Source organism: Dipodomys spectabilis, unplaced genomic scaffold, assembly GCF_019054845.1.
Source record: "Dipodomys spectabilis isolate Male_0828 unplaced genomic scaffold, ASM1905484v1 ptg000668l, whole genome shotgun sequence".
Taxonomy (NCBI): domain Eukaryota; kingdom Metazoa; phylum Chordata; class Mammalia; order Rodentia; family Heteromyidae; genus Dipodomys; species Dipodomys spectabilis.
Genome location: NW_024871345.1, coordinates 390,131 through 460,460, shown reverse-complemented (window position 1 = coordinate 460,460; position 70,330 = coordinate 390,131). Strand labels below are relative to the sequence as shown.

General features: G+C 52.6%; 2 protein-coding genes across 2 annotated transcripts in view; one reads left to right on the top strand and one right to left on the bottom strand.

Annotated features, from left to right (window-relative positions):
• LOC122101475 (extensin-like) overlaps positions 1–9,333 on the bottom strand; it is a 14,577-nt gene extending 5,244 nt beyond the window's left edge. Inside the window, exons 1-2 of the mRNA XM_042671789.1 lie at positions 8,819–9,333; positions 8,422–8,450 (exon numbers count right to left, since the gene is read on the bottom strand). Coding sequence (XP_042527723.1) covers positions 8,422–8,450; positions 8,819–9,333 — 544 coding nt within the window. The remainder of the gene's footprint in view (positions 1–8,421; positions 8,451–8,818) is intronic.
• A 49,904-nt stretch (positions 9,334–59,237) lies between these two features.
• Positions 59,238–70,103, top strand: Bnc1 (basonuclin 1). The gene is made up of 4 exons (XM_042671788.1): positions 59,238–59,361; positions 60,269–60,504; positions 62,057–63,912; positions 69,155–70,103. Exons 1-4 carry the CDS (start codon positions 59,238–59,240, stop codon positions 69,837–69,839), a joined length of 2,901 nt encoding a protein of 966 aa, XP_042527722.1. The 3' UTR covers positions 69,840–70,103.
• Positions 70,104–70,330: the final 227 nt, after the last annotated feature.

Below are 70,330 nucleotides of genomic sequence, written 5' to 3'. Positions count from 1 at the left end.
CCTGTGGCCTCTGCTCCCCCTGGAGCTGTCCCTGGTCTTGCTTTCCCGTGGCCTCTGCTCCCCCTGGAGCTGTCCCTGGTCTTGCTTTCCCGTGGCCTCTGCTCCCCCCCTGGAGCTGTTCCCGGTCTTGCTTTCCTGTGGCCTCTGCTCCCCCCCTGGAGCTGTCCCTGGTCTTGCTCTCCCGTGGCCTCTGCTCCCCCCGAGCTGTCCCTGGTCTTGCTTTCCCGTGGCCTCTGCTCCCCCCGAGCTGTCCCTGGTCTTGCTCTCCCGTGGCCTCTGATCCCCCTGGAGCTGTCCCTGGTCTTGCTTTCCCGTGGCCTCTGCTCCCCCTGGAGCTGTCCCTGGTCTTGCTTTCCCGTGGCCTCTGCTCCCCCTGGAGCTGTTCCCAGTCTTGCTCTCCCGTGGCCTCTGCTCCCCCCCTGGAGCTGTCCCTGGTCTTGCTCTCCCGTGGCCTCTGCTCCCCCCGAGCTGTCCCTGGTCTTGCTTTCCCGTGGCCTCTGCTCCCCCCGAGCTGTCCCTGGTCTTGCTCTCCCGTGGCCTCTGATCCCCCTGGAGCTGTCCCTGGTCTTGCTCTCCCGTGGCCTCTGCTCCCCCCCTGGAGCTGTCCCTGGTCTTGCTTTCCCATGGCCTCTGCTCTCCCCCTGGAGCTGTCCCTGGTCTTGCTTTCCCGTGGCCTCTGCTCCCCCTGGAGCTGTCCCTGGTCTTGCTTTCCCGTGGCCTCTGCTCCCCCCCTGGAGCTGTTCCCGGTCTTGCTTTCCTGTGGCCTCTGCTCCCCCCCTGGAGCTATCCCTGGTCTTGCTTTCCCGTGGCCTCTGCTCCCCACCTGGAGCTGTTCCCGGTCTTGCTTTCCTGTGGCCTCTGCTCCCCCCCTGGAGCTGTCCCTGGTCTTGCTCTCCCGTGGCCTCTGCTCCCCCTGGAGCTGTTCCTGGTCTTGCTCTCCCATGGCCTCTGCTCCCCCTGGAGCTGTCCCTGGTCTTGCTCTCCCGTGGCCTCTGCTCCCCCCCTGGAGCTGTCCCTGGTCTTGCTCTCCCGTGGCCTCTGCTCCCCCTGGAGCTGTTCCTGGTCTTGCTCTCCCGTGGCCTCTGCTCCCCCTGGAGCTGTCCCTGGTCTTGCTCTCCCGTGGCCTCTGCTCCCCCTGGAGCTGTCCCTGGTCTTGCTTTCCCGTGGCCTCTGCCCCCCCTGGAGCTGTCCCTGGTCTTGCTTTCCCGTGGCCTCTGCCCCCCCTGGAGCTGTCCCTGGTCTTGCTTCCCCGTGGCCTCTGCTCCCCCTGGAGCTGTCCCTGGTCTTGCTCTCCCGTGGCCTCTGCTCCCCCTGGAGCTGTTCCTGGTCTTGCTTTCCCGTGGCCTCTGCTACCCCCCTGGAGCTGTCCCTGGTCTTGCTTTCCCGTGGCCTCTGCTCCCCCTGGAGCTGTCCCTGGTCTTGCTTTCCCGTGGCCTCTGCTCCCCCCTGGAGCTGTCCCTGGTCTTGCTTTCCCGTGGCCTCTGCTCCCCCCGAGCTGTCCCTGGTCTTGCTTTCCCGTGGCCTCTGCTCCCCCCCTGGAGCTGTCCCTGGTCTTGCTCTCCCGTGGCCTCTGCTCCCCCTTGGAGCTGTCCCTGGTCTTGCTCTCCCGTGGCCTCTGCTCCCCCTGGAGCTGTCCCTGGTCTTGCTCTCCCGTGGCCTCTGCTCCCCCCCTGGAGCTGTCCCTGGTCTTGCTTTCCCGTGGCCTCTGCTCCCCCTGAGCTGTCCCTAGTCTTGCTTTCCCATGGCCTCTGCCCCCCCTGGAGCTGTCCCTGGTCTTGCTTTCCCGTGGCCTCTGCTCCCCCCATGGAGCTGTCCCTGGTCTTGCTTTCCCGTGGCCTCTGCTCCCCCTGGAGCTGTCCCTGGTCTTGCTTTCCCGTGGCCTCTGCTCCCCCCATGGAGCTGTCCCTGGTCTTGCTTTCCCGTGGCCTCTGCTCCCCCTGGAGCTGTTCCCGGTCTTGCTTTCCCGTGGCCTCTGCTCCCCCCCTGGAGCCGTCCCTGGTCTTGCTTTCCCGTGGCCTCTGCTCCCCCCGAGCTGTCCCTGGTCTTGCTCTCCCGTGGCCTCTGCTCCCCCTGGAGCTGTCCCTGGTCTTGCTTTCCCGTGGCCTCTGCTCTCCCTGGAGCTGTTCCCGGTCTTGCTTTCCCGTGGCCTCTGCTCCCCCTGGAGCTGTCCCTGGTCTTGCTTTCCCGTGGCCTCTGCTCCCCCCCTGGAGCTGTCCCTGGTCTTGCTTTCCCGTGGCCTCTGCTCCCCCCCTGGAGCTGTCCCTGGTCTTGCTTTCCCGTGGCCTCTGCTCCCCCCGAGCTGTCCCTGGTCTTGCTCTCCCGTGGCCTCTGCTCCCCCTGGAGCTGTCCCTGGTCTTGCTTTCCCGTGGCCTCTGCTCCCCCTGGAGCTGTTCCTGGTCTTGCTTTCCCGTGGCCTCTGCTCCCCCTGGAGCTGTCCCTCGTCTTGCTTTCCCGTGGCCTCTGCTCCCCCTGGAGCTGTTCCCGGTCTTGCTTTCCCGTGGCCTCTGCTCCCCCTGGAGCTGTCCCTGGTCTTGCTCTCCCGTGGCCTCTGCTCCCCCTGGAGCTGTCCCTGGTCTTGCTTTCCCGTGGCCTCTGCTCCCCCTGGAGCTGTTCCTGGTCTTGCTCTCCCGTGGCCTCTGCTCCCCCCCTGGAGCTGTCCCTGGTCTTGCTTTCCCGTGGCCTCTGCTCCCCCCCTGGAGCTGTCCCTGGTCTTGCTCTCCCGTGGCCTCTGCTCCCCCCGAGCTGTCCCTGGTCTTGCTTTCCCGTGGCCTCTGCTCCCCCTGGAGCTGTCCCTGGTCTTGCTTTCCCGTGGCCTCTGCTCCCCCCGAGCTGTCCCTGGTCTTGCTTTCCCGTGGCCTCTGCTCCCCCTCTGGAGCTGTTCCCGGTCTTGCTTTCCCGTGGCCTCTGCTCCCCCCGAGCTGTCCCTGGTCTTGCTTTCTTGGCACTCTCCTTTCTTCCTGTGACCTTGTGCTGGCTCCGCTTCCCCAGTCCCCAGTTACCTGGGGTTCTGTCCTGACTCTCCAAGAGACAACCATCCAACCCAGCCCAGACCTCCATCCTCAGGGGTCCAGAGTCCTGCTAGCACCTCCAACGGAGGACCACCGACACCTCACATTCCACCTGCTGGACGCAGAGCTGTTTCCCAAGGCCTGGGAAAGACAGACACATGGGTGTGTGCGCATACACACACACACACACACACACACGCACACACACACACACGGCCTTTGGGCCTGTCCTGTCTCTTGTCAGCCTCCCTCTCCCTGACCCACTCCTTCCCGGCTGGCCTGGAGCATACATCTTCCCGCGGAGGCTGTGCAACCAGCCAGCCTCCTCAGCAAAGCCCTCAAACCATCCACTTGCCTTGCTAGAATGGACTCATCTGGACCACCCTGAGTCAGAAATGTGGGATTATGCTCCTGCAAGTAATGCTCCCCAAAGAGAGCAAGCTGCAAACAAACAAACCGGAAGGAAGGAAGGAAGCAGAGAGGGAGGGAGGGAGGGAGGGAAGGAGGGAGGGAGGGAGGGAGGGAAGGAGGGAGGGAGGGAGGGAAGGAGGGAGGGAGGGAGGAAAGGATGGAGGGAGGGAGGGTATATCCTAGATGCACTCCCCAGTTGTCTGGGTTCCAGAGCTGTCTGTGTGTGGAGCTAGAGAGGGGGAATGCCGCAAGGCCAGGCGAAGGAGACGCCGGTGAGCGAACGATAGGGCCTGGGATGGATTTTATCGGAGAGGCAATTAATTCCATTATTACGGCTTCATTTTGACAGGCTAAAGAGACTTGAATAGAGACATGGAGGTCCTTTCTGAAGTCATTTGTCTAAGTTCAGAGTTATCTTTTATTCCTCTCCTTTACCTAAGGTTAAGGCCCAAGTCGTAAACCCAAATGAAAAGATGCCACGCATGATGGGAAAGAGATAGAGCGGTAGACTAGCAAACCCAGCGAGTGTCTGGAGGGAAATTACTAAGAGCTTAAAAAGAAGCTGCTTAATTAGAGTTCCAGCTTATCAGCCCATCTCCTCTAAGTATTTTCTAGAGCAATTATCCTAATTTATGTTTTTGGATTGCAAACAGAAATAGTTCCCCCTCGACGCTCACCTCCCACTTGCCAAAAATATTTATACTTTCTTGGAGAGTCTTTGTTAAAGGGTCTCTTGTGTGGATACGGTTATTCGCCATTTGAAATAAGCAATACAGTATATTGGTAAAGTCTACCCGTGCAGAGTCCAGGCCTTGATTATTTAAATGCAAAGGAAGAGCGGGGAGAAAGTATGTTTCCTAATTGTTCATACTGTAAAGTTAATCCACTGACATCAGAGCCCAGGAGTTACAGACAGTTTGGTCTTACTGCGATCTAGCAATATAGAAAATTATAACTGAACCCAAGATTTGAAGTTCCAAAAAAGAATTAGAGATAAGTAGGAACTGAACCACAGATGATTAAAGAAAATGCTGCTGTACACGGGGCCAACGGTTGATGTGAACATTCATATCACAAGACTCAAGTTTTCATAGATAGGAAAGTATTTAAATTTGCTGTCACATTCCTCCTGGCCTTAAATCAGCAAAGCCTGCCATGACCAGAACCAAATCCTGTTTTCTGAAGAAAAGAGCTGCAAGATCAGGGAAGAGTCAGGCGATTCATCAGGAGGAAGGGGAGTTAGATGTCAAGACACGCAGAGGAGAGACTTAACCCTTCACATAAGAGAGAAACAGCTGTTTCAGAGGTGGGTTTGTGCGCTCGCCGCACCTGCAGGGCTGCGTAGGCCGGGTGTCCTGGGACGGCCGGGTCCCCCACAGCAGCACGGCAGCCCCTCCCCCTCCACAGCCTTCACTTCTGTGAATATGTCAGACCAAACAGAAGCAGTGCTTCCAACTCACCAGGCTGCCACCAGCATTCAGCGCCACATGTGCTCGGCGCGGAGAGAAGGTGGAGGAGGTGCTTTGAAGCTAGCCCAGCCACCTTGCGACTGAGTGGCTTTCCTTTGGAGAGGTTCACTCTGTCTGTGTGCGTGGTGCGGTGCGTGGCAGAGTGTGGGTTTGACTCAACAAACACGTATGGAGACCTCGCGTGTAGACCTCTCCTAGAGGCGGGGGGGAGGGCACGGAGGAGCGGCTGGAATCGAGGTTCAGGGGACTCCACAGCTGGCGGGGGGGGGGGACAGGGGAGGGGGGGATAGGGGGAGGGGGGGACGGGGAAGGGCACGGAGGAGCGACTGGAATCGAGGTTCAGGGGACTCCACAGCTGGGGGTGGGGGGGACTCACGGCTCGGTGTGGGACAGAAACCACCATGGCCGTAGGGAGCCCTTCCCGCCAGCCAGTGCCGTGACCGCCCTCCCTCACCTCTCACTGGGCCTTGAAATGGGCTGTGGGGAGACGATTTACATCCAGAAGTGAGCAACTTGTTAACCCCTGAGGAGTGAGCTGATAAATGCTTGCCAAGGCTGGGCCGCGCAATGCTGCATGCCTGCCATCCCAACAAAGGCAGGGGAATCAAGAGTTCCTGGCCAGGGAGGGAGGGAGGAAAGAGGAAAGAGAGGAAGGGAGGAAGGAAGGAAGAGAGGGAGGGAGGAAGGAAGGGAAGGGAGGGAGAGAGGGAGTGAGGGAGGGAGGGAGGAAGGAAGGAAGGAAGGAAGGAAGGGAGGGAGGAAGGAAGGAAGAGAGGGAGAGAGGGAGGAAGGAAGGAAGAGAGGGAGGGAGGGAGGAAGGAAGGGAGGAAGGAAGGAAGGAAGGAAGGAAGGAAGGAAGGAAGGAAGGAAGGAAGGAAGGAAGGAAGAAAGGAAGAAAGGAAGGAAGGGAGGGAGGGAGGGAGGGAGGGAGGGAGGGAGAGAGGGAGGGAGGAAGGAAGGAAGGAAGGAAGGAAGGAAGGGAGGGAGGGAGGAAGGAAGGAAGAGAGGGAGGGAGGGAGGGAGGGAGGGAGGAAGGGAGGAAGGAAGGAAGGAGGAAGGGAGGGAGGGAGGGAGGGAGGGAGGGAGGGAGGGAGGGAGGAAGGACAATATGATCCAAGTATGTTATATGCATGCATAGAGATGTCATAATGAAACCTCCTTCTACAATTTAATATCTGCTCATGAACAATAAACATAACAAACAAAGCACCACATAAATAAAGAGAGAAGCTACGGGCTAGTGCAGCAGGGGCAGGCTCGTGGCTGTGTGGGGGAGCTGGTAGAGCGCCGCGGAGGGTCAGACCGCAGGAGATGCCAGGCAGCGGAACTCGCATGCGCACAGAGGCGCCACGCATTTAGGAAAGACAGACCCGACCCTGACCACTGGGGAGCTTGTTAACACCCAGTGTTGGGGCTGGACCCCAGAGCTCCTGGATGAACCCTCTGGAGTGGCCCCCCGTTACTGACGTTTCTAGCAAGTTCTCAGGCAAGGCCAGTGCTGCTGGTTTGGGGCCCGTGCTTCAGGTACCTGAGAAGAAGGTGCTGGAGCACCCCAAGTGCTAGGCCAAAGAGACTCGGGGTTCCATTCATGCCTGGCCTTTCAGGAGTTTTCTGTGTAGCCTAGTGGGCCCCCCACCTGGACCCCACGTTAAAGTCCTAGGAAGACGACATAAGCCTGATCGGACCTCCCCTGGCTTCGGTGTAACTAAGCCTGTAGTGATACCTAGCTTTCGTTCATGTGAAAGTGTTTACAGCTGGGCTGGGAAGGTAGCTCAGTGGTAGAGCGCTTGCCTCGCATGCATGAGGCCCTGGGTTCGATTCCTCAGCATCACATAAGCAGAAAAAGCTGGAAGTGGCGCTGTGGCTCACGTGGAAGAGCGCTAGCCTTGAGCTGAAGGGCTGAGGGACAGCGCCCAGGCCCAGAGTTCAGGCCCCACGACCGGACCCCCCCCAAAAAAAGAAAGTGTTTACAGTATGGAAATGAGTTCTAATTATACAACTATATACAGCTAATGACACAGTTCCATTTGTTGTAATTATAATATAAAAATACTTCCCACGTAGCAGTCACTTCAGAATGAAGAGTTCTGGGATGGACACTTGGGTTTAACATACGTCATCATGTTACCAGCTGAGACGAAGAGGAGCAAGTCAAAAGCCCTGTATTTCTCAAGGAAAATGAGAAATTCGCTTACGATTGAAAAGGCCAAGGCCCTATCTTGGCCTTGGTCTGTCATTTCAATAAGAACTAAATCACATGGGTTAGCTCTCTCCTTCTAAACCAAACCAGCTACTAGTGTGTGCACTCGAGAGACGCCCCATCCTCCAAACACTCAGCTGGGGCCTCATCTTTTTCTGGGGAGCATCCAGGGCCCTCACTCTGTGTGGGGTGCATAGATGTGCAGCCCACGTGCCCGGTAGGCGGGGTGGGCTTTGGGGAGGCTCTGGCGGCTCCAAGTGCTTTCTCATACAATAGAAGCCATGAGCACCAGAGGCAGCTGGCAAAGCCCCCGCCCGCTGCAGGGCTGCAGGGAGAAGGAAGGGCCGGTGCTGGGATGAGGGGAGGGGGGAGAAGGGGGAGGGGTAACTGCAAGTGGACACGGAAGGGAAGATTGAAATGCTCTAAAATTAGGCTAGGCCTATGGTGTCATGGTTCCATAAATACATCAGGTGGCTCTGTACGGTAGAGGGGCTGATGGATATGTAAATTATACACCTATAAAGCTATTTTAAAATCACACACACACACACACACACACACACACACACACACACACACACGCAGCACTATAATGGCTCCTCTGGTGGGGAGAGGCAGAAGGGCTCAGCCAAGACTTACTGACGTAAGGAAAGCACACTTTCCCTGGGCCCAGTGTGGAACAATCTCCTTTGCCTTAGACCTGGCAAAGCACAGACTGAGGAAAGGGAAGAGCCACTAAGGGCTTCGGGCAGCCACCTGGGCAGGGCCAGCCAGGGAGGGGAGGGGAGGGCAGGGGAGGGGTTAGCCCCGCAGGTCAGGCCGGTGGAGAGGGGCTGGCAGGGCCCTGCGGCCGCCCGTACCAGTCTGTGCTGGGGAGCTGTCCTGTTTGCTGATTTATCATCCCCGATGTCAGGGATGAGAGGTTGAAATTGTGGCTAGAATGTGAAATACGAAAAACACGAAGATTATGATTTAGCGTCTGCGGAAGATCGGCGCTGGCCCCGAGGAAGGCTTGTAAACATCACCGCCGTCACGGGGAAGCAGGCCGGGGTGGCAGACAGAGAGCCGCCCAGGGCAGGCAGAGGAGAGGCGAATTAGGGGAATTGGAGCAGTACCTGGGGGGGGGGGGGGGGGGGTGCGGGGCAGGCTCGTGCCAGCAGAGCCAGTCGGCTTTAATTACGCAGAGGCCTGATGTTGAGGGGTAAATAAAACAACCTGGGGTGTAAACAGCTTAAATCGGGATTCAAAGGACACCTGCGGATGTCTAGACGTGAGGTGCACCCTGCTAATTTGTAGTCTCGGAGAAGGTGCGCATGAGAGGGACAGAGCTCACTCTGCTCATTGGAGGACACAGAGTCTGGGCTGTTAGGGGTCACGGCAAAGCGGGATATTCCCACTTTAGGAAAAAGTAAGCTGGCAGAAGAAACAACTGCTCCGTGCGGGTGCATGCAGGAAAATGAACAATGGCTGCCCGCGACGGCTCTGCTCCCGTGGCTCTGCTGGCCGTGGCTCTGCTTACCGTGGCCGTGCTCCCGTGGCTCTGCTTACTGTGGCCATGGCCGTGCTCCCGTGGCTCTGCTGGCCGTGGCTCTGCTTACTGTGGCTGTGCTCCCGTGGCTCTGCTGGCCGTGGCTCTGCTTGCTGTGGCTGTGCTCCCGTGGCTCTGCTGGCCGTGGCTCTGCTTGCTGTGGCTCTGCTTGCTGTGGCCGTGCTCCCGTGGCTCTGCTTACCGTGGCCGTGCTCCCATGGTGGTGCTCCCGTGGCTGTGCTCCCGTGGCTGTGCTCCCGTGGCCGTGCTCCCGTGGCTGTGCTCCGTGGCTGTGCTCCCGTGGCCGTGCTCCCGTGGCTCTGCTCCCGTGGCTCTGCTTACCATGGCCGTGCTCCCATGGTGGTGCTCCCGTGGCTGTGCTCCCGTGGCTCTGCTTACCATGGCCGTGCTCCCATGGTGGTGCTCCCGTGGCTCTGCTCCCGTGGCTGTGCTCCCGTGGCTGTGCTCCCGCGGCCGTGCTCCCGTGGCCGTGCTCCCGTGGCTGTGCTTCCGTGGCTGTGCTCCCGTGGCCGTGCTCCCGTGGCTGTGCTCCCGCAGCCGTGCTCCTGTGGCTGTGCTCCCGTGGCTGTGCTCCTGTGGCTGTGCTCCCGTGGCTGTGCTCCCGCAGCCGTGCTCCCGTGGCTGTGCTCCCGCGGCCCGTGGCCGTGCTCCCGTGGCTGTGCTCCCGTGGCCGTGCTCCCGCAGCCGTGCTCCCATGGCCGTGCTCCCGTGGCTGTGCTCCCGTGGCTGTGCTCCCGCGGCCGTGCTCCCGCGGCCGTGCTCCCGTGGCTGTGCTCCCGTGGCTGTGCTCCCGTGGCTGTGCTCCCGTGGCCGTGCTCCCACGGCCGTGCTCCCACGGCCGTGCTCCCGTGGCTCTTCCACATTCAGACCCTCTCATTTTATTTTTCTGTTTTGCTTAGATCTAGCTTCCGCATCCAAGAGGAAATGCGGTACTGGCTTTCTATTTTGGGGGGGGGGGGGTCCGGTCGTGGAGCCTGAACTCTGGGCCTGGGCGCTGTCCCTCAGCTCTTCAGCTCAAGGCTAGCGCTCTACCACTTGAGTCACAGCGCTACTTCCAGCTTTTTGCTTATGTGGTGCTGAGGAATCGAACCCAGGGCCTCGAGCATGCAAGGCAAGTGCTCTACCACTGAGCCACCTTCCCAGCCCGCGGTACTGGCTTTCTGAATCTGGCTTATTTCACTTAACACAATCATCTCCAGTTCCACCCATTTTCTTGCAAATGACACAGAATTTCTTTTCTTTGTATGTGTGGTGCTGAACTCAGGCCTTGCGCTTGTTTAGCAGGTGCTCTACCTCCTGAACAACGCTGCCAGCCAACTTCCTTCTTCATGGTTGAAAGAGGCTCCCTAGTTTAAACCTGCCTCATTTCCTCTGACCTCACATTTGGCAATGGGCAGTGGGCAAAGTCCACAGCTTGGCCATGCTGAACAGGGCTGGTATAAATGCAGGTGCGCAGAGTGCTACCAACTGCGTGTTACCAACTGACATCCCTTAGGGCCTACACCCACGGGTGGTGTAGCCGAGCCACAGTGCCGTCTCCTACTGTCAGCTGCATTTCTTTTCTATTGCCAGAGCCTCCATCTTGGCCTTGTCCCTGGTTCGGAACAGCCCCCTCTCCGCTGGAGCCCCTGCCCCGCCCCAGGCCTGGCCAGCAGCTCCCACACCAGAGCCACCGGGGTCTTAAGGCCGGGGCAAGCTGCTTCTGTGCCAGGGCCTCTGGGCCCGCAGCTCACCTGAGCTCACCTGAGCTCTAGACTGGCCACCTGCCGGGGACAGGACACATCCACACCAGGCGCTCCTTACACACGCGCACGCGCGCACACACACACACACCCCTGCCACGCCCACCACGCCCTCCTCACACACACACACACCTGCCACACCCACCATGCCCTCCACACACAAACACCTGCCACACCCACCATGCCCTCCTCACACACACACACACCTGCCACACCCACCATGCCCTCCTCACACACACACATACACCTGCCACACCCACCATGCCCTCCACACACACACACACCTGTCACACCCACCATGCCCTCCACACACACACACCTGCCACACCCACCATGCCCTCCACACACACACACCTGCCACGCCCACCATGCCCTCCACACACACACACCTGCCACACCCATCATGCCCTCCACACACACACACCCCTGCCACGCCCACCACGCCCTCCTCACACACACACACCCCTGCCACACCCATCATGCCCTCCACACACACACACACCCCTGCCACACCCATCATGCCCTCCACACACACACACACCTGTCACACCCACCATGCCCTCCACACACACACACACCTGCCACACCCATCATGCCCTCCATACACACACACCTGCCACACCCACCATGCCCTCCACACACACATACACACACCTGCCACACCCATCATGCCCTCCACACACACACACACCCCTGCCACACCCACCACGCCCTCCTCACACACACACACCTGCCACACCCACCACGCCCTCCTCACACACACATACCTGCCACACCCACCACGCCCTCCTCACACACACACACCTGCCACACCCACCACGCCCTCCTCACACACACACACCTGCCACACCCACCACGCCCTCCTCACACACACACACCTGCCACACCCACCATGCCCTCCACACACACACACCTGCCACACCCACCATGCCCTCCACACACACACACCTGTCACACCCACCACGCCCTCCTCACACACACACACCTGCCACACCCACCATGCCCTCCACACACACACACCTGCCACACCCACCACGCCCTCCACACACACACACCTGCCACACCCACCACGCCCTCCACACACACACATACACACACCTGCCACACCCACCATGCCCTCCTCACACACACATACACACACCTGCCACACCCACCATGCCCTCCTCACACACACACCTGCCACACCCACCACGCCCTCCACACACACACACCTGCCACACCCACCATGCCCTCCACACACACACACCTGTCACACCCACCATGCCCTCCATACACACACACCTGCCACACCCACCATGCCCTCCACACACACACACCCCTGCCACGCCCACCACGCCCTCCTCACACACACATACACACACCTGCCACACCCATCATGCCCTCCACACACACACACACCCCTGCCACACCCACCACGCCCTCCTCACACACACCTGCCACACCCACCACGCCCTCCTCACACACACACACACACCTGCCACACCCACCATGCCCTCCACACACACACACCTGTCACACCCACCATGCCCTCCACACACACACCTGCCACACCCACCATGCCCTCCACACACACACACACACCTGCCACACCCACCATGCCCTCCACACACACACACCTGCCACACCCACCATGCCCTCCACACACACACACACCTGTCACACCCACCACGCCCTCCTCACACACACACACACCTGCCACACCCACCATGCCCTCCACACACACACCTGCCACACCCACCATGCCCTCCACACACACACACACCTGTCACACCCACCACGCCCTCCACACACACACACCTGCCACACCCACCACGCCCTCCACACACACACACCTGCCACACCCACCATGCCCTCCACACACACACACCTGCCACACCCACCACGCCCTCCACACACACACACCTGCCACACCCACCACGCCCTCCACACACACACACATACACACACCTGCCACACCCACCATGCCCTCCTCACACACACATACACACACCTGCCACACCCACCATGCCCTCCTCACACACACACCTGCCACACCCACCACGCCCTCCACACACACACACACACACACCTGCCACACCCACCATGCCCTCCACACACACACACCTGCCACACCCACCATGCCCTCCTCACACACACACCTGCCACACCCACCACGCCCTCCTCACACACACACACCTGCCACACCCACCATGCCCTCCACACACACACACCTGCCACACCCACCATGCCCTCCACACCCCGGTCCAGCAGCTCCCTGCGGAGTGCAAGCCTCAGCAGTCGGCTCTTCCTGAACCAGAAGGCGTTCCCGGCACGCGGGTGTGCTGGGCACTTCCCTCTCGAGGCTGGGCTGCTGCCCGGGAGGCGGAGGCCCAGGCCGAGCAAGGGTGTGGCCTTCCGTCTGGTACAGTTCCTCCTCATCCTAACAGACACGCCACCATCCTTATTCTGCCCAGACCAAAGAAAAAACGAGAGGGGGGGGGGGAAGATAGGAGAACAGAGAACATGGCAAGCCTCTAGCTGCTGTGGGAGTGGAGCCGGCCTCCCCTTGCATCCTCCCCTGACAGCTTCCCCTGGCGGCCTCCCCTGACGGCCTCCCCATGGCGGCCTCCCCTGACAGCTTCCCCTGGCGGCCTCCCCTGACAGCTTCCCCTGGCGGCCTCCCCTGACAGCTTCCCCTGGCATCCTCCCCTGACAGCTTCCCCTGGCAGCCTCCCCTGACGGCCTCCCCATGGCGGCCTCCCCTGACAGCTTCCCCTGGCGGCCTCCCCCTGGCGGCCTCCCCCTGGCGGCCTCCCCATGGCGGCCTCCCCTTGCATCCTCCCCTGACAGCTTCCCCTGGTGGCCTCCCCTGACGGCCTCCCCATGGCGGCCTCCCCTGACAGCTTCCCCTGGCGGCCTCCCCCTGGCGGCCTCCCCTTGGCGGCCTCCCCTGGCAGCCTCCCCTGGCCTTGGCTGGGTGGGGAGGGTGGAGCTGGCCTGGTGCTCAGCCTGTGCCCGGTGCGGGACGTGTGCCCCGCAGGGTTCCATGGCCAGAGGGAGAACGCCACTGTCCTGGGGCGGGCTCTGAGTCCATCCGTCCGTCCAGCAGACCGTGGACAGAGATGCGTGGTGCGTGCGGCGCGCTGGTCCAGCCGGATCTCCCCACCCTGGCCGCTCCTCACGCCCATCCCAGCTTCCTGTCTAGCGACCACTTCTCTTTGCTGCCTGCCTTCCACCTCTCGCACCGTTGACCGGAGGGAGCGCTTACAGGGCTCCTCCTCCAGGACGCCTTCCCTGGTGGCACCAGAGGCTGCAGGAAGCGTGTGCTGGCAGACCAGCCCGGAGTCTGCCTGGGGAGGGCGGAAGGGACTGGGGGACCTGCCTGAAGCCCCCTGAGCTGCAGCTCCAACTTCTGCTCTTTGTGGGGGGGCCTGGGGGCAGGGGGGGCTTACAGAGTTTATTAGCAAAGCAGGGATTCAAATTGGCCTGGACTGCCGGTGTTCCCCTTGTCGGGAGGCCACAAAGTTCCAGAACATGGAGGTGGGGGGCAGCGCCACCCAGACCCTGCAGGGTCCGCTGGGCCCCCCGTGAGGAGTCCGGGCCAGGGGGTGAGGTCGCAGCAGCCGGGCTGAGCCACGCTGCAGCCCAGGCTTAGCACAGCCGGCCTCCCAGCTCTGTTTAGGATGGCCGATGCCAGGAAAGTAATGAATCGGGGCTTAGTGAATTAATTGTTGATGAAATAATGTGAATCGCGGGCTTCCTGTTCATCAGTCTCTACAGAAATTAATTAGCCCCGCTTGGCAGCGAGCTGGATCACATTTTCAACTTAATTTATGAATTTGGCCAAACTGTCTATGGGAAGTCTCGCCCGGAGGATCTTCCCCGGCTCTTTCGTGCCCCGGCAGGCCCGGCCGTTCACAGAAGCAAGCCCCAGCCCGAGGAGCGCGGGAGGAGGAAGAGCCCTGGGCCGAGGCTGCGGCCAGCCCCGCGCCCGCTCCCGTCCTCCTGCCCCAGCCTCCGGGCGGATCCTGACCAGAGGCTGGTCTGCTCGCTGGGGCAAGATGAGTCAGACGCAGAGCCAAGGGGCCGAATTCCAGGCACAGCCCGGGTTTGGTTTTAATTATTCTGTGCTGCATGTACTAATTGAGGTTGCAAGATGATGTGAAAGAAAAATAAATCCAGTGAGGTGTGTGTGTGTGTGTGTGTGTGTGTGTGTGCGCACACAGACGCACTAGAGCGGGGTCCCAGGTGCCCCAGAATGGAGGCAGAGAAACTTCTGGCCCCTGCAGGGGAGGTAGTCATGCGTGTGCAAGGCCCACGGTGCCGTGTGTGCGTGCGTGCGCGTGCAAGGCCAACGCACGGACTGACGCTGCTCGAGTCCACAGATTTCCTCTGCTGGGCAGGCAGGGGTGTGACGACTCCACCCCAGCCTGAGTGTGTGGGCAGTGTGTGAATGCACACCTGCGTGTGTGCATTTTTCTCGCTCCTACGACCCAGGGTTCTCAGGCCTTGAGCCGCACTCCTCCGTCACCACCGAGAGGAGGAGATTGTGGGTGTGCGCGAGGTCGAGCCTCGGCCTCTGCGGGAGGAGCAGGGCCGGGACCCCTGCGCTTTCCACCACTTAGAATCGTTCGTAATCCAACCAGGAATTAAGCACCAGAGACACCAGGGACACGGCCCGGGACGCCCACCTCCGCTGCCCTGTTGCCTGTAAGCCAGGCTTGTGGAGAGTGCATCGTGAGCGCTACCTGCACTCTGGGTTCTACGTCAACTTCAATTGTAAAAATGGAACATGCCATGCTCTGTGTGCATGCGCGATGTCCCCTCTCTTGCGTGCACGGTGATTGCTTGCTTTTTGGGGGATCACCCCCAGGGCCTGGGGCAGTGCCAGGCCAGGCTCCACCACCCGCTCCCATGCCACCAACACACGCGGCCAGGATGCCTATGTCCACACCTGCATGGATGCCCTCAAACTCTATCCAAAAAGGTCAGGATGCATCAGCAACCATTTTGGGGAGAAAGGACGCCATCTGGCCATGCCTTTGGACCTTTGCAGCTGCCTGGACCCCGAGAGGGTGTCCTCACTGATGTGATTGGAGCCCAGACAGCCCTGCGCTGTGTCAGACAAAGAACGTGCAAAGGAGAGCCAGGCGGCCCAGGGTGCATAGCACCTCCTGTGCGCATCAACGCTGCTGCCAGGCCTCACTGTTTTCAGCTCCGGGGCCTCCGGCTGTGCCTGCCCCTCGCCGACCTGGACTGTCCAGCTGCCAGATGGACAACCGGGGAGAAGACGCGTGTGGTGCGAGTCACGCTGGGTGTGCTGACGGCCGAGGGCTGGCGGTCCTTCACCAACGTCCAGCGCCTGTGGCCCTGGCCTTTGTCCATCCCCTCCCCACGCTCTAACACAGGGGGCTTGCACCCCGAGCCGCCGCTCCCCTGGAATCACGTGGCTCCCAGACCAGGCCTGTCGCTCACAGCCCCTCCACGGGGGCTGCCCAAACAGGGTCAGAGGCCAGGGCTGACCACCTCTGCAAGGTGAAGGACAGAACATGCCTCTCTCAGGACAGGAAGTGGTCTCATCAGAAGCCGCGCTGAGAGGCCTTGATCTGGGACTGTTCAACTTCCAGACTGTAAGAAGATATAGATTCCTGTTGTTTAAGCTTCCCAGCCTATGTAGTATTTTGTTATGGCATCCGAGAGTGGCTGAGACAAACACACAGACACACACACACACATGAACACGTGCGCACACACATACACAACTCTTTGGGGGTCCGGTTGTGGGGCTTGAACTCTGGGCCTGGGCGCTGTCCCTCAGCTCTTCAGCTCAAGGCTAGCGCTCTACCACTTGAGCCACAGCGCCACTTCTAGCCTTTTTTTTTCTTTTTGCTTATGTGGTGCTGAGGAATCGAACCCAGGGCCTCAGGCATGCAAGGCAAGTGCTCTACCACTGAGCCACCTCCCCAGCCCACATACACAACTCTTAATAACACCCTGTCCTCCTGGCCCCACCCCATCTAAACCACCAGGACCTGGACTGCGCAGGTCTACATCGGCACTGTCCAAGAGCATCCGAAGGCCTGGATAAGGCCTGTGTGGTTTGGAAGTCCCCTGGGAGGTTCTGCTGCACTCCTGGGAACCCCGGGGCCCAAGCACATTCGAGCTGAAAAAATGCCAACCTCCTATAGAAAAGTAGGCCAAGAAAACAATCAAGAACTTACAAACAGAATACAAATGGCTAGTAGAGGCACGAGGGAATGGGTAGCTTTGCCAGTGGTCAGGTAAATGCAATGCTAAAGGGAAAAAAAAGGCTATTACCTTGACAAAAACAAAAGGCTGATAACATGCGGTGCTGGCAAAAGTGCCGGACATTGTCTCAGAACGGCTCCCTCCTAACAGATTCCCTGGTACCGCTAGTATAAGAAAGCAATTGCAGAGGCACACAAGCAACTATCCCCAGTGCATAAAGCTGCTGTCTGCAGCACTGCTGACAGTGGGGTGAAGCGCAGGACTGCGCAGGACGTCCAATCCTTGAAACACCTCTGCATTCACAAAGTGACGCAGAGTAGGCATGTCATGAAGCGCTCTGCCTGTGCCAGTGTGCACACGCAGGAAGTAAGGTGTGGAGTTAACGTGTGGGGTGTAATCTCATTCTTGGTTTTGGGGTTTTTTGTTTTGTTTTTTGGTTGGTTATGGGGTTTGAACTCTGGGCCTGGGCGCTGTCCCTCAGCTCTTCAGCCCAAGGCGAGCGCTCTACCACTTGAGCCACAGCGCCACTTCTGGTTTTCTGAGTGGTTTATTGGAGATAAGAGTCTCATGGACTTTCCCGCCCGGGCTAGTTTTGAACCGCTATCCTCAGAGCTCAGCCTCCAGAGTAGCTGGGATGCCGGGCGTGAGCCACCGGCGCCCGGCCAGTTCTAAGTGTTTAAATGTTTTATTGGATGCAGAGAGAGACACCAGCATGTTGGGAAGTGCACAGCCGCTGGCCGGGGCCACACCTCTAGCTGCTGGGCCATTCATAAGAAGCAGTGGCCTGAGGAGCATTTTCACTCCAAATCCAAACCTGGAGGGCAGACGCTCTGAGCCCAACAGCGTACAGTGCAGGGCCCTCTGTCCGGCCAGAGTGACCAAAGACGCTCACCCTCCCCATGCTCCCCCCCCCCCCCCCCGCCCCGCCATGGGCCGACACCTAGACCGCCAAGACATTGCTTTCCTCTGAGAACACCTTTTCTCCCCTCGTCCTGGGTGTCAGCTCTCCCATCAGGAAAATGGGCACCCAATGAGGGGTGAGAACTAATTAGTGCCGGGAATGTGTCGAGCCCCTGCCGGAGTACCATAATCAGGGCGAAGCACCTCACATGAATTCCAGTCCTACGTCCTCTCTGGGCAGGAGGTGGTGCCCTGTCTTGTCGAGATCTGATCTCTCAATGACTGCTCATCTCAGCAGCAGCCTTTAATTTTCTTCTTGGAACGGAGGACCGTCCTTACGCCGTCCCTGGGACCGTGAGGTAAGATCTGAACGAAGATACCTTGGCATCGTCCACCCACAGCAATTAACGGGCAACAGGTTTTTAGCAGCACCCACTCTCCACGGAGCAGTTACTCCTTGTCTTAAGAGCCCTTGTCTACACAGTATCAAGTCCTGATTACGCAGGCCCCCTTGGCGGGCTTCCCGGAGGGGGTAACCCGGGCCATGTCGCCCAGGGGCCCCCTTCTCCCTCCAGGGCCCGGCCCTGGTGGCTCCAGGATGGCCAGGGCCCCGGGACTCGGAGAGGACTGGCCATCCGGCTGGCCCACCACGGCTCCCCCAGCTCCCACCCGCCTTTTGGCCACTGATGTTCGTTAGCATGGGTCTCAGAAGGAGCCAAGCGAAAAGCCAGAAGAGCCAGGTTGCGCTTGTCCGCCTGGCTTCCCGTCAGCGGCTCTGGTGAGTGGGCAATCTGACGGAATGACGGTCCAAGGTGGGATTTGGACACCTTCCCTCTCCAGCCTCCTGGCCCTGGCAGGCATGTGAACTCCTGTTACTGCTTCAAGTCCCAGCCTTCCCCGAGGCCCCGGGCAGCCAGAGATTACTCACTCCCTCCCCCTCCAGAGCAAGCGGAACACTCACCACATTGTGCAGTAATTACCGGCCTGGCCGCTCTGCCATTGGAGGGGAGCCCCCGAGGGTGGGGCCGTCCACGTTCATCAGCTCAGTCCTTGGTTCTGGGCTCGGTGTTGGGTGCTTGGCGCGGGCCTGGGTGTGAGAAAGGAACACTGAAAGACCAAATACAGCCAAGCACCCACAGTGACGGCTTCAAAGCTGTGAGGGGTTTCGGTCTAGTTTGGGGGGGCACTTTTGGTACTTTTTGTTTGTTTGCTGCTTTTACCATATCCCGGGATTTCTGGAAAGGAGAGGCCTTTTTTTTTTTTTTTTTTTAAGTCGATTCACCTCCGTGCACCGAAATAAATACCTAGATACAGCGGCAGACTCCCACCTGGAAGTGCCCACCACCCAAACCCACACTGTTGAAAGAGAGGCCAGGAAAGAGGTGTCAGCAAAGGTAGCAAGCGGGGCGTTGGGCTCAACTCTGACAACCCCGCCAGGCTCATCAGCAGTCCAGCCCGCCCGGGCACCCACGACAGACGCCCGCAGGACCTTCCTGATGTTGTGCTGGCGGGCCCCGGGACATGGTTTGAGGACAGGGCTGGACCAGGGAGGCAGCAAGGGCAAGATGGAGGCCAACCCCCTGAGCCACCCCAGCTCCACCTGCTAAGGGAAGGGGCGCTTCCCGAAGGCGAGGGTCAGATCTCGGTGGGAGCGTGCAGAAGGGCAGAGGCCGGCGGTGGCCGGTGGTGTGCGTGGTCAGGCAGTGAAGTATCAGGAGGTGAAGGAAACAGACAAGCAGAGGGAATGGGTGGACACGGTACTGCACATCGAGGTTCTCCAAAGAAAAAGAACCAAGCGTGTGTGCGTGTGTGCGTGCATGCGTGTGTGCACATGTGCGTGCGTGTGCATGTGCACAACGCATTCATGCACCCCTACACCCACACTGAGAGATTATTTTTTTCCAGGCATGGTGACGCACACCTCTAATCCCAGCAACTGGGAGGCAGAGAGAGGGAGGGAGAGGGAGAGACAGGGACAGAGAGAGGGAGGGAGAGGGAGAAGGAGAGAAGGAGGGAGAGAGAGGGAGGGAGAGAGGGAGGGAGAGGGAGATAGAAGAAGAGAGGGAGAGGGAGGGAGAGAGAGAGGGAGAGGGAGACTGTTTTAAGGAGACTGCCGGCACATCTGTGGGGTCAAGTCCTCATCTACACAGCAGGCTGTGAGACAGGCAACTCCAGAAAGAATGCTAAAATCCTGTGGTAAAATTCCTTCTCCCCCTGGGAAACCGGCTCTTTGTTCCTAAGGCTTTTGATTGACTGAATAAAGGTTCCACATGACTGAAGGGAACTCAAGTCAATGAGGGTAGATGCTAAGCATGCTTGCCAAACACCCCCGACAACCTCTAGACTGGAGTCTGACCAGACAGATGGGCACTGTGGGCTAGACACACCAACACATAAAACCTAGCCATCCCTTGTGTGAAATTAAATGAAAGTCCAGGCCGGGGATGACAAAGTAAAACACAGGAGTGGGGCTGGGGTCTGAATCCTGCCCGTGGGGTGGGTGGGGTGCTGGAGGAGATGGGCCATAGTCGCTTTGCTTTGTGACTAAGTGGCACCCTTCAGGTTTTTATACGGTGGTCAGGGAAGTCCGTCAGAGGCGGGTACTGCCTGGGGCTCGTGCTAGAACTCAGCCTGGTCCAAACAGGTGGCAGAGAGGGAGACCGAGACACCTTTGGTTCCACCCAAGTCAGGCCTTCAAGGAGAAGATCGCTTGTTTACCTGGCGTTCCATGAATTCCCACTGCCTTGGGCAGACCAGTGTTCTGGAGTAAGCACAAAAGCAAATTCTAAAGCCAAGTAAATGACTGGTGATGAGCCACGGGAGGAGTTATGGTGACCACTGCTCCCCCAAAGAGCCTCGCTGCCAGGAGCCGAATCTGCTCCGCAAGCACAAAGCTCAGCCAGCTCTTGGTGACTGCCTCTGGCGCTTGTTTCTAAAAGGTGGCTGGTTGGCACGCATAGCCCCAGCACACAGACGGCCTTGATCTAGAAGAAATAGGCCCGAGGCCTGCCCGCAGGTGCCCGCCACCCTGAGGGTCAGCTTTTAAGCAACCAGAGCTATAGTTCTACGAAGGAGAACAATAAGACAGGAGTCTTTGATAAGCTGGGGTGCTGACTAAAGTTGTTTCAGCCTTCCTGAGTCTGGGTGTGTGCCTTTGCCAAAACTGACGGCTTACCCGGACAATGTCTTCATACAACATGGACCAGCGCCACCAAGACCAGGGCCACAGAACGCCCCGCGGCCGGGTTTCTCAACGCCTGCTGGGAGCAAGTGCCGGGACGTGAGCTACCCGTGAGAGCCAGGCCCAGCCGCTCCACCCGCACACCGCCCGGCTCAGCTTCTGCTCGCTGTGGTATTCGCCATCACTGGGCAGCCAAAGGGTTGTGAGCACACCGCGGCTGCCCCAGGGTGTCTGTCTGTGTCTCTACGTCTGTCTGTCTCCTCTCCACCACACAGAAGGGTGTCTGTGCACGCACACACTCACCCCTCTTTATTCAGAGCCGAGTGTGTGGGGCCTGGCTCCGCCGCCCTCAGTCATTAGAACACCTGAGCCATTCTGCACTGCACAGGAAGGAAGTGCAGGTGGGAGCCTTAGGCTTTCAGCAGGAAAGGCAAGGCTGTGCCCGCCAGCAGCCGGAGCCGCACCAGGACAGTGAACCTGGCCACCGGGTAATTTTCCCAAGTCAGGTTGCCAGCCACATTCCAGATCTCCCGGAATCCCACAGAGCTGAAGCTGCAGCTGGTGTGTGTGTGTTGGGGGAACAGGACTCCGACACCATGCTGGGTACAGGAAAAGGGGTGTCCACCCCAGATCCCTGGGAACGGTGATCCCACCACGCTGACACGAATCCACAGCCTGACAACCGCGGCATGAGTGTGTGCATTAGGTCACCGAGCTCCGCTACCATCGCACCCGCCCCAGCCTGTGCCGTGGTGACACAGATCTGCTGATGCGTCGCACGGCAGGCTGCTGGCGGGCCGTGCCGGCATGTTCCGCCCCTGACTGGACACATCTCGTCTCTGCACAATTGGGCAGCATTAGCATGTGGGTCCAGGAAAGCTTCCTACACATCTGGCTGGGGCTGGGTGAATCACTCCCCTGGGAGGGTAGCCTCAGCTCGGTGACATCCGGCCAGTGGCAGGAAGTGTCTGCGTTCACCCCAGATGACTATCATCTCCACATGCTTTTCCAATTTCCTCAGGGCCTCGGCACTACATTCCAAGTGACATGTCTACATTTGCCACGGGCAAGACTGACTGGGGGAGGAAAATCATCTTTGACCCTTACAAGTCAGTCAGTCCTGTTTCAGGAGGTAACAGCTTGGGCACAAAAGATATTCTAGGAGAGCGTCCAGAGGTGGATGGGTTTTAGCCTTTGGAGATGAAAGCACTCTTCCTGAACTACTAGTTTATCAAAGCAAGGGATCCACACTTGAGACTCTTATCTTTTCCTCTTTGTGGGGGCACAACTTAGGTGGAGTGAGAAGCAGGAACCTCGTATTTTTCCTGGAGCCCAACGGCCTTTCCCGTGGAGCTGTCACCTGGCTGAGGATCTGGGGCAGGGTGGGGTAGGTTTTTGTTTTGTGGTGCTGGACATTGAACGCAGGCCCTCTACCACTTGAGCTATACCCACCACCCCCAACTGACCTTCAGAACAATCTAGAACATCCCCAGCAATCCAGAGGGCTCCCTGACCCCTTCCTCCCGGGACAGGCTGCCCAGGAAGGTGCCCGCTCTTCTGGAGTCTGCCACCACAGAGAAGTGAACAACCCGATCTTATCCGGGGGTCTTTCTGGTTCCACAAATACCTCACCCTGAGCCCTGGGCAGACTTTGAAACTTACCCCACCTGGCTGGTTGGGGACCCCCAGGGCAGGGCAGGGCTTCAATGGCTGTGTAGCACCATAGGCCACGGCAGGTAGGGGTTCTCTTTCTAGCAGTAGAACCTATCTCCACAGAAAAACTCTGTCTCTGAACTTGTCCTTGTTTCTGAAGCCAAGACCGTGTGTTTGCACATGTCCAGCCACCTGCCCTCAGCCACAGCCCCCCACTTCTTTGAAGGGTACTTGGGCCCCAGGCCAAGAAGCCGCGCTCTGCTCCCCACTCAGCCTCTCCTGGGTCTTACGCCTCTTCAGGAATGAGGCTCTCGTTGTAGCTTGCTCCTCTCCAGAAAAACCGCTTAGTCAGTCGCAAGGCTAGTTGCTGCAGGCCGGCCCTGTCCTCAGGAAATACCAAGAGGAAGGCCACGGGAGGCAGGATGCGGCCCTGCAAGTGTTCAGTGCCCTGTGTCGAAAGCTGGCTGTGGCTGGCTTTGGACCGGGTGGACACGGTCCCCGCCTTCCCAGGGGAGGCAGCACCAAGGTGCCTTTATTTGCAGCTCTGCTGGGTTTAGATTTGAAGGTCTGCACTGGGAAGGATTTGGGGTTGAGTTTGGAGGTGCGGAGCGGTGCTGGTGGGGGCGGAACCAGAGATAGAACTGCTTCTGCTCAGGAATGCTTCTGGCCGTCAAATTGGAGCAGCCAGCTGCGACCATCTCCCTGCAGAAGACGGACATGCGTGGCAGCTGGGAGCCAGCAGATGCGCTCTGTTCCTGCCGGAGGACAGGGCGGGCGAGGGAAAGTCCCCCCCCCCCCCGCGTGGTGGGAGGGCTGCAAGCCAGCGTACGGCTCCAGAGCTGGCGTGGGGGACACTGGGGGAGCGGCCGCGTCCCGGCCCACCCTCTCACACCACAGCCTCCCCTGCCAGCTCTCAGTCCGCACGGTGGGATCTGCTCATCGAGCAGAGACCCACGGAGACGAGGGTTGCTGGCACTCCAAAGACAGCATGTTTGTCTTTTTGTCCATTGGGTTTGTTTCTTTCAAGGATCACTTACTGGTGAGAACTGAGTTCACCTTGTACTACGGGCCTTACACCGCTTCTAGAAGGACTGACGTGTGTGTGAACATCAGCGCCAGGGGGCTGTTTCTGCCCACCGCAGCCCCACCGAGGCCTTGGGGCCCGGTGACAGGGACGTGTCCGCAGGCTGTCATTCTCCTGGGTTCAGACCTTCAGACCCCCAGGCGTCTCTCGACCAGCGCACGCCACCTTCCACACACACGGCACACAAGAGCTCACGCTCACTCGCCAGTCTCTCGGTTCAGAGTTCACATTCTACACATCTTTGTCCTTTGAAGGGGTTTCATCGAGATATTTCCATACATGCAACACCGCACTGTAAACAAACTCCTCCCTCCCCCGTGTTCCCACCTCTCCCCCCCATATTCCCACCTTTCCCCCCCTGTGTTCCCACCTCTCCCCCCCATATTCCCACCTCTCCCTCCCCCGTGTTCCCACCTCTCCCTCCCCCGTGTTCCCACCTCTCCCCCCGTGTTCCCACCTCTCCCCCCTGTGTTCCCACCTCTCCCTCCCCCGTGTTCCCACCTCTCCCCCCTGTGTTCCCACCTCTCCCTCCCCCGTGTTCCCACCTCTCCCTCCCCCGTGTTCCCACCTCTCCCCCCGTGTTCCCACCTCTCCCCCCCATATTCCCATCTCTCCCCCCCATATTCCCACCTCTCCCCCCGTGTTCCCACCTCTCCCCCCCGTGTTCCCACCTCTCCCCCCCGTGTTCCCACCTCTCCTCCCCGTGTTCCCACCTCTCCCTCCCCCCGTGTTCCTACCTCCCTCCCCCGTGTTCCCACCTCTCCTCCCCCGTGTTCCCACCTCTCCCTCCCCCGTGTTCCCACCTCTCCCCCCTGTGTTCCCACCTCTCCCCCCCGTGTTCCCACCTCTCCCCTCTGTGTTCCCACCTCTCCCCCCTGTGTTCCCACTCTCCCCCCTGTGTTCCCACCTCTCCCCCCTGTGTTCCCACCTCTCCCCCCCCGTGTTCCCACCTCTCCCCCCCCGTGTTCCCACCTCTCCCCCCCGTGTTCCCACCTCTCCCCTCTGTGTTCCCACCTCTCCCTCCCCCCTGTGTTCCCACCTCTCCCCCCTGTGTTCCCACCTCTCCCCCCTGTGTTCCCACCTCTCCCCCCTGTGTTCCCACCTCTCCCCCCTGTGTTCCCACCTCTCCCCCCTGTGTTCCCACCTCTCCCCCCTGTGTTCCCACCTCTCCCCCCTGTGTTCCCACCTCTCCTCCCCTGTGTTCCCACCTCTCCCCCCTGTGTTCCCACCTCTCCCTCCCCCATGTTCCCACCTCTCCCCCCTGTGTTCCCACCTCTCCCCCCCCGTGTTCCCACCTCTCCCTCCCCCGTGTTCCCACCTCTCCCCCCTGTGTTCCCACCTCTCCCCCCTGTGTTCCCACCTCTCCCTCCCCCGTGTTCCCACCTCTCCCCCCTGTGTTCCCACCTCTCCCCCCTGTGTTCCCACCTCTCCCCCCTGTGTTCCCACCTCTCCTCCCCCGTGTTCCCACCTCTCCCTCCCCCGTGTTCCCACCTCTCCCTCCCCCCGTGTTCCCACCTCTCCCCCGTGTTCCCACCTCTCCCCCCTGTGTTCCCACCTCTCCCCCCTGTGTTCCCACCTCTCCCCCCTGTGTTCCCACCTCTCCCCCTCTGTGTTCCCACCTCTCCCCCCTGTGTTCCCACCTCTCCCTCCCCCGTGTTCCCACCTCTCCCCCCTGTGTTCCCACCTCTCCCCCCTGTGTTCCCACCTCTCCCCCCTGTGTTCCCACCTCTCCCCCCTGTGTTCCCACCTCTCCCCCCTGTGTTCCCACCTCTCCCCCCTGTGTTCCCACCTCTCCCCCCTGTGTTCCCACCTCTCCCTCCCCTGTGTTCCCACCTCTCCCCCGTGTTCCCACCTCTCCCCCCTGTGTTCCCACCTCTCCCCCCTGTGTTCCCACCTCTCCCCCCTGTGTTCCCACCTCTCCCCCTCTGTGTTCCCACCTCTCCCCCCTGTGTTCCCACCTCTCCCTCCCCTGTGTTCCCACCTCTCCCCCCCGTGTTCCCACCTCTCCCCCCTGTGTTCCCACCTCTCCCTCCCCTGTGTTCCCACCTCTCCCCCCTGTGTTCCCACCTCTCCCTCCCCCGTGTTCCCACCTCTCCCCCCTGTGTTCCCACCTCTCCCCCCTGTGTTCCCACCTCTCCCCCGTGTTCCCACCTCTCCCTCCCCATCCCATCCCTCTCCTTGCTCCATCCATGTCTCTCCTGGCTCCTCCCCTTTTCCAAACAGCATTTGGTGAGCTTCATTACACTGTGGTTGTGTGTGGTTGGGGGGGAGGGGTGACAGTCTTTGATGCTCTACATCCTTCAGTATTCTCTCTTTCCCCTCCCCTTCCCGCTGAACCGTTCCCATCTACAGTCATGTCCCATTGCCACAACTATGGAAACCAGTGTGGAGGTTTCTTTAAAAACCACAACAGAGCCAGGCACGGTGGCTCACGCCTGTCACCCTAGCTACTCAGGAAGCTGAGATCTGAGGATCAAGGTTCAAAGCCAGCCCGGGCAGGAAAGTCCGTGAGATTCTCATCTCCAATAAACTACTCAGAAAACTGAAAGTGGCACTGTGGCTCAAGTGGTAGAGCACTAGCCTTGAGCTGAAGAGCGCAGGGACAGCGCCCAGGCCCAGAGTTCAAGCCCCACAACCAACGAAAAAAAACTAAAACCCACAACAGATCTACCTAACGGCCCCCTCATACCACTTTTGGGCATATATCCAAAGGAGAGTAAGTCAATATACAATGAAGAATGTTGCATACACACCCATGTGTACTATAGTTCTTCCTAACAGCCAGTGGAGGGATCAGCTGGGGTGCTCCATAAGCAATGAATGGATGAGAAACTTGAGATTTTATGTGTGTGTGAACATACATAGATACACAGCACACAGCAGGGGATGCAACTCATCCATAAAGAAAATTAAATGATGCCATTTGCAGGGAAATGAATGAAAGGAGGAGTCTCACAGGAGCAAGATAGACCAAGTTCCAAACACCAAACATTGCATGTTCTCACTCATGGAATATAGGCCCTAAATGATGATGAGGATGAGGATGAGGATGAGGATAAAATGGTAAGGGTAATGAAACATGAATCTACACACTTCCTGACCAACTCCATTTCTGTGGTGGGCCTGTTCCTACTGGCTACTGCACAGACCTGTGCATATGGCACATGCATGCTCTGCCCCACCGTGCTGGTCGCGTGGATCTATCAGTGCTGTCTCTGGGCCTGCACTGCGGTCCCATGAACACTTGCTTCAAGCCACAGTCTGCCCCTGACCTGCTGCAGCCACGGGAGGTGTTACTGCATCTGTGGGTTTTGTTTTGTTTTGGGTGAGGGGCACTATTTCCAGGCTGAGAACAACTTGAACATGTCTCCCCCACGGTGCAGATATCATCGACTTCAGCAAGCTTCCTGTGGCCAGCATTCCCAGGAATCCGCTGCGTAACCACTTCATGACCCGTCGGCGGGGCTGCAGCCCCAGAGGTCATCGGAACTGCTTTGTCTCAGGCCGTCCTTCATTCGCTCCTGTCCTCAGAGCTGTGGGGCAGGGACCGAGGCTCAGCGTCAAAGTCCTGTGGTCACCTGGATGAGCCTGACAGCTTTTATCGTGAGCCGATCCCATGTCCAACACTGTAATCTTTAAGAAAGCTCCTGGAAATCAGGGTCCGGCGCCTGGACCAGGGCCCAGATCACCTTTCATGGTTCTGTCTGTGGACAAACAGGAATGAGTGGTTTCTATGGGAACCTTCCATGCTGCTCTTTAGATGCAGTGATTTGGATTCACTAATGGGGATATTTATTTCGACTAATTTATCTCCATTTATTTCAACTCAACCCTCAGCTTCTTCTTCGCCCTATCTGAAAGGCAAGCTGGGAAAGTCAATTCGTATTTGCTTGTCAATCTGTAGACAGAGGCATCGTAAAACTTATCTTTACATGTTCATAGTCAGACTATTTGTAATATCCCGAACTGGAAATCATCCAAATGCCCATCACTAGTTGAAGGATAATAAAAGAATTGTGGGATTCCACACAATAGAGTACCAGAGGGTAATTATAATGAGCAATCCACAACTACATGCAACAGTTTAAATCTATCTCATAAACACATTGTGGAGTATGCAAGAATATGATTCTATTTCTGGGAAGAATAAAGCCAGGCACGACTGTTGTGCTGTCTCTCAGTGTTCCAGGCCCACCCTCCTCCGTGGAGCCGGAGAGAGCTTCCGGGAGTCGGAGAGCTAGGTGTTCCTGCAGGCGCTGAGCTCTCCAACTCTCAGTGAAGAACATTCTGGGTTGTTCCATGGCGCAGGGACCTCTCTTTAAGAGGAGCTCTGCCCTGCACACACTGTCTCTTACCATGTAGTCTCTCCTTTTTTTTCTTGGTAGGTGTCTAGAGTCAAACCGTGTCAGAAATCAAGCTCTGCCAGGATGGCAGTGTACCCATGTACGGACCGCTCTGTTGCCGTGTGACAAAGTATCCTCAAACATGGCGGCTGAAACGGCAAACCACTTACTTATTATGCAATAGATGGACAGACATTTGGAACAGCTAAGCCGAGTAGTTCTAGCTCAGAACGCCTTGTGAGCTAGCCGTCCAGGTGTTCACAGGAGGCTAACCCAGGCTGTGAGGTCCCCTTCCAACAGGGCTCATTCACGTGGCAGGGGGCCGCACCGATGTCTCTTGACCTCCCCCAGCCCTGGTGCACGCCGGTGTTCATTCCACCATTTTGCCGTGACTCGTCCTCGGTGCAGGCCTCCTTACACGGAGGTTCTTGTCCGTGGCGGGACGCGGAGGGGTGAAGAGCCTTTCTTTCAGGGGAGGAACAGAGGCGGCCGTTGACCCATTAACCGCCCTCTTTTCTCACCATAAAGGCATCTGTGGAAAAGGCCATGGGAAGCAACGTGTCCCCACACCGGGAGACAGGCTTGTGCTGGGAAGGGGCGTGTCCCGGCCGCGGGAGATCTCCCCCGGCCCGAGGCAGACTTACTCACTTCCTCCTGTGCCTCCCCAGCCTGTACCTACGCCCCTTTGCTAGAAGGCTGGCAGACAGAGCGAGCGGGTCACCCCTGTCTCAGGGAGCTCCCTGGGGGCAGGAACACCTGTTCACCCCTCGTGCTAGCACAGGGACCCACACGGAGCCACACGTGGGTCTCACCTTTGCCTGCTGTCAGTCCGTCATCACTCCTCCCTTCACTCATTCCTCCGGTCTACCGGGCACTGGCTTGTCCTTACGTAACTGTCACTATCACTTGTCTTTCGCTATTATTGATATGAGAGATTTCATTTGTTCAAGAAAAATTGCAAAGCTAAGAGAAGAAGAGCAAGTCAGCACCAAGAAGGCAAGCTTCTGGAAGACATTCAGACATTACAGGTAGAAGTGGAGGGTCCGGATTTCCTCTGTGGAGGCCCGGCAGAAGGACTGGAAGAGAAAACAAAGTTCGCCCAAGGCAAAGCCTTCGAGGCTGACCACGGCAGAAGGTCCAGGCCTGGTGATAAGGGCCTTGCTGGTGAAGGGAATTACTAATAACGGGTGGGGACCAGCTCTGGAGGAAAATGTGACAGGACTCGTTCAGCCTTGTCCAGGTCACACCCAGTTTAGTCAACGACTTCTAAACCCTAAAAACGTTACAGGGACACAGTGGCGGCTGTGCTTGGGAGAGTGGCAGGGAGGCGGGAAGGCGGGAGACCTGAACATAGCGTGATCAACCTGCTCCTGCAGGGAGAGACCACGCGAAGGCTCCTCTCCGGGAAGGAGATGCCCGAGCGCCAGGCAAGGATGGGCTTGCAAAGGAAAACTAGGCCGCAAACAGCCGAGAGCCTGGGTGAGCGTTCACGCAGCTGCGGGCCACCGGCGGCTCACGCCTGTCACCCCCAGCCACTCAGGAAGCTGACACCTGGGGGACTGTTGTGCTTCAGAATCAGCCTCGGCAGAAAAGTCCACAAGACTCTGACTCCAATTAACTAGCCAAAAATGCTAGACTCAGGGCATTGTGCAAGTGGTAGAGGACCAGCCGTGAGCAACAGGCCAACCAAGAGTGCGAGGTCCTGAGTTCAAGGCCTGGTACCATCACAAACACACTCACACAAAAGCACCTGACCTGATCTTCTTCTTTCCCTTTAAACAGCTGGGCAGCACATCCACAGTAAGCAGTGAAAAACTCCTCCAGGATGAAGTTCAACCGTCACCGCCCTGTGCGACAGTGGCTTTGTAACATGCATTTTAAGCACCCGAAGAGAAACGTAAAAGCATGCACGTAAAATAAATAAGTAAAAGCCAATCAGCAATAGCATCTGGGGAAAAGAGAGCAGAAGGTAAGGGAAATCCTCAAGAAGGACACAGCTGGTGCTTCACAACACTCCTGAGCCCTGGCTTTGACCTGTGCCTGGAACCTTCCATGGCCTCTCGGGCAGCGCTGGTACGGGCAGGGTATGAAAAGACTTACTATTCTTTTCAGAGTTTGGACCATCAGGTCAGATGCAGATGGGTTTCTCACTACAAAAACCGAGCTCCTGTTACCTAGTACCTTTCCCTTTTTGGATAGCAGTTTAAGAAATCTGCCTGTCCCTAGCCGAGAACAATCTCCTCTCGTACACAGCCATGGGTACGCCAGGGTCTGGCCCCGTCAGCAGCAGCACTTGCAGAAACAACACCAGGAAGAGATAGAAACCACACACAAGGATCCCGCAGCGTGACACTAATCCTATGGATATTTGCTTAAAATTGTCTTCCACAGTTATGTCACTGATACGGCCCCATCACAATTCCTCCTAGCTATGTCTTTTAAAACCCACACTTTAGCCGGGCGCCAGTGGCTCACGCCTGACATCCTAGCTACTCAGGAGGCTGACATCTGAGGATCACGGTTCAAAGCCAGCCCAGGCAGGAAAGTCTGTGAAACTCTTCTCTCCATTAAACCACCAGAAAACCAGAAGTGGCGCTGTAGCTCAAGTGGTAGAGAGCTAGCCTTGAGCTAAAGAGCTGAGGGACAGCGCCCAGGCCCAGAGTTCAAGCCCCACGACCAACAAAAACAAAAAAATATACACTTTGTCTTCTCTTACTCTGTTTGCCTTCTTTTAATGCTGTTGAACTTTTTTTTTAATATTCAAAGCTGGTGAGTTATCTGAAGGCTTTCATTTGATCTAATTATGGCTGTGCCTTCCAAAGCAGATGTCTCGTCAGAAGCAGCAGCCTTGTCCAAGATCAGCGGCGGTGTCTGTGCACGAGCCTGCCCCCACGTCTCACGTGCATGAGTTTTAGCCTGGAGCCGTGTTCGTGACTTTGATATTCTTCAATATTTTCAAGCGGGAAGGCCCGTACAAGATTAATTACAAACCTAGGGCCTCAGACCTTCATTATCATTAATGAACCTCGTCTTCTGTACTAAGAGAGGAAGAGACCTCTAATTGGGTTTATTTCTCCAAGGAGGTATCTGAGTAACCCTCAGAAGTTTACTCCACCAACCTATTATGTGAGGTAAACCCGCTAATCTGTGCAAACTGGAGGTAAATTTCGTGACACTAGCCTGCTGGGGAGAGCCACGAGAAAACCCGCAGCATCACGGCGCACATGCGGTTCATCATCCACGAGCAGAACCCGGCTTTAATTATTCATGATCATAGCCTTTAATGCGCCAGCGTGCTGTGGCGTCTCCCATGTCCGCAATGGAGGTCTCCGTTCGTAGTCTCACACCGCAGCTCTCCTCTGTGCAATCTCCCCGGGAGGCGGGGGAAGAGCCTGGCCAGGACTCCATGGGAATGTCATGCTCCCAGCGTAATAAACTAGCTTTACTGTGCTGGGGAGACTTTCATCCTGAGGATCTCAAAGCACTTTACGAGCCTTCATTAGTGTCAGAAATACCCAGGAGGCACCGGGGTTTTACTATCTTTGTTTTATAGGTGAAGAAACAAGGCCCAGGCTGGTGAAGTGGCTTGCCCAAGGTCACCTAGCGCACCGGTGGGACATCTGGAGGCACAGGCAGGTTCAGGCGGTGACCCGTCTTCCCGCAGCCTAACAGGGTCCCATTTGGGTAGGGTCGTTCTCAGGAAAGGACATTTCCATCCTCTACAGTATGACAGGATTGCTTTTCCCCACTGTTGTAGGACTTTAGGAAGGAGCCCTCACTTAAGTGAGATGATGCTGTTGTGTTGGAAAACTCTAGATGATTAAGTTTAGCCTTATAAATCCAACTATTCCTTCTAAACTCTCAAATACTAAAAATACGGAAGGGCTGGGAAGGTGGCTCAGTGGTAGAGCGCTTGCCTTGCATGCATGAGGCCCTGGGTTCAATTCCTCAGTACCACATAAGCAAAAAAGAAAAAAACCAGAAGTGGCGCTGTGGCTGAAATGGTAGAGCTCTAGCCTTGAGCTGAAGAACTAAAGGACAGCGTCCAGGCCCAGAGTTCAGGCCCCACGACCGGGCCAAAAAAAAAAAAACAAAAAACAACTAAAAATACGGGAAAGGAGCTTTTTCTTTAAAAAAAAAAAAAAAAACAACTTTCTTTTTATTGCCAGTGACAGCTATAACATGGGTCTTACTTTGAGGTGGGGGAGGAGATCTTTTTGTTCGTTTTGCTTTAAATGTGTGTATTTGATCTCAGCCCAGATTTACATGTAGAAGATTTCTTAAATGCACGCACTCCCAATCATGCAGGATGCCAGGAAACGAGTTCATTCCAGGAGGCCTGAGCCTTCAGCTCTGTCCTTTGTGACAGATCCCAGAACGGCTCTACCTTGGGGCAGGCAGGCAGGTCACCGGGCCGCAGCGGTGACCCCCCCAACCTGTACCAGGCTGCCAGCAAGCACCCCTGTCAGCTCTGTTTACTCTGGCAAGACTGATGGCATCCAGGTGGATTTCACAACCCTCCCCCCCCCCCCCCCCCGCCTCCCTGGCCTCCGCCCCCAGCCCGCTGCAGCCCACAGCGGCCAGCCGCGTGCACCAATGGAATATGTCTGCAGCGAGCCGCTGCGCGCCACTCCGGGCTGTGGACGCCGCTTCTCTCTTTGCTTCTGGTCAGGGCAGGCCTCCCCCCTCCACCCCTCCTCTCCTTCCCTGCAGGGTATCCTCCGTGTGTGCTCCCAGCCTCAGGCTTCAGGAAAACTTCCAGTCTTTTCTAGCCTCTTACTCCCCGGCCAGCTGTCCTGGAGCAGGCAGATAATCCTGGTGAGCATCTGGTCAGGAGAGGTCCTGCTCAAGAATGTCGGGAGCAGACGGATGCTGCCGGAGGGGGCCAGAGGGGGTCAGGGAGTGGAGCTGAGGGTAAACAGGCTGCCTGCCTGGTGGACGTCAGCCGGGCCTCTGCCAGCTCCCACCGGCCCCTGATAAGCTGCAGATCAAGGGAACAATTATGGGTGGCCACTGCTGAAAGTGTGGTTCGTCCCCAGGTCATGCCACCAAGCACCGGGGGCTCAGACTTGAGCAAGACGCAGCTCTCTGGTAATGTGTGTGAACACAGGAGGGGGTGGTGAAGACAGAAACTGGGAAACCACGGTGAAGGACCTGGGGCCTGGGAACGGAGGAAGGCAGACACTCAGAGCCGTGCTATGGGGCCGGACTGGTGCAGGTCACACGGGGGAGAATGGAAGGGCAGCTGAGAACGAGGGTGGGGCGAGGTGAGGAGGACTTCGATGCCAGGCACAGGGGTTATTAGCTGCGAGGAGCAGCCAGGAAGGTGGGAGGGTGACATGATGCAGGTGGAGTTCTGGAATCATTAATCTGGCATCCGTGTGTAGGTAGAAAGAGACGGGAGGCAGGAAGCTGTCTGAGCGTGGTAACCCCACGGGGCTGATGCGGGACCCTCGTGGCAGCTGACGGTCTCGAAGCACAGCCCCTGAGCGGTCTGGAGCCCGACCAGATGCCCACCTTCTGTGGTCAGCGTCCATCCCTCCGCGCTGGCCCTAGCTGCCACACTGTTGCGGTTTTTATCATTTGATTCTTTTTCGTTTTTCAGTAACAAGTACTCCGGGCTCCGGGCTCCTGGGCAAACCCTCTATCACACTTCCATCCCTTTTGCTCTGGTTATTTTTTTATTTTTGTCAGTTGTGGGGCTTGAACTCAGGGCCTGGGCACTGTCCCTGAGCTATTTTTGCTCAAGGCTAGCGCTCTACCACGTTGAGCCACAAAGCCACTTCTGGTTTTTCAGTGGTTAATTGGAGATAAGAGTCTCACAGGGACTTTTCTGCCAGGGCTGGCTTCAAACGGTGATCCTCAGAACTCGGGCCCCTGAGTAGCTAGGTGACAGGCGTGAGCCACCGGTGCCCTGCTTGCTCTGGTTATTTTTGAGACTGGGTATTCTTTTTCTGTCAGGCCAAACTGAACCATGGTCCCCCAATCTACCCTTCCTAGTATGATTAGAATGGCAGGTACTCCGCTGTGATACCAGCTTCTTCTGTTGAAGAAGAGTCTCTCAAACCACATGTCCAGGCCTAGAGCCACTATCCTGATTGCCATGCCCCCACAAAGCTAGGACGGCAGGCATGAGCCCCACAGGGGAGCCTGTTTTAGTGACTATTCTTAATTACCATTAAAAAATAGCTGCATAATATTTTAATCATTTCTAAGTATACAGCTGACTAGTCTATTCACATTGCTGGTGCTTCTAGCAATACCCATTAAACAACCCCTCCTGCGCCTCCCCACAACACTGGCACCCGCCGGTCTCTCATCCTAGGAATTGTGTACTTTGGGAATCCCACCGCATTTATTTTATTTCACCTACTATACGGTTGTTGAGGTTTGGCCGTATTTAGCATGTGACAGCATGCCCTTCCTTTATAAGGCTGAATAATATTCCACCAAACCCATCCATCTGTCAATGGATGTTTACAAACTCCTTTTAGACAGGATCTTGCTGTGTAGACAGGCTGGTCTGGAACTTGGGACCCTCTAGCTTCAGCCACTCAAGTAACTGCTGAGACTGTAAGCATATACCACTAAGCTCAAGTCTCTGTAGACATTAAAAAAATAAAAAGGACTCTGATAGAAGAGAACAGAAGAACAAGTATTGAAAGAGTGTCGCATTGGAACTCCAATGCTACAGAATTCACAGATCTTAGTAGGCAAGTAAAACTTAATCGGAAATAAGCTGGGGACGCAGACCAAATTCCTTCTCTATCCCGCACACGTGCCAGGCTTCTGGGGCCCGGACGAGGTTAGATGCCTGACCCTTCTCACCGTAAAGGCCAGAGCAGACCGTGGAAGCAGGCGATGGAGTGGCACAGTGCACCTACCGCATTCACTTCGCTCACTTCTCCGCCCTGTGGCATCGTCCCGTCCACATATGCACAGGCTTGTTAGACAGAAGCCTCCGAGGTGCTCAGAGCCAGACGGGCCTGGGCGCAGACCTGTGACCTAGGCCTCAGGAGGCTGCAGCTGGAGGGTCTCACTGCCGGCAACGAAGCGAGATCTCGACTCAAACAACCAGTGACCCACACGGAACGGGGTTCTGTTGTTCAGCTTCAGGTCCACGGGGGCCCAGGGGAGCACACCCTGAGCTCCTCACAGGAGGCGCAGAACTCGCTCCTAGCACCCGCAGCAAGTCGAGGACAGGCACGGGGGGGAAGGCTAAGGTGGCTCTCGAAAAGTGTTGACCTTAAAGCTAGGAGTACCTAAGCGTGAGGGAGAATACATATTCATATGCACACACACACAGGCACGCACGTGTATGCGTGCGCGTATACACACAGAGGCACATACAGCCTAAGTCAAGGAGCACGTAGAGAGGCCGCAGCTCTACTCTGGTGGGTGTGGGGGAAATGCAGCTCCCATGTCAGGAGACTCACCGTCAGCAGGGACCTGGCCTGCCCTTCCCCCACCTCCCGATTACACTGACCCCCACTGGACACTGTCAAATCACACAAACGTCCACGACGTCCAGACCCTCTCTGAGTGCAGACAGGGCCTCTGCTGACCTATGTCTGCCACAGCTGATTGGCCCCAGACCCCACAACTGCACTAGGCCAGCAGCCAAGTCATCAATAAAGATCTCTGCCTGAGAGATGTAACCAATGCTGTGGAAAAGAACTGTGCGCTGGGATGGACGGGGAGGTGCTGAACGCAGCGGCCACCTCCTTCGAGAGATGTGCACAGCGGCACTGAAGTTTACACAGAATCAGTGGAGGGAGTGTGTGCGTAAGATGCTGATTTTCACATCTAATGCCTGCTGTGAGTTTTTAAGTTGTTACCAGAAGTCAGAACACCTTACTGAAACATAGAGAAACCAGAGACTAAAACAGACATTGAACTTCTAATACAAATTATACATTTGGAAACAGGTCTTGCAGTTAAAAAAGAGAGAGAGAGAGAAATTCATATTCTGAAGTCTTCTCCAACACTAAACACATGATAATGGTAAAATATAAAAATCAAACGCCAACAATACACAGTCATGCTCAAAAAGAAAAAAAAAGTGAACGCAAGGAAAGACAAGGTCCACAGGCTACAAATTGAGCCGATGGAATCAAAGCAGACATCAGTGCAGAACGGCAGAGACTCTGAGGCCCAGCCAGGGGGTGCACTTCTCAGTCCCGGGAGCTATACGTCCCCTTTGAGAGCTGTATGTCCATATGATGGGTTTTTTTTTAAGCTTTATTAGTGGAAGAGGAGGTCCCACCTCAGTCTCGATTTTATAACGTCCCTACTCTTGCATGTAGTCTAAGTCAATAACCAGTAGACAATTTTATTCTAAATAAAATGACAATAATAGAAATCCCTGAAAATGACATTAAAATGGCTATTTTAGGGTCTTCAAAGAAATAAATGAAGAAATACCACTCATAAGAGAATGAAAAGTTATGAAGTAGAAATTAATAAGATATGAAAATTATTTGTAATAAATCTTACAACGGAAAAGACATTCATTAGTGCACAAAAAGTAAAGCTTGGGGAAAGTACCAGAAACTTACCCAGAATCAAGCATAGAACAAAAACTATTTTAAAATAATAACAAAGAATAATTCTGGTACCCACATTTGGCCTATGCCCAAGAGCCATCTTGAGTAAAAAGATACAAAAACATGAGAAACAGCAATAGTAACAGAAAGATTGCTTGAAATTTTCTTCATCTTAAAAAGACACACCAAAATTGTTTCTAGATACACTGTTACAAAACTTGAGAAACCCAAGGATATGGAAATAAATTATAACTTTGTAAGAGGTAAAAGGAAATACCTTGTAACTATGTAAGAGGGAAAGGTATTACTGGCAATAGACTGATAGTAAGACCACTCTTCAATAGTATCAGAGACCATGCAACTGCCAATAAGATCTCTTCAATGTTGGGGGGGAGGGGAGAAACCCATCTGTTCAAAATGCCTCACACAGCCAAATACAAAGTTCCTATACATGCATGAGAGCAAAAGAAAGGCCTTTCAGATTTATAATGTCTAAGGCAGTTGTAACTCACAGATCCTCACTGAAAAGAGGACCAAAGGATTTATCCACAAGAAGAAAAACGAACCCAGAGGGGTGCAGCAGAATGTGAGCAAAGACTGAACGCCCAAACAAGAGGAAAATATACTGGTAGATTAGATGTTGCCTATAAATTTGGGCCAGAATTACTTGAAGAAGCATAAGATAAAGAAGAAATATCGACACAAACAGAAGCCAAAACAAAGAGATAATTCACAGTGTGAGTAAGAAACAACTCAGTCTTCTCCAGGTTAGTGGTGCTCAGCCTTTCATGGGGGGAGGGGAGATGAGTGACCTGCCTGGATTGATTGATTTATACTCTACTCTTATTCCAAGAAAGACTCGGATGAGCTAACCTGCAGCTATTCCTGGTCCAGCCTTCATGTGCCAATCCAGGAACTTCCTAAGGGAGCTGTTGGAAGCTTCTGATTGAACCTCGGGCAGATGCCCAGGGAGAGCTCTCCATGCTCAAGTGAATCATGGGATGTGGCTTTTTTAAAGCAATCTAGTCCCTCCGGTCTTCCATGCAAACACAGTAAAGTCTCTTAGAAGAAGAAGAAAAAAATCAGACTCAAAAGAAGAAGGAATGGGGGACCTACAAAAACATGTTGCCGCTCTGAGGAGTATGTAAGATTTCCCCCAAAGGAAAATCCTCCTCTTGAAGTGGGTTAACTGGAAAACAAATCTATTTTATACTTCCCATGAGCTAGAGAATTCATCACATCAATCAATGAGCAGGTCAGCATAAAAAGGAGAATGTAACAAAATTGTCTCCATAAGAGCTGAAATTGGGTCTTCATTAAAAGCCAAACACCAAGGATAGAAAATCTATTCATCCAGGGCTGGGAAGGTGGCTCAGTGGTAGAGTGCTTGTCTTGCATGCCTGAGGCCCTGGGTTCGATTCCTCAGCACCACATAAGCAGAAAAAAAAAAGGCTGGAAGTGGCACTGTGGCTCAAGTGGTAGAGTGCTAGCCTTGAGCTGAAGAGCTGAGGGACAGCGCCCAGGCCCAGAGTTCAGGCCCCATGACCAGACCCAAAAAAAAAAAAAATCTATTCATTCAAATAAATGCGTTTCAGGAGCAAGATGCCCAGTGTAAAATAAGTCAATAAAATATTTGAAAGTAAACTCTAGGAGCAAAAGACAATAGAAGAACAGGATACTAACCTGTCAGGCAGCCTGTAAACAAAATATTTCTGATAAAGAAGGAACAAATAGTTAAGATTTTATTATCAAAGTTCTCAGAATTTGGGGGCAGGAGGGGAAACTGATGTTAGAAAGTAAGAAGACTGTGCCAGGGGTGGTGGCTCATGCCTGTAATCCCAGCTCCTTAGGAGGTAGCATCTGGTAAGACTGTGGTTCAAGGCAATAAATCAGCAAGACCCCATCTCAGCCAAAAAGCAAGTGTGGCAGTGTGAACTAGTTAGCACAAACACACAGAACATATCAATGGGAGGATCGTAGTCGAAGTCAGCCTGGTCAAAAAATATGATACACTACTTGAAAAATAACTGAAGCACAAAGGGCTGGGGGTGTGCTCAGGTGGTCAGTGGGCCTCACAGGAGGGGGCCAGCACTGCCCTCTCCAAAAGGACTGGATTGAGCTCAGAGGAGATTAACAGTAGGAAACACTATTAATATAAATCCTGGCTCATTCTTAATCCTCACAGGGAAATGTAAAACTGTACATTGATAACAGGGTTGGGGAGAAAGGAGACAGTCATATTCAGATAGGTTGAGCTGAGACCGGAGGACTTTGAGTTCAAGGTCAGTTTGGGCTACATAGAAAGTTCTAAGCCTAGCTCTAAAAGTTCTAAGCCTAGTCTACATAAGGAGATACTGAATCGGTAACATCAACAACAACAACAACTTGCTTCATATTTCACTTTCAGAACTTGCAGGATAAGAAGAGAAAACTTCAATGAAACAAGCCAGTCTGAAACTTATGACTTAGATTTATTTTGTCTCAAGATCTTGTGAATTCACTAAGTAGTTCTTCTGCTGGTCACTCCCTTGGCCACTCCTGGAGCTACTTTTAGTCAACAAGACATTGAGCTGGGCTAGCTTCTCTCTCCAAATGCTCTCAGAACCTGTCGTGGCTCACCACAAAGACAACACAGCAAGGGCTTTCTCTGTCCAGTGGCTACGCTGCATAGCGATCAGCTGAGGGAGAGCAGCTCGTGTATACGTGTTTGCCAGGGTTCTACTTGCTTCCCACCTGCTAATGATCTTCTAGTCACAGTAAATTACATAACCAAGTCCAGAGTCTGTGCATAAGAGAACTACTTGAGGGTGTGGCTGTGGAAGGCCGGGGGCAGGGGGAGACCATCAGTCCAATAATTCACAATGGGGAAGGAAGGGATGGTAGGGGAAAAACAAAGGAGGGGCATCAGTGCTCAATAGGAAATGTACTCATTACCCCTCTGTACAGTATTTTTACAATACAAAATGTATAAAAATAATAATTCACTATGGTGGTGTTTTTTCCCCTAAAAGAGGAGTTCGAAGTGTTTATTCACTGAGCCCAAAGGACATAATCAAATAGAAAGGTTGAAGGTACAATGTAAACAAATTACTTGTCTCTAGATAGGGTCCCAAAGGGTGTGCTTGGTGTGGGAAAGAGAAGGAAGAGTCTTCCTCTGAGACTAGCGGAAGCAAGATCAAAACGGAAGTTGTCCATAAGACCAAGGCAGTGGAGCTGGGCACAGGTGGCTCACCCTTGTCATCCTAGCTACTCAGGAGGCTGAGATCAGAGGATGGCAGTTCAAAGCCAGCCAGGGCAGGAAAGTCTGGGAGTCTCTTATCTCCAATTAGCCACCAGAAAATCAGAAGTGTAGCTGTGACTCAAAGTGGCAGAACTCTAGCCTTGAGCCAAAGCGCTGAAGGACAGCGTCCAGACCCTGAGTTCAAGCCCCATAACCTACAAAAAGAAAAAGAAAAAGAAAAAAGGCAGTAGGGTAGAATTTGTGGTGATGCCACCTGTAGGAAATTGGTAATGGCCTGAGCAGGCTTACATTCGGTTGGGGTACTGAATGACAAAACAGGGTCTGGAAGCCAGCCAGGCCTGGTGGTGTACACCTGTAATTACAGCATATGGGGCGCTGAGACAAGAAGATCTCAAACCCTAGGCTGGCCCAGGATGTCTGTCCTGGGCATAGAAAAGATGGTCAACGTGCATAATATTTGTGGAATCAACCAATGACTTTGACCCGCCTCTCTGGTCTCCCAGACGCGCATGCCACAACCCCGAGAGGCACAATGTATGGCTGAAAGTCACAAAGCTAGTGCGCAGCCAGCCAACACCTCCTGCCTCCTGACAAAGCCACAATGAATGGGACTTCCCTCTCAACTTTCCCAGAGGCAGCCCATTACTTTATTATTTTATTATCTCACAACTATTTTAATGGCCCTTGTCATTCCTGGGATGCTACAGTAAAATATCCTCAAGTGGAGTGAATAAAGGGAGTGGTTAAAACCTTCCTCGAGGCCCAGAGGGATTTACTCACTTACCAGAACCACAGCGCAGGTCTGCTCAAGGCGCCCTCCGGAAGCCTGCTCTGTAACCATATCCTCGCCAGAGTCCCACTGTTCTGTCCTCGCCTGGCGCAGTGGTCTTGTTTTCTTTGCTAAAATGTAGAACACAAGGAAGAAATAGACATATACCTTTATACGTGTGTACATGTGTGCAACATACAATGCCTGTCTACCCCAGTCATTAAGGATTTTACCGAAAACTCTGTATGATTAAGAAAATTAAATTAACTTCCTGTGAAACAGGTCTGGGGCTGTTAAACTCCTTACCAACTAAGGCTGGAAAGGTGGCTCAGTGGTAGAGTGCTTGCCTAGCATGCATGAAGCCCTGGGTTCCATTCCTCAGTATCACATAAATACAAAAAGCCAGAAGTGATGCTATGGCTCAAGTGGTGGGCGCTAGCATTGAGCAAACTAAGCTCAGGGGCAGTGCCCAGGCCCTAAGTTCAGGACCCAAGACTGGCAAAAAAAAAAAAATCCTGAAAAATTAAAAGAAGAAGGAGGAGGGAAGGAAAATGTCTCCCTGAAAGGCTATTGTCAGCTATGGAATTCAACTCAAGAAGGAGGGTGGTGACATGTTCCTCTTTCCTACTAGACCAAAATTTCAAAGCTTCAAATGTGTGGTAAATCTAACCAAGGATAAAGATTTGCAGGTGTTTTTTGCATAAAAGCAAGAAGGGCAGATGTGTCTGAAACATGCTTCTAACCAAACGGGACATCTGCAACCCATTAGGTGTGTCCTGACAGAGAAAGTGAGAGGCGAGGTCGGGGCGGGACCCTGCTTCGTGGAGCCTCCACTGTGAGGACTGCCAGGGCCTGCGGCACCCCGGTCTGGGGAAGGTTAGCTGGGCAGGGCTAAAGTTCACATCAAATAACCTGGTTCCTCTTTTTTTCTTGCTTCCTATCAAATCATTTTTGAAATGTCAGCACCTTCTCTTTTCTCAAGTACGCCGACATGTTTTAGCGTTTAAGCCTTGGCAGCCCTCTCCTGCAGAGAGAACAACTCCCTGCTCTGAGCGCGCACACCTTCCCTTCCCTGCGCTCACGGAGGGCAGCCGTGTCCTGACATAGCTTCTCACACTCCCACAGAACAAAGCGGAATTGTCACCACAGGCATGACTCGAAGGTTACTCACTGGGTGTTCATGTGCCCTGCTTTGGACTCCGCAGAAAACCACTTACTTTTATTAAAGCATGTGTAGCAGTAGTGGTTGCAAAATACCCAAGGTGGAGAAAATGACTCTGACGTGTGTGACTACTTCCTCCGCTGTCCAGAAGCGTGTTTTGCTCAGACGCAGGCCGGATGGCCAAGGCTGGCTTCTGGCTTCCCTTGGAAGCCTTTGATTGGGCTTCGATGACTGCCAAGGGAGGTGCTTCTTAAGTGAATGCCCTCAGTGAGCATACCAGGTGTGTTTCCTGTATAATGTCCTTTTCTTGCATGTGGTCCTTTTGATAAACCATTAGTGCTGGAGCAGTTGGTTAATTACTAAACTCGTGGTGACAGACAAAACTGGCATGTGAAAACTTGTGCTGCAATCTGAGGATTAGAAGCCAGGCCTCCAGGGAAACCTCAGTATCAAAACTGATTTGGTATTGGAGACGAGGTGTTAGAACCACAGTTTGACAAAGTGGATTTCCAAGTGCAGTTAGCAATTACATTTTTAGAAGTCTTCCATTATGCCATTTATAAGAAGGTAATTTTAAGAGACTACAAGTCAGAAATGTGTATTTAAGTCTCTTCATTTGTACATGTTTAGGTAAAACCCATATTTATGAAACACCTAATGTGCACAAAAAAAGCATTGCTAGGTACAGGAGAAAGCAACAGTCCCACCCTGCAAAAAAAGTCTCAAAATTCAATGAAGAACAATCTCTTCCAAAAATTTAAGTATGTGGTCAGTGTGTTTCTGGAAAATACTCTACTTGATATCAAGGAGAAAATCATGATTACAAAATCAATGTGCTTTGACTGGAAGCAAAGGCTTCCAGGGCTGAGGGCTTATGGGTAAGGACCTCCTGCCTCAGAAGAGACTCCAAATCCTCAGTCACCAAAGTCATCCAGGGCTGCAAAGAATAAGCAAAAGTCTGTACGGCACAGGACACTGGTATTTCACTTATCCTTCATCCTGGAATAATCCTGAGCAAATGTAAATCAGGCTTTCCACTGAAAGTAGGAAGAACTCATCTCAACTGACTGAAATAATAAAAGCTGATCTGTTTTTTCACAGATCTGCAAAGGCCAAAAGCCAAAGTCTAATCAATCTTGAAAGATTGATTAATTGCGGCTTCAGCTAAATTTCCCTACAATTCTTCAACTATACTCAGCTCTTGCCATATGGGACAGCTGACAAGGGTATAAAGTACTCCCTTCTCCACCTACCAGAAAGAAGAACTTGACTTCTCAAACCCAGCAACCTACAGTCCTGAACTTTAAGCTCATTGGATCACCTAGAACCAATTCCCATGGCCAGGAATTCTCATTGGTTGAAGCATGGATAATCTGAGCCAATCACTCTGGGACTGGGGTTGAGCCAACCTAGAGGACATGGTCCCTATACACACAATGGTGCAGAAATTAAAGATAACCATGCAAAGTGCCTGCTGCAATCCCTTTCCACACACAGACTCTGGGTTGTTAACATTTACTCAATTTTAGAGCAAACTCGGTTTAGAGAAATCTACTTTCTCTAAATCTTGATTTTTTAGCAAAACAAAATGGGTGATTCTATACTTTTTTTTTTTTTTTGGTCGTGGGGCCTGTCCCTCAGCTCTTCAGCTCAAGGCTAGCGCTCTACCATTTGAGCCACAGCACCACTTCCACCTTTTTCTGCTTATGTGGTTCTGAGGAATTGAACCCAGGGCCTCATGCATGCAAGGCAAGCGCTCTACCACTGAGCCACCTTCCCAGCCCCTACGCTTGTTTTTTTGCCGATGGTTTTGGTTGTTTTGAGACAATCTATGTGCTACCCATGAACTATTCTGCTCTACCCTCAAAAGCTGGGATTATAGGCCTGTCTTGCTTTGGTTTTGGTTGTTTTTGTTTTTTTTTTTCATAGTTGTCTCTTCCCTTAAGGATATAGTATGACCCCCAAATAAGCATTTGAAAAGTTTGACAACGGTGTGAGGATGGTTTAACTCTGTCAGCTCATCTCCCTTTCTCCCCAATTTCTAAGCACAGTATATGATCTAATTTGGAACTCTCAGTTGTGGAAACCCAAATATTTTCTCCTTCATCTTAGATAATGGGTCATAAAATTTGCAGAAGATGTCGTGTTCCAGGGCATCTTAACTAACATGCCTTAAACGTTTTCTGGAGCATTTTACCAACCTCACAGAGCCTATCCAAGCAACAGCTCACCTCAAATTCCTCAACTCATCTGTAAAGTGCCCACGTAAGAGATTTGCACGAGCTAAGTATTTCTTCCACACGTTAATTAGAAATAGAGCTCCTTGTGCTCAGAGATGTAATTGTAGGACTAAGCAGTGTCCAGGAAGAAGGTTTTCCCTGCTGCCCTGGTGATGGGAGGAAATGAGCTGCCGAGGAGACAGGCCAGGCCTTCTTCTGACCATCCAGACTTCAAGGACCACAAAGGACAGACTTTTCAAAACAAGGACTGGTAAACTTGCATTACACTGGAGAGAACTACTGTAAGCCTTTGTCCATATTAGAAGTGCTTTTCCTTGATTGTCCCTCCAGCCCGCTGCTGTAGGTGCTCTCTGGGCAGCAGTATTAGCCCTGTGTTTGATTCACTACTTGCTTACCCCTGGTTCTCACTGACTGCTCTCTGCTTCCGCCTCCCCTAGAGGTGGCCCTCAGTACCAGGCACACAGCATCCACCTCTGTGTAGCTGACCTGCAGCATGCCCCGGTCCCTGCCACGCCAGCCCTTGTGGGCTAGGTGGGAGGCCAGGAGCAGTTCTCCGCTGCTGTGGTCTCCCCTCTCTCCATCAACAGGAAGCCGCTCCAGGGCTGGAGGGGTAACACCTGCACCAGGCCTGGGGCAGGCCAGCCTGCCCCCAGCGGGCAGCCGTGGGGCGGGGGAGGGGCGGCTTGGCCCAAGTGCTGCTTAGTCAGGCTCCAACGCTGAGCAGAGCTTCAGATGTGCCCAGACCTGCCACTGCCAGGTGTCTGTGTCTGGGCTGGGAGGTGACTCTCGTCTCCTGGTGTTTCTGACACTGTCCTCAGAGGAGTGGGGGGGGAGTGAGGAGGGGGCTCCTGGGAAGCCAGGACTGCAGCTCTATGTCAAAAGCCTCGCCTACCCTCCGGCCCTCACCCCATCCCCCTGCCAATGGGCCCAACGCTCCTCCTTCTCTGGGTGCTGGTGAGCTGTCTGCCTGCCTGCCCCACTGAGATGCCATGCAAACCTTCCAGCTAAAATGCACAGTTTTTAATAGAAAGGCCAAAAATGTTTCCTAATTAAAAAATAAAAGTTTTCAAGGCTTCCCTTTCGTTCCCTAAGAAAAGGCTGGTCTGTGTTTGCCAGGATTATGAACAACCTAGGCATCTGAAAAGGTTTACTGGCTCTTCTGTTGCCTCTGATTCCAACACAGGTAGTCTAATCTCCACGTGGCCTTTGAGGACCCAGCGGGGCTGTGAATTATTCTCTATCAGGAATGATGTTCCACCTTCCCACTACAAGCCTCGGCCTCAAGAACACACCCCTGGTACAGCAGAGTACAAATGAGCAGCCCACTGGACACACTTAACTCACAAGTGTTTTGTTTGGCTTCCACTATAGTTATCAAAAATGTGAATTAGTCACCAACTTCTAAATAGCAGAACATTTGTAGCTTCTCTTGAAAACTTGGGAAATCTGGCAAAACTGGGGCCTCATGCCCAGCTGCTGAGAAGCAAACAGCCGCCTCCTTTGGAAAGGTACTGACCTCCTTCCCTACCTGACTCACTTGCCCGGTCCCCACAGCCCAGCTCCTCAGCCCAGGTGCTGATTCTTAGGGTTGAGGGGTCATCAGCACATCCACAGAGAAAGATCTTGCTCAGAACAGAGCGAACCAACCAAGTCCTGCCACCAAAGAGCAATTCTCACCACCTTAAGATCCAGTCACAGCCTTTCTTTTTTACTTTTCTGTTGTTGTTGTTCATGGGGCTTGAACTCAAGGCCTGGGCACTGTCCCTGAGCTCTTTCATTGAAGGTGAGCACTCTACCACTTTGAGCCACAGTTCCATTTCTGATTTTCTGGTGGTTAGTTGGAGATAAAGAGTCTCATGGACTTTTCTGCCCAGGCTGGCTTTGAACCACAATCCTCGATCTCATCCTTCTAAGTAGCTAGGATTCCAGGTGTGAGCGCCCTGCGCCCTGTTAGTTTTTGTTTTTGAATCCTTGGTAATGTAGTTAGGGAAAAACATTCTGTTTTCAGCACTTGCTAAGAAAGTTGATGCAAAAGGGAAATGCCCAGGCCAAGTCACAGAAGAAAACCTGAGGCCCTCGTTTACCGTGAGGAGCAGAGGCCAAGCCCGACGCCCTGCAGACCGCAGAGTCTGCACGGTCCCAGCCACACTCCCTTCCACGAGCCCTGGGCCTTCCCGGCCGGTTCTGCTTCCCGCGGGAAGAGGATTCTCGTTCGAGGCCACCCGGGAGAACCCCCGCTGGGCCCCGCGCGGCCGCCCCGCGCCTCCGCTGCGGCCCTCTCCTGCGGACTTAGCCCCAGGCCGGCTTCCCATCTCCGTGACCCCGAGGCGGGTCGCGAACCCCGGGCCACGAGGGCGAGCGTGGCGGCGGCCCAGAAGGGTCTGGAAGGGTCTGGAAGGAGCCCTGTGTGGCCACAGCCGGCCGGCGGGCCGGGGCCGGGCGGATCCGCCGGGAACGCGGCCCGGGCCCGGGGTCGCACGGGGTCGCACCGGGGCGCGGGGAAGGCAGGAGGCCGCGGCGTGCGGGGCAGCGCGGGCCGGCCAGCCTCGGGTGCGTGGAGGAGGAGGAGGCCGCGGCGGGCGCGCGCCACCGGCTCGGAGGGGCCCGGGGCCCGGCGGGGACGCGGGTGACTACGGAGTCCTCACCTCGGGCGGCCCCGCGGGCAGCGCCGGGCTGCGGCCGCGGGCGCGTCCCGACAAGCGCCGTCAAGCCCGCCGGCGGCGGCTGTCTGAGGGCCGCTGCCTGGGGCCCGGGGTGGCGCGGGCGCGGGCGGCGTCGGCGGGCGCGCGCCCCGCGTGTCTGAGGCCCGCGGGTGGGCGGGGCAGAGGGGGAGGGAAGGGAAGGGTGGGCGGAGCCTGGGCTGCGGGCGGGGCGGGGCTTGGAGCTGGGCGGTGATGCCTGGCGGTAGGGGCAGGGCGGGGCTGCTGGGCGGGGCGTGTTGGTCTGGGGCGTGGCCTGGAGGTGTGGGCGGGGCTGGTCCCGGGGCGCGGGGGCGGTGGGCCGGCGCGCGCGGAGGGCGGGGCCAGCGAGGCGGGGCGGCGCGCGGAGGGCGGCGCGCGGGGCCGCCCACTTCACCGCGGCGGCCCCGACGGCCGGAGCGTGGATGCGGCGGCGCCCGCCGAGCCGGGGCGGACGCGGGGCGGACGCGGGGCGGCCCGGGCCGGGGAGACGCGCCGGGAGCCCGTGCGTCGTGGCGACCGCAGGATGGCCGAGGTGAGCCGGCGCGGGACGCGGGACGCGGGGCCGCCGCCCGGGCCACCTGCGCGCGGGGAGCGCTGCGGCGGCGAGGCCGAGCCGGCCGCCGACCTCCAGCCGGCGTCGCGCCCGCCGAGCCCCCGCGCCGCCCGGGCCTTCGCCTCAGGGCCGGCGGCGCTCCGCCGGACGGCCGCGTCCCGCGGGCTGCGCTCCCGGGCCTCCGCGCTGGCGTGGGGGCGTCGCGGCGCCGGGGACACGCGCTGGGCCCGGGCAGCCGGCGGGGCCGGCGAGTGCGAAGCGGAGTCGGGCGGCGGGGTCGGGGCGGCGGGACGCGGGAGCGCCTCGCGGGGTCCGCCGGTCCCGGCACCGCCCCGTGGCGCCGCGTCCGTGCCGGGCACCGCGGGTCGCGTTCCCGCCGCCCCGGTCAGGAGAGCCGATCGCGAGGGGAGCCGAGGGGAGCCGAGGGCCCGCGGACGCGGCGGGCCGCCGTCGAGCGCGCGCGGGGGCCCGGGCGGCGGTGGCGGCCGCGCTGCCGCCCCGCGGGGCCGCCGCGCGCTGGGCCGGACGGCCGCGTTGGCGTCGGGGTCCCGGCCGGCGCCCCGCGCGCTGCGGGCGGCCGCGGCCGCGACTTCTTCCCTGAAAGCGCCGCCTCCCCGTCGGAGCGCCGGGGTTTGGGCTCGACTCCGCGCGGGACCTGAGACGGCACGGGGAGAGTCGGTCCGGGCCTCCCTCCCTCCCTCCCTCCTTCCTTCCCTCCCTCCTTCCCTCCTTCCTTCCCTCCCTCCTTCCCTCCTTCCTTCCCTCCCTCCTTCTCTCCTTCCTTCCCTCCCTCCTTCCCTCCTTCCTTCCCTCCCTCCTTCCTTCCTTCCCTCCTTTCCTCCTTCCTTCCTTCCCTCCCTCCTTCCTTCCTTCCCTCCTTCCTTCCTTCCTTCCCTCCCTCCTTCCTTCCCTCCCTCCCTCCCTCCCTCCTTCCTTCCATCCTTCCTTCCTTCCTTCCCTCCTTCCCTCCCTCCTTCCTTCCTTCCTTCCCTCCTTCCCTCCTTCCTTCCTTCCCTCCCTCCCCCCTCCCCTTCCCTCCCTCCCCCTCCCCTGTTCATTGTCTCAGTGTGCTGGCGCACTTCGTGGGATCTTTTGGGGTTATTTCGCAGTGTGAGTTGACCAGTCAACGTCTCTACGTTAAAACTTTGCTTAGTGCCTTCTGGAAATTGTGCTTTCCCGGGTTTGTTAACGCACATTATATTAAAACTTACAGGAGAATTATATATCAAAATGAGGTTTTGAAAGTCACATAAAAGACCACCACGTTGATAAATATAATTTCACACTTTTCGGCCAACTTTCAGCCAGTTATGAGTCCTCATTTGATTTCTTGTCTAGTACGTTTGCAAACTTTAATGTTTGCCCAGAAACTCTTACTGTCTCAATTCAGCTATTGGTTGAACAGTTAAATGCTGAGAAGAAGCAGTGAAATCTCTACTTAGCATCCGCACTGCTCAGACTTTAGGAGCTCATAATTATGTTCAGATGTCTGTGTAATTTATTTTGTAGTGTCATCTCTACCCATGCAGTATGCTCAAAGTAGGAAGGGTTTAATCCATGCTCCTCCGTCAGAGAGAAAATGATTCTTGGAATGAGGTTGTATCCATCCAAATTTTAAACAGATCTGCTTGGTTATCATTCGAACTTTAAGCAATAGAGAAGTTACCTTAGACACCTAAGGTTTGCGGAGTGGACGGTTTTAATTTGTTTCCTGACATCTCCCTCATGCAGCAGTTAGACCTCCCTGCTGGTCCAGACCACCTTCTGACCCTCAGGATCCTCACCTGGGACCAGGGATCTGAGCCGGGGTGAGAAAAGCTATACACCTTTCCCCACAGAGCAAACCGTTGTCTCTTAAGCACACACTTACCATTTACAAATGCCAAGAGACATAAATAAAGGAACATTGTAAGTGTTGGCTTTGTCAGAAATTAAACTGGGGCGTGGGGGCAGAGGTGTCTCTGAGCTTTAGAACAGGCTTTGGAAGTTACTTTGACTGTGGCCATTAAATGAAGTGCCTGAAGGCGTCACAAGGTAAATTACTTGCAGGGGGAGTGTACTTCCCTCGGGTGAATTTCCTCCTCTACAGATGTCATTTAGAATGAATTACTTTTGTCAAAAACTGCCTGTTTGGGACTGGGAAGGTAGCTCAGTGGTAGAGTGTTGCCTAGCATGCATGAAGCCTTAGGTTCAATTCCTCAGAACCCCATACACAGAAAAAGCCAAAAGTGGTGTTATGGCTCAAGCAGTAGAGTGGAGTGCTAGCCTTGAGCAAAAGAAGCTCAGGAACAGTGCCCAGGCCCGGATTTCAAACCCCAGAACTGGCAAAAAAAAAAAAAAAAAAAGGGAAAGAGAAAAGAAAAAAAAAAAACATGCCAGTTTCAAACCAAATTAAATATCCTAGCTAGATAAAGTCTTAGTACCAACTCACCCATCTTTATGGTATCTAACATCAAGATTTAGGAAGTCTGCACATTTTTGTACTTAATCTTATTCTGAATATTCTACGGCGTGTGTGTGTGTGTGTGTGTGTGTGTGTGTGTGTGTGTGTGTAATATGATTACTTATCTGAGAGATTAAAGATATGAGTCCTGCCAGAAGGAGTATATAGAAAGGGATTTTTCCCTCTTTGAAAGTGGTTTTTTTTTTTTTGTTTTTTGCTTATCTTACCATTCGTTGTAGCCTTTTAGTCTTTCTCTCCTAATTCTGGAAAACCCAGGATTCCAAGGTGGGACCATTTTTCTTTGTGCATATTTTATCGGAAGAGGATGGGTATAAACAGAGCAGCTCTGGTTCTCTGGGATACAAGTTGAGTATTCTTAAACTTTCCAAAGTTCCAGACAACAAGTCAGCCTAACCCACCACAGATTCCGTCCTGAGGGTAGTCATTTCACTCAGCAAACACAAGGGAAAGGAGAGGTAGGTGGGAGGTACATGTGGGGGCTGCCTCCACGCAGACCTGCGTGGAGGGCATGACTGTGGCCCGGGCTTCGTTTTCCCAGCAAGTTACATTAGCTTGGCCCTCTCCAAGATTATTTTTGTGATCCTGCCCTGCTACTCCAACCTGAGAATTACTTTCCAGCTCCACGCCAGCTTTGGAAGCCTTACCCTTCCCCCCTCGTCCTCTGGTTGTTTCTTGCTTTATTTATTATGAATAATTGTTGTACCAAGTCTAACATTTTATGATACACCAGATGAATTTGAAGAGGAGGATCAGGATGGCATAATTAACGTGGAGCTTGTCTTTTTTTTTTTAACTTAGTTTTGAAAATCTAGCTCTCGTTAAGTCCCTAAAAGAAATATTTATTTGCAGATTTTACTTAGAAAAGTTCATACTTGCCACCTCTGTTGCCACAAAATGGTATTGCTCCTGTACTAGGTCACCTTAACCAGGCTTCTGAGGTCGTAAGGGTCTTGTTTTGCTTTTCTCCCTGCAGCTGGCTGCCCCTTTGGACGTCCCTGTTATATATACTTAATATCTTTCTGGCTTTTCTTATCAAATGTTCCTAAGGGCTGCCTCTGAGCTCTCTCAAGTTTTAGGTTATAAGGGGGGAAAAAAGTCCATCTTTCATACTTTTACATTTCTTTACATGATTTATACTTTATATTTCTTTATACTTTAAAAAAACATTTAAAAGGCTGGGTTCCGTTTAAGGTAATATTTGTGTGTTTGCTGCTTTTTTTTCCTTTGTGTGGTACTGAGATTTGAATTCAGGGCTCGGGCTTGCTACCCAGGCACACATCCCTTGAGCCATACCATATTTTTATAGTATTTTTTTAAATTTTTAGTTTTCAGAAGCAGTAGTTTTCGGGAAAAGAGTGGCACAGATGTGCAGTTGTTTTGGCATAAGATTTGTACTTTGATTTATAGACATCAAAAGAACAAATCTTTCCTCACCACCCCTTTGAACACGGCAAGCATTTCACACATGCTTTTGCTCCCAGGCAGACTTAGCCCAGCATCTATCACCTGAAAAGGCTCTGGCCTCCTGTCTCTGCCAGGCCCTTGTCTACACCTGTGGTTGACTTTGTCCTCTTCTTTCGTCTCTTACATGACATCCAGATTCTGTCGAATCTCCCTTCCTGCCATTTTTACATTGTAAATGCTGACTGCCTACTTTTTTTTTTTTTTTTGTCTTTTCTTTTTTGGTACTGGGGATCGAACCCAGGACGTCGCACTTGCTAGGCAAGCGCTTTGCCACTGAGCTACATCCCAGCCCTGACTGCCTACTTTTTAACACTCACCAACCCTCTCTCTCAGTCATGACCAAGATAAACACAGTGATTCCCATTCTGCAGACCCCTAGTAGTCCCCTAAACCCAGCAGAGAGATTCCTGATGGCCCATCTGGCCAGCTCAACCCCTGCCTAGGTTGCCATTCAAGGTTCAAGATGAGCTCTCACGGTCCCTATCCTGAATCTATGCTCTGTGGCCCCAGGTTCCTAGGCCTGGCATCCCAGGGTCTGTGGCATTCCGCCGCCACCATGCACCTCCACCCCCACCCCCCCCACACACACACTGCTCTCCCCACCTTTCCAGTTCACCATCTCGTCCAAGCTAGAATTTGGAGGAATTGGGAGTCTTGCCCTATGTGAGCTTTTCACTTTTTATAGAAAATTTTCAAACAGTCAAGATTAAAATATTTCAATGAAATTAGGTGTTTAGGTTTGTAACTTGAAAAAAATCATCGTTTGGCCAGTCTTCTCACTTCATCTGTGTTCTCTGTCTGCCACCATTAGTGACCCCATATTTAGTACTTTGAAGCAGATCCTGGGCTGCATGTCATTCCATTCACACATATTTTAATACGTAACCCTAAAATATAAAAGAACCTTTCATGAATAAAAACAATATAAAAAAATTAATTTAAAAAAATAAAAAAATATACCATGGAATGCCTTAAAAATAGCTCGGAGGTATAGTTCAATGCACCCTAGTTTCAATCCCCAGCAAAAAAATAATAATTTGTTATTATTATTCCTAACGCCATTAAATTTCTAGTCAGTTTTCAAATTTCCTAGACTGTCTTAAAATTTTCACATTACTGTAGCTTGTTGGAATGAGGACCCAAGTGAGATGCATTGCTGGTTTTCATCTAGAATTTTGTAGATCTTCCTTGAAGTTTATCAGCCAACGTATAGCATGTTCCTCCTCCTGGATTTCGGTGATGGCTTCCTTGTGTTCACATGTTTGTATTTCTCTAGTCTCCGTATTGTCTTAAGCTGGGATTGATCAAGAAGTTTGAACTTTTTTTGTCAAGAAATACCAGCTGTATGGCAATATGTATTCTTCCATCCAGAGGCAAATGGCCTAGTTGTGTCTTTTGCTTTAGGTGTTGTGGTAATTCTTTATTTTTTAATTCACCTTCAGAGAATATATCTATGTTTCATTAATGATTGGTTATCCAGATACAAGATGTATAGAAAGGTGCTCATCTGGTTCTTTCCCTTTGCTTAACCAATATTCAGGGTAATAGTTTCCTCTATTCACTAAAGGTGGTTAATGAGTTTGTGTTTGGTTTTTTTTAGAGCATTTTGAATTCTTATATTTTAATAGGGTGAGTGACTGTACTTTTTGACAAATCCTGTTCTCTGTTCTGCCCTCTTCCTCCTCCTCCTCCTCCTCCTCCTCCTCCTCCTTCTTGTCAGTTGTAGGGTTTGAACTCTGGGCCTGGGCGCTGTCCTAGCTCTTCAGCTCAAAGGTAGCACTCTACCACTTGAGCCACAGCGCAATTTCCAGTTTTTGGGTGGTTTATTGGTGATAAGATTCTCACAGACTTTCATGCCAGGCTTTGATCCTCAGATCTCAGCCTCCTGAGTCTCTAGGAAGACAGGCGTGAGCCACCAGTGCCTGGCCGCTCACCTCACTGCCTGACCTTTCTCCTCAAAGAGGCCATGTGATCCCCTTGTGCAGACACGGGCCGTTCCTCGGCTCTCTATCCTCATCAGACTCCCTACGATTCCCAATGATTCCCAATACATGGTCGGAGCTTTTAAAGCAAAACGCTTTGTAAATAAATGGTTATCATTTTGTTACACTGTTAATGGAGGTGATGGCATGGTGTGTTGATGAGATGAACGTCTGGCTGGTGTGTGTCTCCGGGTGGGCTTCAGTCCAGTGCTGTCTGCCACAGATGAGCTGCCTCACAGAAAAGAGCCTCATGCGTTTCCTCCCCGTCTCTTCCCAGTTATCCTCCCTGCCCATCTGGAAAACAGTGAGGCTGTTTTCAGAACCCTAGGTGTACCTCTGTAGGTTTGCGCATGAGGGAAAACAGTAGAGAACTGAGCATGTCAAGGAAGTAGATGGGGGAGGGAGGGAACAATGTGCTTCTAATAAGAGAAGTGAGAAATACGGAATGTTTGTAAGAGACACAGCAGTGGGAAAGAGAGTTCCCACCTTCGGATGATTTCGTTTCCTGAACCAGGAAGACTAGCTTCAGCCACAAAGGGAATGATGGCTTCACTGCAGGTGAAGAGAATCTAAGCCTTCTGCCTACAGCTAGGGGTGGCTCAGTTGCATCCAAAGATGTCTTGAATTATGTGTGCTGATTAGCAGGGTTTTTTTATAATGCACTGCAATTTTCCAGGACTCAAACATACTAATAGCAGTTGTCTATATGTTTAAAAATACAACTTAGAAAACCCTGAAAGCTTTCTGGTCTGAAGCTCGGTGACTAGTAGAAAGTGACAGTGGTTTGGCAGGCTAGGTCTTTTGATTTCATCTTGGGGACTTAGTGATTCTTACCACTGGGAATCTGGCAGAGCCTTAGAAGTTTCTAGTTACGAGAGGAGGTCTCGGTAATCTCTGCTAATGGGCCGTTTTCCATTTGGTTTCTATATGGTCATCTGCACAGTCAGTGCGAAGATGGCTGTATCAACTAGGAACTGCATTTGGCTGCTAGTAAAAGTCTCCTAAATAATAATAGCCGCTACTCCTCCTTCTCAGCCATCCACTGGGTGTGCTGTTAGGGTTGCCAGGCGGTCACTAGACAGCTTCTGGACTCTAGCCATAATATTCTTGCTCCAAGAAGGAGGAAGGTGGGGGAGAGGGTGAAGAAAAACAGGAATCCCAGTTCCGTCAGCTCCCATTAGTATTTTTTGGTCTCCTGTGGGACGACTCCGTCTGGTACCTACTCACGTGGACAACAGTGGGAACTTAAAAATTAGTGCTCCTTTACCCAAGCGGATGAGGAAAGGGAGGGAAGGTGGGCATCCGTGAGCACTGAGCAAGGCATGGGGGTCTAACTGATTTGTCTACTCTCTCATGCAATACTGATGGAGGATGTGCCAGGTGTCAAGACCAGAGCTCCTTGCTAGGTATTGGTTTGGAGTATTGTTTCATTGCCTCTTTCAGGAATGATTTTATACGGACCAACTTGGGGTGTGGGGGGGGTTTCATATATTTTTTTAGTTACAAGCCTTCCAGAAATTGAAATTAACCTGCACACAGGCAGGTAGTTAGTATTCAGTATACCCACCTATTAGACACAAGAGCCTTACTATCTCTAAGGGCAGAGTCCAGTAGGACGTTCTGTGATGATGAAAATATTCTTTGGGGCTGGGAAGGTGGCTCAGTGGTAGAGCCCTTGCCTTGCATGCCTGAGGCCCTAGGTTCGATTCCTCAGCACCACATAAGCAAAAAGAAAAAAGCTGGAAGTGGTGCTGTGGCTCAAGTGGTAGAGCGCTAGCCTTGAGCTGAAGAGCTGAGGGACAGCGCCCAGGCCCAGAGTTCAGACCCCACGACCAGACCACCCCCCCCCCCAAAAAAAAAGAAAGAAAAAGAAAATATTTTTTATCTATACTGCCCCATATAGTCTCCACTCGGGGCTGCTGAGCACTGAAACTGTGGTCAGACTTAGGAACTGATTTTAAAATGTTTGTTTTAATTGATTGACATCTAGAGCCATGCATACTAGTGCTCTAGACCAGTGCAGAATTGAGAATCTTGAGCTTAAAAAGCTCCTTAGCTGGATGCAGTTCAATTTTGTGAGGGTTCAGAGGGTCAATACTGTGAGTCTGGGAAGTTCCCCCTCTTCTTCTAGCCAGTCCCCCCAGAACATGCCCCTGGACTTATCATCTTCTGTGATAATGAAACTATCTGCACAAAACCACTTTGAAGCAGTTTTTATTCTTGAGGTCAGTAATTCAAACCCCATCAGAGGCCTTTATTGTCTGGAGCTGAGCATTTCTTCAGCTGCCTCACAGGGTGCCTGGCCAGCCACTGTCAGGCTTCAACCCAGCTTCTCTGACAATGGCCCACACAAGGAGCTCCCCTGGAAGTAGACCAGGGTAACCTCAAAGTGAAATGACCCCCTCCAAGCTGCGTAAAGACCAAGTCGCCACTTTCCATACAGCAGAGGACCGGATCACTCACCTATTAGGTGTGTCAGTAGCTTTGGGATGAATGAATGAGCAAATGACTATTGAAAAAAAGCAAACCAGAATTTCAAATGTTGATTTGTATCACATCAAACTGACTAATAACAATTCCAGAAGTGGTCTGATTAGGACGAGCGCATAAAAAGCAATAATCACGTCTTGATGAGTTCAGAATGCTGTAAACATCTGCTTTATGTTTCTGAAGAATGGAACAGTATTAAGATTCCAAAGGAAAGGATATAAATTTTAAGAGTTTCCATTTTGATTTACATGAGTAGTTTCGTCCTGTAATTAGAATTTTAGTTTGATTTCATTTTAGAAGTTTTAATATATCTTTAGGTAATTTATCTTCAGATAATTTTACAACATCATAGAATTCTGAGATGGGTAGAAAAATTCAAGGGTCTTAATATTGGAAGTTTCCTTAGACATTGTAATTAGGTTTTTAGCTCATAAATAATTCCTCTGAGATTTATTTCCATAGATGTTTAATGAGCTTTATTCAAGTGGGCTCACGTAGAACCAAATGAACGTTTCTTACAAATCAGCATTCATGCATTGGAACTGGAGATAGAATTGTAAACAGTTTTGTCCCCCAGGTAGGAGCTGCTAACACTGAATGAATGGTCGAGGCAGGTCAGCCGTCCCTGAAGAGGGCTTTTGGGTCCCAATGTCTAGACACATTTTTAATTGTCCCCACACACACACTTGGAGAGGGGGTAGAATTGTCATACAGTGGGGGAGAACACTCAATTAGAGCACCCAGTCCAAGATATCAGTAGTAACAGAAAGTAAATTTCAGCCGTAGGCTTTGAAGCATTTTGGAGCTGTTACCTGTGGATTTTGCTTTTCTGAATCTGAGGCTGGGTCACACAGCAATTCCTGGGCCTTAATGAGGGCCCCCAACTTTTTTGGTACTGGATATTGAATTTGGGGCCTCAAGCTTGCTAGGTAAGTGTTCCAATATTTGAGCCACACACTCCCAGTACTTTTGTTTTTAGTTTGCTTTTCCAATGGAGTAGCTTAAGACATCAATCTTCCACTTCTGCCTCCTGAGCAGTTGGGATTACAGGTTTGCATGACCATACCCAGCCCCTCCAAACTCCTGAACACAGTCTTTAGAGACTGTGGAAGGAAGCATGTACTCAAGGACATCTCTTTGTCTGGTTAAGATAGGTCTTTATGTTCAGATTTAGTGAAATATGAATTTATCTGTACAGTTTCAACTTCTTGTTCTTAATGAGTGAATGGCATCCTGAGGGATGTAGTCTCACCATTCAGGAAAATGCTTCCGTTCGGATTGCCATGTAGGAGGATGCAAGAGAGTGTCAGAGCTCAGTTACCCAACAGTAAAATGAGGTGGACCAGCAGTTACGCGTGTCGGATTTTACCCAGAAGAAATGAAAGCACTTGTCTGTTACAGACTGTGATAATGGTTGTGTAACTATGAGTACACTAAAAAAAAGACTATTAAGGCACACTTGAAATTATGTGATGTGTGAATAATATTTCAGAAAGTTTGTTTTTTTTTTTTTGGGGGGGGGGTCCGGTCGTGGGGCCTGAACTCTGAGCCTGGGCGCTATCCCTCAGCTCTTCAGCTCAAGGCTAGCGCTCTACCACTTGAGCCACAGCGACACTTCCAGCTTTTTTCTTTTTGCTTATGTGGTGCTGAGGAATCGAACCCAGGGCCTCATGCGTGCAAGGCAAGCGCTCTACCACTGAGCCACCTTCCCAGCCCTCTGGAAATTATTTCTAAAGAAAAACAAAGCCCCACTCTCCTACCACCCCCAATCCGCTCTCCCCCAGTCACTAATCTACTTCAGATCCACCCCTCCTCAGGTAAATGCGATCAGTCATAAAGACTGTGGCTTTCTGTACCTGGCTTCTTTTATTTAGCATGTTCTCAAGTTCATCTGTGTTTTAGTAGTACATCTCAATTTTTCATTCCTTTTTATTGGCAAATAGGATTCCAGTGTATGAATAGTCTGCATTTTTCTTTTTAATCATTGATGGAAATTAGAGTTGTTTCCAACTTGGGTTGTTGTGGATAATGCTGACATGATCAATTTTTTTTTTTTTTTTTGGTCGATCGTGGGGCTGCGTTCTTCAGCTCAAGGCGAGAGCTCTACCACTTGAGCCACAGCACCACTTCTGGTTTTCTAGTGGTTTTTTGGAGATAAGAGTCTCATAGACGTTCCTGCCTGGGCTGGCTTTGAACCCTGATCCTCAGTTCTCAGCCTCCTGTGTAGCTAGGATGACAGGCATGAGCCACTGGTGCCTGGCTCCATGATCAATTTTTTGGATGGACTTGGTTGCCAATTCTCTGGGCTCTGCTGGTCACACAGTAACTCTCCATTTGATTTTGAGGAGCTACCAGACTGTTCTCACTGGCCGCACTATAATCCCACCAGCAATGGGTTTTAACTGGAGATTGGTTATGCACTCTTTGGAGTGGCCATCCCAAGTCCTTGGCTGGATTCTCCCTTCCCGGTCTTCCATCAAGGCCTTGTATTCCCAGAACTGATGGGTGACAGATCTAAGCCCGAAAGTGGAATGGCTTTTAACACACAAGCTCTCTCCAGTTTCTAGGCTCTCCGTGAATCACATAGATTTTACCCAGAGGCTCTTCCCAGGTATCTCACTGACAGAACTCAGCAGAGGCTTTCTCTTTAATAATAGATTATATTCTTCAGGCCTATATCTCCTTTTGATAAACTCATCTTTAAAAATATATCTGAGGCTTTTTTTCCCCCTAAGATTAGAACTTCGTTGGATACAAACATCTGTTTTCTGTTTCACTTATTGTGAGTGTGGGCCCCTCCCCACTGGAGTTTGAACTCACACTTACTAGACAGGTGCTCAACCTGCCACACCTCATCCATTTTTTGGCTTAGTTATTTTTTTGGATAAGATCTCATGGTTTTTCCCAGACTGGCCTAGACCTTGGTCCTCCTGTTTATACCTCCCAAGAAGCTTGGATGACATGCACACACAACCATACCTAACTTACAAGTTGAGAACGGGGTCTTGCTTTTTATCCACAATGGACTCAAACCAAAATCCTCCCAATCTGTGCCTCCCAAGTAGCTGGGATTATAGGTATGAGCCACTGCTCCAGCCTCATCTACAGATTTGTACGTTAAACACTCAAAAACACACACCTCCTAAACATGCTATTATAGCATGCAATTATGGCATCTCTGCAGGACTTAGCCAGCTTGTCTATCTCTGACCACCATCACACAGAGCCTCTCTGACCTGCTGTCAACCTCTGGCTGTCACACAGTCTGTCTGGGTCCAGGGAAGCACCCTCAGCATAGCTGGCCACTGTGTGTTCTCAAATCCATTCCTGCTCAGCCTCTAATACATCTTGAAGGTGTGCAGTAACAAATTCCATATATAAATTACTTTCCATTCAGATCCTTTACTCCTTTATTTGTTCCAAGATTTCCTGTGCACACCTTTCAAAGTTTCTTCTCAAGGCAACATAGAGATTCAGTGAAAATGTGACCATTGACTTTTTCTACATCCTTAATATCAGAGCTGAATAGTTTCTTCTAAACCGTATTTTATGGAAGCCATGGTGTTTAGCCATGTGTGGTGGTATATACCTGTAATCCCAGCACTTTATGAGCCCAAGGCAGGAAGAGATAGTTCAAAGTCAACCTGGGATACATAACAAAACGCTCGTCTCAAGTGAGAAATAGAAGAAAAGGGGTTCCCGATGTACTTTGCCCATTCTCATATGCCAAATATCCATGAAAGATGTTCATAGTTTCCCAGGTACTGGACCAGCTTTGGTCCTAGCACCAAGTGGGGACACATTGCTCAGTCAAGGGAAAGAGGAATCTACTTTGTTTCATAAATGCGATCTGTGTTGCACACAACACTTACACTGTATGCACACGTGTGTTCTTTTGCAGGCTATCGGCTGCACCTTGAACTGTACTTGCCAGAGCTTCAAACCTGGGAAAATAAACAACCGTCAGTGTGAGCAGTGCAGACATGGATGGGTGGCTCATGGTAATGTCATTTTCCTCTGCTCTTAGCCAGTAGTGCCCTTTTAATAACTTGCAGCTATTCGGGAACTGGTTTAATATTGAAGGATGACAGCTAGCTAGTACATTTCTTAGGATGTGCCAGGTAGCAGTCTAATAGCGTCAGATGTTTTCTGAATTTGAACTCTTAAGCAGTATCCTAGCCCCATTCTAAAAATATAGAAACTGGTATTTTGATGCTCTTTATTTTACAGTGAAGGAAGTCTGTGCTAATAAGTAGTCTTTAGGGTTTTCAGATTCAGTGTGTCCCAACCTCTTCCTTGTGAATTTGCAGCTTGTAGCTGAGTGCCCTTCTTGCTTGTTTGCCAAATCTGATGAGCTGACATGAGCTGCTTGGGGCCTCCCAGAACCTGAACTATGGCTAGTGTCACTGAAGAGTGGGCTTATAGTTACAACTAACATAATCTAAATTGTAATAACCATATGTGGCTGGTAGCTGCCACACGGAACAGCTTGGATTTAGGGTAATTAATTGTCAAGCCCCACAGCTGGATTAGGACTCATCTATAGCTTGCTCAGGCTCTACCTCCAGACCCTGCTTCCTAACTGTCCACGCTCTTGAATATGCATGAACATGCACCGTTTCCCCCTTTTCCTGGCCCCTTCCCTATTTGTGATGATTTTGCTCCTTAGAGCTGCACAAGAAAGAAAAATCTTAAGCCAGGTTTATTTTAGAAGTTCCTGTGAATAACTTGAAGACTCAGAGCTGCTGGGGTTATTAGTCGTTTCTGTGTTCGTGTTTTGCTTTTTGTTTTTGATTTTCTTTCTGTTGGAGCATATCAATGAGAATTTGTCCTAGCCTACTTTCTGGGCAGTATTTCTCCTAAAGTTAAAAGCTTTTCCAACCAGTCTTTCTTCAACTTGATTTTTAGCCCTAAGCAAGCTGAGGATCCCCGCCATGTATCCAGCGAGCCGGGTGGAGGTGGTCCAGTCCAGTGTGGTGTTTGATATCAGCAGCCTCATGCTGTACGGCACCCAGGCCATCCCCATTCGCCTGAAGATCCTGCTGGACCGGCTCTTCAGTGTGTTGAAGCAAGATGAGGTTCTCCAGATCCTCCGTGCCTTAGACTGGACGCTGCAGGACTACATCCGCGGCTATGTGCTACAGGTACTGCAACCATGGCTTGTTTTGCTGCAGGCAGTGCCCACGGAAGGTGTAACCTGCTGTCCTACCCCTACCAGGGGACGACTGTCAGTACCATCCTTCCCTTTAATATTTTTTCTCATAACGTCAACCCCCACCTCTTATTCTGGGAGGAGTTCCTTGCTTTTTCCAGGATTTCTGTAACACCTCAGGCTGTGGGAGCAGGACCTGTTCTCTGAGTGGGTTCCATACATTAGCTGCTGCTTCTACAGTAAACCATTCACCCCAGCAGGGTGCTGTAATCTACCTACTCAGGAGGCAGAGATCCAGGAGATCATGATTCCAAACTGCCTAGGCAAAAAGTTAGAGCAACGCCATCTCTGCCAGTAAAAGTTGAACATGGCGTCATGTGCCTGTCCTGCTACTGTTGTAGGAGCAAAAATAAGAAGGTTATAGTCCAGGCTGGGCTGAGCACATTTTTTTCAAAAAAATAACTAAAGCAAAAATAATTGTGGTAGAGTACCTACCTAGTAAACATAAGGCCCTGAGTTCAAACCAAGCATGACCAAAAAGAAAAAGAAAAGAAAAGGAATCTTGCTGACTGCCGTCCACTAATATGTGGTAGATACAGAATTTGAATTTACTTCTGCGTAATTCTAAAGCCCAGGCTCTTTCCTTGGAAACCCGTTTGCTCACGTCTATCTCAGGACCCCCAGCAGTCTAGAAACAGCTATTTATGTAGACTAGCATTGTGAACTTACATTATGACGTAGATCAATATTTAATGATCCTAATAATCTTGCTTTCTAGTGTTAGGATTAAAAATATGGAATCAATTACCTTGAACCTCTAGTGCATGAAAAATTTATGATGTTATATTCCTCATCATCTTCAAAACTCTTATGTGCACTGTGAAAAATCTCAGTAGGCCATCAAATACATGTTCTGTGATAAAATATTTATTGTAGTTTTGGGAAAAGTTAGACCTTGCTAGAGTTTGAAAGATCTCCAACACTCCAATGTAATTACAGCTCTGCTTTGTGAGCATGGGCAGTAGATCAATACAGGTTCATTTGTTTTCTGATGGTACTTGCTTGGGAAGATGATTAAACTGGCAGCAAATGAATACTTGAGCTATATCTAGGGCTGATTGCTTCATTTGTACTCGTTAGATAAAGAAGTTATTCTTGTTCAAATGATATATATTTTCATTTTAGTAGGGAAAATTACTATACCTAATGCATGACAACAAATATTTTTAAGTAAGGTGAAAAAAAATAATCACCAAATTTCCCTGATTTGGACTTGAGTAATGTAATTTTATTTCTCTCTTCTGGACCAGTTGTAGGGCCCCTGCTTATATTTATGCAGTTTAGGCTCTACACAAAGTTTCTGGCCTACTTCTAGGCCAGAACGAGGTGAGCATGAACTGGAGTATAAATGTCATGTTCACCCAGAAAAGAACATCTTTTTGATGCGTGAAAAGGTACTCAAGAGTCTAGTAGAAGCCCTGATCAAATGATGACTTCCCTAGAGAAAGGAAGAGTAGTAAATGGGTCATACACTTTGGATTTAGGATGCGTCTGGGAAGGTGCTGGACCACTGGAGCATCATGACCAGTGAGGAGGAAGTGGCCACCTTGCAGCAGTTCCTTCGCTTTGGTGAGACCAAGTCCATTGTGGAGCTCATGGCAGTCCACGAGAAAGAAGAGCAGCCTGTCCTCCCACCACCGTCGACAGCAAACATCGACATCAGGGCTTTCATCGAGAGCTACAGCCACAGGGGTTCGAGCCTCCCCACACCTGTGGACAAAGGGAACCCCAGCAGTGTACATCCTTTTGAGAACCTCATAAACAATGTGACGTTCATGCTGCCTTTCCAGTTATTCAACCCTCTGCCTCCCGCCCTGATAGGGTCATTGCCTGAGCAGTACATGTTGGAGCAGAGTCAGGACCAAAGCCAGGACCCCAAACAGGGAATCCATGCACCCTTCTCTGATAGTAGCTTCTTAACCTCCACGCCATTTCAAGTTGAAAAAGAACAGTGTTTAAACTGTCCAGATGCCATTACTCAAAAAGAAGACAATGCCCATCTAAGTGACTCCAGCTCATACAGCATTGCCACTAAGCTTGAAAGGACACGGTTATCCCCCGAGGCCAATGCGAAGGCAGAGAGGAGCAGCCTGAGCACAAAGAAAGGCCGGGTGTTCTGCACCGCATGTGAGAAGACTTTCTATGACAAAGGCACCCTCAAAATCCACTACAATGCTGTCCACCTGAAGATCAAGCACAAGTGTACCATCGAAGGGTGCAACATGGTGTTCAGCTCCCTGAGGAGCCGGAACCGCCACAGCGCCAACCCCAATCCTCGGCTGCACATGCCAATGAACAGAAATAACCGGGACAAGGATCTCAGGAACAGCCTGAACCTGGCAGGCTCTGAGAACTATAAACGCCCAGGCTTCCCGGGGATTGCTCCAGACTGTGGACCTCTCCCCAGCTACCCTGGTTCTGGGGAGGATTCCAAAGGCCAGTTGGCCTTCTCTAGTATTGGGCAAAATGGAGTGCTCTTCCCTAACCTAAAAACAGTCCAGCCAGTCCTTCCTTTTTACCGCAGCCCGGCCACTCCCGCTGAGCTGGCAAATACCCCTGGAGTGCTGCCTTCTCTCCCTCTCTTGTCCTCTTCAATCCCAGAACAGCTGGCTTCCAGTGAGATGCCCCTGGATACGCTTCCCAAGAAGAAATCCCGGAAGTCCAGTATGCCAATCAAAATAGAGAAGGAAGTGGTAGAAGTGGGTCAGGAGAAGAGACCCCTGAGCTCTGATGAAGACGCGCCCCTGCAGGTGGTCAGTGAAGATGAGCCTGAAGCCTGCAGTCCTCAGTCAGACAGAGCACCTGAGGAGCAGCACACCCAGTCAGGAGGCTTAGGGAAGTCTCTCCCTCGGGGGGAGAGGCCTTGCAGTCTCGGATCTGTGACTGAGGCCCATGGAACCGTCAGCCAGATCTCTGAGCAGGCCACACACAACTCAGAGAGGGAGGCTGAGCAGCAACTAACGTTGACCATGGTGCCAAGGGAGGTAGAGGACGGCAGCCAAGAATACCACTTCACACCTGGAGTGGAATCCCATGTTCCTTTTCCTGACTACATGGAGCTTCAGCAACACCTGCTGACCGGGGGACTCCTCAGTGCCTTGTCCCACAGGGCCATGGCTTTTCCTTGTCTCGGAAATTCCAAAGAACTGGAGCCCCCAAGCCAGCACGTGCCCACAAGGCAGAAGGAAGAACCTCGCACTCAGTGCGACATCTGCAGGAAAACCTTTAAGAACGCTTGCAGCTTGAAAGTGCATCTCAAGAACATGCATGCCAGAGACACGCACACGTGCACCGTGGAGGGCTGCCGTGCCACTTTCCCGTCCCGCAGGAGCAGAGACAGGTAAGCACCACTGGCAATCATTCTTGTAAAGACACAGGTTCCTAGCCCGAATCACACATCTGAGTCACCTGGAAGGCTGTGAAAACACAGACTTCTGGGCCCTGGACCTGGACTTCTGTCCCAGTAGGTAGCAGGAAGGGGACAGAGATGTCTGGGCTTTAACCCTAAACTTCTGTTCTAGTAGATGGGGGAACTACAGGACCCTAACTGTAGACTTCCGTTCCAGTAGATCAGTGGATGGGGGGCGGGGGGGGGGGGGGATTTTGCACTTCTGTCAAATTCCCAAATGTTGACATTGTTCTGAAGAAATTTTCAATTTCAAAATCTAAAGCCAGGTGCCAGTGGTTCACATCTGTAATCCTACCAACTCAGGAAGCTGAGATCTGAGGATCGTGGTTCAGAGCCAGCCCAGGCAGGGAAGTCTGTGAGACTCTCATCCCCAATTGACCACCAGATAGCCAGAAAGTGGAACTGCAGCTCAAATGGTAGAACATCAGCCTAGAATGAAAAAACTAAGGGACTACGCCCAGGCCTGAGTTCCAGCCCTAATACCAGCACAAAAAAAAAAAAAAAAAAAAAATTGGCTGCAAAACCTTCCCTCCTCAAATGGTGTGAAGATACTTGAAATTTCGCAGTCTACCTTTGTGTGGGCTTTATGTGTATTTGGTATAGAAATATTGAAGACATTTTCATTGATGCCTTTCTAAAGTCTAAGAAATGTCAAATTCAGAAACACCTCAGGCTCGCAGGGTGTGTAAAGAGTCATGCGTGAGATCTCACATTAGCAACTTGGGTAAAAGAGCTTGGTAAAGATGTAGGGGGTTGGGAGATTTTAAGTTGTCACTGTGGTTTCCCCAAACTTTTCTCATTTTTCTCTCACAATACAAAATCCATCAAATGAAACCTTTTCTCTGATTTCTAGTCAACCAGCTACATTTGCAAAGAAGAGTAACAATTGAGATTTTCTTCAATATGAAGGTACCAGAGGGTAGAGATGATTGTCAGGTTGTTTGAGGAGCTGTGATGCTGGGTTTTTGTGACACACGCAGACTTTACAGAGCACACACTTGTGGGACACGCCAAACACACGCAGACTGTTTACAGAGCGCACACTTGTGGACACACGTCACCTTGGGGGCACAGCAGGGTGTTGGTATCTTGCTTGTGCTCTGCTTCCCACACTTGGAGCTCTAACCACTGTTTAGGTCACCCTGCTCCTGGGCCAGAACTGGCATACCAGAAGATGGCCCAGGAGGCCTGATTAAATGCAAGATGATAAATGCTAAATGCTCACAGAGTGTTCAGATGCAACATTTGCTCAAACAAGTTTGACTTGAAGCAATTCAACACCACCACTAGCTTAGTCCAAATTGTACTGCCTAATTTGTTAAGAGGGTGAAAATGTACAGACTCCCACACACATTCCTGGATAGGCTCATAAGAACACACTCATTGTCTTGAGTCCAGGGGGTAGAACATAGGAGATATTACTTAAAATTCCTGTTTCTGTTGCTGAGATGTTAAGCAAACCACTAGTGTGCCCTCATTAGTGAGCCAGGAGTGTTTGCTCATGAGTAAGCTGTAGTCGTGAACAGGTGGTCAGATCATATAGATTATCCTTCCTTTATAATCCTGTTCTAAATTATATTGCATACTGGATACTTTCTCATTTGATACTTATTTTTCCATATATTCAGCATTTTCTCATGTTCTGGCCCATTAGAGATGTGATCCTTCTACTGTAACAGGAAGGCAACTTGTATTACAAATTTATGAATTCCAGCAGTATAAAACTTGGAGTGTGTTTTACCAAGAATCCCGATTAAGGGGACATCATTTTTTTTTATTTATTTTTTGTTGGTTGTCAGGCTTGAACTCTGGACCTGTATGCTTTCCCTGCGCTCTTCAGCTCAAGGCAAGCGCTCTATCCTTGAGCCACAGCGCCACTTCCTGTTTTCTAATGGTTTATTGGAGATAAGAGTCTCACAGCCTTTCCTGCCTGTGCTAGCTTTGAATCGCACTCCTCAGTCTCCTGAGTAGCTAGGATTACAGGTGTGAGCCACTGGCGCCCAGCTCAAGGGACATCATTTAAGCAGGGGCATCCTCACGGAATACTTATGGACAAACCCAGACCCTGCCACTCTTCTGAGACACATAACTCCCACTGCTCCAAGACCCTATGGCTAGTAGGACAACTGTCACCTCCTCTCCACCATTACTTTCAACAGCAGCTCCTGGGGCCTGTCAGGAAGGATGGGACAGCATGTCCGGTGCTTATTTAGCCAACAAACATGCATTAAGGATCTTCTCTGATCGTTGCTGGGCTACAGTTCCTGCCCACAGAAGTCTTCAGTGTGTAGTAGATGAGGCAGATGAGTTAAATTATAGATGAATATCATTGTGACAGTAGGAGAAGTTACAGACTGCTCTGTGCACGGGGGATGGTGTTAACTAGACCCCTTGAGAGGACAAAGAAGGTTTCCTGGAAGAAGGGTGTCTCTAAACCAGCAACGTTCAGGTGTTTGGGTCTCACAACCCCTTTGAACTAGGGACCCTTTTCTGGCCAGTGTGTGGCACAGCCTGTAATCCTGGCTACTTGGGAGGTAGAGATCAGAGGATTGCAGTTCCATGTGAGCCCGGGCCAAAAGTTCATGAGGCTTCGCCCAAGTGAATGTCTGGACATGGTGGTGTGTGCCGGTCATCCCACCTGCTGGGGAAGCGCAACAGGCGTGGCGGAGCGTGCCCACCCCAGCTGTGTGGGGAACGCAGACAGGAGGCTGGCAGTCCAGACTCTAGTGTGAACAGGGCTGGGGCCCTAGCTCAAGTGGTGGAGCGCCTGGCTAGTAAGCCTGAAGATCTGAGTTCAACCCCAGTGCGTCCAAAAAACAGAACAAACAAAACCTGCAGCGTTTAAGAGATTGTTACCAATATTTGTCATACTAGACACTGAAAGTCATCATAATCACTTCAGAATAAGAATGTAAATATCGTATGTTAGTATACCATTTTGGGGGGGAACCAAAAACTTAGTTTGTTTTATAGATTTATAGATCTCTTTAATACCCGATTGCATTAGAAGGTTGGGCTCCCTGTTTCCTCATGCAGCCTGTTACGTTATTACATGTCTGTAACACCTAGAACACTCCACCGTACACTCTTGAGAGAGTGAGAATGAAAAGGCCAAGGCTGTGCTGATGTTCTGCCTCCTGAGTTCTAGAGCCTCCAGTGGGTGTGGGCGGCACCCTGGGCTCTCACAGACTACAGTTTGAGAACAAATGGTCTCCTCCCCGGAAGAGTGGGAAGGGGATGTTAGAGACTGACGTGAGGATATAAGGATGTGGTACAGATTTGCAGTCCTGGAAGAAGAAGGTCTAGTGCGTAGTTTCTGAAGGTGTCCTGGGGACACAGCACGTCAGAAATGCATCTATGGGCTGGGAAGGTGGCTCAGTGGTAGAGTGCTCGCCTAGCATGCATGAAGCCCTGGGTTCCATTCCTCAGTACCACATACACAGAAAAAGCCAGATGTGGTGCTATGGCTCAAGTGGTAGAGTGCTAGCCTTGAGCAAAAGAAGCTCAGGGACAATGCTCAGGCCCTGAATTCAAGCCCCAGGACTGGCAAAAAAAAAAAAAATGCATCTATCCCCTCGGATCGGAGGCGTCAGAAGCAGGAGAGGAACATACAAGTTAACAGCTGGCATTTGTGAGATGTTCGGGCGCTGGGCAGGAGGCCCCGTGACTTGCTTATTAGAGTAGGGGTCTTTCTGTCCCTGGTCCAGTAAATGCTTGGCTTCTTTAGCGACTTGCATATGAGAACCAATATGTCATTCTGATGTCTGGATTTCTGCCAACACATACCTGCTCCCCAAGCGGGAACAATGACCTAATCACAGGCAGAGCTGAGGTTAGAGGAACCGTTTGCAAAGTGGCTGATCTGGAAGAATAATTCTGATGCTGTCCAGAGAAGTGGTGCAGGGCGATAAAAGAAACTGCATAGTATATATTGTTTATAAAATATGATAAAGCCTCCCACATACATGTCTTGTGAAATTTGGAAGTGAAAATTGAAATCTTAATAATTTTGGTGAGGGTATTTTTCCCAACTTGACCCTGATCTGTATTTGGGGGAGAGGAGGAGCATTTTCCCTATTGTGGATCATTCTCCTGTCCTCTTTTAAGATTCTACCTTTTGTCCAGGCTTGGTGGTACCCACTTGTAACTCTAGCTATGTGGGAGCCATAGGTAAGAGTATCATGGTCATAGGCCAGGCCAGGCAAAACAGCAGGGGACCTTACCTGAAGAATAACGAACAGCACCTGCTCACCAAGCACGAGGCCCTGAGTTCAAACCCAAGAAACCTACACCCTTTGGTCAGGGCTGGTTTTCCTCACTAGAAGTTAGAAAGGGATTCCTGAGCGAGGGCAAAATTGATTTACAAGTTACGTCTAAATGATACATATGACTAAAAGATGGTTGTAATGGATGTTCATTATCTCCCCCGAGAGTAATCACGGGCTATAAGATGGGTGTTTTGCTCACACTGCTGCGTTTGCAAAACTTCTGTCTGGTATACAGAGAAGTACATAGACACACAAACAGACACATGCCCTGTACATGTGCTTTCATACACAGGTATGCACAAACATATCCAACGCTTATCCAAACACGCACACGCACACTCATTCCCACCAGTGTGTACAAAGGCTCCAGACCAGCACCATCCACTAGAGAGAAGATGTGACCAGTACAGAAAATTCTTAACATTTTAATAGCCCCATTAAAAGGCATAAAGAAACCAAGTAAGTTTTAATAACACCTACTTCATGTTATCATTTAGTATATGGCTTTTGCCACACTTCTGGCACTCAACTGTATTAGGCCCTGCAAGTGAGGAGGTTTCATTGAAATTAAGTCTGCTGCTTCGTTCCTAATAGCTGGCGGCTGAGACCTCCTAGGATCACCTGCTTCCAGTTAAACTGGCCTAATTGAAATAGGCTAGCTGTCCTTTTATAGGAGAGTTCCCGGAAGTGAGCATTTCTGTCAGATGATGAAAACGGAAGCCTCCGGCTATTGGCTTTGCCGGTGAGAGCTAACTTCCAATGAGCTGTGAGCACCAGGGGTCAGGGTCCATCCTGCAGGGGCTGAAGCCCGGGTCACTCCCAACCATGCATTGCCTTCTCTACTCAGAATGATGACTCTAAAACTGCAGCCCAACTCGTTGCTAACCGTCTTCTCACTCTTGTAGACACAGTTCAAACCTAAACCTCCACCAAAAAGTGTTGAACCCAGAGGCATTGGAGAGCAGTGGAGACCACTTCCGTGCCGCCTACCTTCTGAAAGACGTGGCCAAGGAGGCCTACCAGGACGCGGCTCTCACCCAGCGGGCCTCCCAGACATCGGTCATCTTCCAGGGGTCCAGTCGCATAGACCGCCTGGCTTACCCAGCCAGCCAGGTGCACAGTGCCGGCCTGGAGAGCTACCCCTCCCGCCACCCCAGTGAGGGCACCATCCTGGATCTGAGCACCGCCTCCAGCACAAAGTCAGAGAGCAGCAGCCCCTCCTCGTGGGACTCAGACGGGCTGAGCGAGGAAGGCCCTCTGCTTACAGAGGACAGCGAGGGGACCTGTGAAGGGCCCAGCCTCGTGCCCGGGACGGAGGGGTACCCGATCTGCGTGCTGATGGAGAAAGCTGACCAGAGCCTTGCCAGTCAGCCCTCCGGGCTGTCCATGACCTGTCACCTCTGCCAAAAGACATACAGCAACAAAGGGACCTTCAGGGCCCACTACAAAACCGTGCACCTCCGCCAGCTCCACAAGTGCAAAGTGCCGGGCTGCAACACCATGTTCTCTTCCGTTCGCAGTCGGAACAGACACAGCCAGAACCCCAACCTCCACAAGAGCCTGGCCTCATCGCCCAGCCACCTCCAGTAACAAAGGGGCAGATCCAAAGCTCCCATATGCAGGCATGAGATAGCCCAAAGAGGCTCGGACCATTTCAGATCAAGCCCGGCATAAAGATTTGTTCTGATGCACGTTTCCTACAGCAGGATGAGTGGAAGACAAGCCTTGTGGGAAGGTGGCCTGGGAGGTAGTCCTTCCATTATTGTTCTTAGCTCAAGAGTGTTTCTCCGACATTCAGAAAACACAAAGCCATGTCCCCCAGATTTGTTGACATGTTTCCTGAGAGAGCTCACCAGGTCTACAGATTGACAGGGGGCACCCAGGACCTGGGGCACCTTCGAGAAAGGCTTCAGTAGTATTAAGGGTCCTTACAGGACATGTGTCCTGGGAAAGTGTCACCGTGGGTAAAACACAAAAGGTCCCTTGTTTCATGACCTAAAATGCAGGCCTGAGTTTAGGAAAACAACCTCCAGGGACCATCTCCATCTGGAGTGGAAGATTGCTCCCCCCTCCCCACAAAG

Coding starts and splice junctions, on each gene's coding strand:
- Bnc1 (XM_042671788.1), top strand. CDS start 59,238: ATGCACACGTGTGTTCTTTTGCAGGCTATCGGCTGCACCTTGAACTGT. Junction 59,362..60,268: donor ACATGGATGGGTGGCTCATG/GTAATGTCATTT, acceptor CTTGATTTTTAG/CCCTAAGCAAGCTGAGGATC. Junction 63,913..69,154: donor TCCCGCAGGAGCAGAGACAG/GTAAGCACCACT, acceptor TCACTCTTGTAG/ACACAGTTCAAACCTAAACC.